Source organism: Clarias gariepinus, chromosome 28, assembly GCF_024256425.1.
Source record: "Clarias gariepinus isolate MV-2021 ecotype Netherlands chromosome 28, CGAR_prim_01v2, whole genome shotgun sequence".
Classification (NCBI taxonomy): domain Eukaryota; kingdom Metazoa; phylum Chordata; class Actinopteri; order Siluriformes; family Clariidae; genus Clarias; species Clarias gariepinus.
In genome coordinates this window covers 15,183,797-15,255,885 of record NC_071127.1, presented here as the reverse complement: position 1 = coordinate 15,255,885, position 72,089 = coordinate 15,183,797, and the positions used below count along the sequence as shown (strand labels likewise).

At 37.3% G+C, this 72,089-nt stretch overlaps 1 protein-coding gene across 1 annotated transcript; it reads left to right on the top strand.

The window, feature by feature from the left end:
- Window positions 1-43,189: 43,189 nt before the first annotated feature.
- Window positions 43,190-67,502, top strand: oprd1a (opioid receptor, delta 1a). Its single transcript, XM_053489643.1, has 3 exons — window positions 43,190-43,614; window positions 65,395-65,750; window positions 65,998-67,502. The coding sequence occupies exons 1-3, from the start codon at window positions 43,376-43,378 to the stop codon at window positions 66,525-66,527; spliced, it is 1,125 nt and encodes a 374-aa protein (XP_053345618.1). The 5' UTR covers window positions 43,190-43,375; the 3' UTR covers window positions 66,528-67,502.
- The last annotated feature ends 4,587 nt before the right edge of the window (window positions 67,503-72,089 follow it).

Below are 72,089 nucleotides of genomic sequence, written 5' to 3'. Positions count from 1 at the left end.
GCGAGACCATTTAAGGCCTTATATGTCAAGAGAAGTATTTTAAAATCAATGCGAAATTTCACAGGGAGCCAATGAAGTGAAGATGAGATAAGATAGGGGTGATGTGCTCGTATCTTCTGGTTCTAGTGAGAACTCTCGCTGCTGCATTCTGGACTAACTGAAGCTTGTTTATGCACCTAGTTGAACAACCAGACAGTAAGGCGTTACAATAGTCCAACCTAGAGGTGATAAAAGCATGAACTAATTTTTCTGCATCATTTAGTGACAATATATTCCTAAACTTGGCAATATTTCTCCCACTCATTTATCATCCTGATGTTTATGTGCTTATCATTAACAGATCCCTTTAACACTAGAAGCGCCGCGCCAGTGTCACCTACTAAAAACGCGGTTCAGCGGTCATTTGACCGCCTATTGTTTTGAATGGGAAGCTGCTGCTGACACACAATGATCGCTAGATGGCGCTTTCACCCAAAGCAAATAGTTTAGCTCCAAGATCAACTTGCACTTGGACAATGCGCCATTCATTCCCGCGTTGATAATAAGCGGTATCTTTTTTTCATATTCAACTGAGAAAACCTACTACAGAGTCTCTAAGGGGACAAAGGAAGAGGGAAAAAAACAAGTCATGTTTGGAATTATAACCCAAAGTTTTTGACTTTTTTCTGCCGTTTTTTCTCCTCATTTGTCCATCTAGGGGCTTCGTACTATAACAAAAAGGAAAGCTCTACTTAATGGTATATCGTATGGAGAAAATGTTATCAGTTTGTTCATTCTATTTGAAGCTTCTGAACGTCTCGGAGCAGCGATTTAGTTCTGAACTCGCTTCCGTGAAATTATCGCTAAAACAATATTAAATTTGAATATATCAGATATACTACAGCAGATAATAAACTATGCTATGTCATAACCGAAGCAAACACAACGAATATGTCTCGTTTCGTTCAGTGTTGCTAGGCAACGGACCACGCGCCTAATCGGTTCACTTGGCCGCGGTGTATTATAAACCTGCGGAATGTTTCACTGCTTATGTTCATGTAATAAAAGCGAGGGAAATGTGAAAGTGATGTGTGGCCACTGAATGAGAACTAAATCAAAGATTTCGGTAACTACACTGAGTGTAACATCTGCATAGTGACACTAAAAAGCTGTATCTGACATGATTGTCTAATTGAATAAAACTACAACTTATTACTGTAAGCTTAACATTTGTTTTGCTTCCTGGTCAGAGTGAAATACAAGTGTCCCAAATCAAGCATCATGCTTTAACCTCCTTTATATAGTTTTGGAACAGAATTACATATTTACAGTATGTAACTCCTACTAAATGTTTCAAAATCAGTATGTGCAGTAAAGCCTAACCTATTTCACAAATTCATCTGCATGCCTTCGTGCTGCTTCGCTGCACGTTTTGGGAATGCAGAATATCTTCTAAAGGCTTTGCTATGCCATGAATGTAGAAAGGTTTGCCTTATAATTAAGTTCCCTGGCAACCATGACTCTCCAGCCATGAAGGAGGCATTGTTTAGTGATGTACAGCAGCCTAGTAATATAACATCTTTGAAGCCACGCATGGTTCTCAGTTTCGTGTTCCAGGTTCTCTGGTGCACATGATTTGGAGATCTTACGACAGCAAAATCCCAGCCAAATTCCAAGTTATGCATTTAAAATATGACAGAATGTCCTAGAATTGCAAATCTACCTAATTCTTGTAGACATACAGTACAATGCCTCATTTCCATCATTGTGACTAAATGGCGTGATATAATGATAGTAAAAGGAGTCTCACTAGCACAGAGGTTTACCCAAGATAAGAATATTTCCACTGCTTGAATTCTACCTAATACATATGTAAATATGTAAATGTATGTATAAACCAGTGAATGTATTTTTTTTTCTGTTTGTAGGAGGTGGCATGCTGGTGAGGGCAGGGGTTACCCATGACACCCCTATATACTAATACCTATTTTTGATCCAACAAGAAAAAGCATAACAGAGGTTGGTATTTTTTATTTAATATTTCATTATACTTCATTATAAGCTTAATGGAAGAGAAGCTTTAAACAAGCACTTGGTTAATAAGTATGTTCACATTCCCAATCCAAACCTAAATCTGTTCTTTTACCCAAATGTTACACAGATCTGATTTCTATAGGACAGTCTGAACACACTAATCTGATTTTTTGCAAATCAGATCTGAGTCACATTTTATATGTGGTCCTATATTGGATACAAATCTAATACATGATCATGTGACTTGAATAAGAATTTGCCCTTATGCATGTGTAAAGGGGTGATGTCATCAGTCAGCACTAGTACTGTAGCATGTAGATTTCAAAGCAGTGCTAGAAATAAGTGCTAAAACAGCTAAAGCGAGGCATCTACAGTAGCTTCCTTCTATCTTTTGGATCTCAACAAATACAGCTGACTAACTGCTTGGCGTCCTCCAGAGCAAAATCCCAGGCATAGTTTTGTTGCACAGATTTTGATGCAATAAATGCATGTTGCACAGATATGATGTGTTTAAACCCAGATGGTGCTAGCAAAGACGTATCAATGTGTGCCTGTGTGCAGAGGACAGACACATCCACATTAGAATAAAATGTAAAAAAAAAAGTTAATGGTAATTATTAATGTGAACCGTCTTGACATGCCCATGACAATGTCCTCGTAATGTGAACGAAGCTTCAAAAATATTGTTCAAAAAATGACAAGGAACATAATAATACTTTAAGCTTTATTTAAGACTATTTCCTGATCCATTTCCTTTATTTCCATCACAAGCTTACTAAATTCCCATATTAAAGGTATGTAAGGAAAATATGAAATCAGGAATGCTTCACTTTAACCTTAGGTGCTTTTAAATGATTACTGTATATTCATTACTTTTTCTGGCCCTAATGAATTGAACTGAACCCACAATACCAATGTTTACTTCTCTATGTGAGCATTTTTTCGTAATATGGGTCATATTTTTGGGTGGCTGAAATGGATTATCTGTATTTACATTATTTCTGATGGGTACCTTTGTATGGGTTCTTTGTTTATTTTTGACACTGTTTGCTGCCATTTTAGAATGGAAAAAGAAACTGGAAAAAGGCGGGGGGAAAAACCCAAGTTGAAGTTTCAAGTTGTTTGAAGGTGTGGAATTATATAATGCAACATCAAGTCGATTACAGTGGAATCAGATCCAGTCAACAATAATCCAATAATGTGTTTATATTACCACATCCTGAAAGAAACTTGCTGGTGCCTTTGGATTTATAGCTAAAGAGAAAGTTTAATTACATTAGAAAGTTTAAATTTTTTTAAATCGACACACAAGCAAGAACATAAACACAATGATTACATATTTTTTTATATATAAACATTTGTATTTATTTTTCTGCATTATTGTTTTGAATGAGCTAATATTTTATTTAGGTTCAAACTATATAATTTAGTAATAATTAATAATAATTATTCACTTTAAAAAATGGATTTTGCAGTAATTAAGCATGTACTTTTAGAATTAGCTTACTACAATAACATGCTGATGTGAAAATGTTTTTGCCCAAATGCTTTGATCTAATGCTTCACAACATCTAAGTTAATGAACTGGCTGTACCGTAGATACATGCATATATTTTTTTTCCTACTTTTTACATCCCAGATGTGGAAATTCCCAGATTCATAATCAAGTCATGGCAAATTAGAGATGCCTTAAGGTGTGCCCGGAATCATAAAAACTAAAGGGTGTGAAATGTGGAAGGTCTATACACAAAGCTTTTGGGAGAGAAAAGAAAACTTTCAGCATACTGCAGGTATTCAGCATAACGAACAAAGTTTCCATCATTGAAAGCTTAATTAGAAATATTTCAAAATGTTTAACTGGAGTAGATTGGTTAGGGATTTTTTTGGTAGAATATGCAAACTGTTTAATATTTTCTACATCTAATAAATTTAAGTGAAAATTTACTTTATGGTTGGACATTTTCCAGATTTGCCCGATTTGAATATACAGAGTTAGCCAAAAATGTATACACACTTACTGTAAGTAAAAGAAAAATAGTATGATGTATATTATAATAATATAATATTACAACTAAATAAAGTATTCATATAAGTGTTTTTTTTCCCTAAAGCAGTGTACATAATTTTTTTTTGTATGACTTTGTATTAAAGTTAATAAAATGTGACAGTTTATTTATTTATTTTAATTATTTATTTATAGAAAATTACATTACAGTAGATTGCTAGCATTATGGCTAATTTAGTAGCACTGTTGCTTCTGCCCACCATGGAGTTCCTCTGGACAGCACAGTCTGAAGACATGTCGCGTAGGCTGACTGGTGTTTCCAAAGTGTCTGCACCACTCGTCCAAGGTGTCCCCTACCTTGTATCCTAAGATCTATGGGATAGACTCTAGGCAACATTACTGGAACGACATTCCATTGCTTTTCTCCAGGTGAGAAGAATTCGTAAAATTCATACATATTTTTGTGATAAAAAAGCGCTAGATGATTCAATCATTAGTAAAGCTTACAGTAAGTCACAAGAATCAATAACAAAACAAATGGAATGATGTACGTTGTAGTAAAATGTAAGGTGTGTTGATTAATTCATAACCTTAACTTATGCTCATATTCATATCCATCCATCCAACTATACATCCATCAATCTAGCAACCTCTGTAGTCCAACTAAGGACTGTAGAGGCAAATGGTGACCACTGTATTTTCCTCTATATTGCCTTTTTACGACTGTGATAGGACCTCCAGTCAACATTTACTGGCAAATTCACACATTAGAGGCAATTTGGGAACGCCAGTTAGCCTAATCTGCATTGTGTTTGGACTGTGTGTGGGAGAACACTGGAGTACCTGGAGGAAACCAACCAAAACTCCATGCACACAGACCCCAAGGTGGGACCCTGGAGGCGCAAGGCATCAGTGCTTAAAATTATGCTACTGCTAATAGTTGACTAATGTATGTAAAATCTACTCTATAATTAATGTTCATGATACCGAGCCACAATTTAAACATGCACATGCACACACATCATAAGTGCCCTTTGGTACTTAAATAAATAGCACTACACTTATGCCTGTGACCCTACTATTGGAAAAGCAGTACATATATATATATATATATATATATATATATATATATATATATATATATATATATATAAGATAGTGAGTCAAAAATTATTTGCACTCCGGGTATATTAAAACATTTGTTGCCCTCACTGTCCATTTAGGACTTTCCCCAGTTACTGTTGTGCAAGTGTGTACCTGGTGCCGTTATATAATGACAATGTTGTGCGCAGTATGGAGAAATTGTCTGGATATCTGCAAACAAAATTTGGAACAATAGAAAGTAAATATTTCCTAAAGAGATTTATTACTGGTGATGACACATGGATTCAGTGTATGGAACGGAAACATCCTCAAAAAAATTTCAAAAGTCAACCATAAGCTGAAAAATTCATCAAGGCTTACAGTTTTCTGGGACTCTCAAAGGGTATTATTGGAACATTATGCACACTTCTGCCCACACTGTCAACACTCTGCAAAAACTTAATTTTAAGATGTTAAAGCATCCTCCCTATAGTCCTGATCTCGAGCTCTACGAGGCTGAAGATTCATTTCTGACGAAGACATGAAGACAGCAGTGCATTCTTGGCTCGCAGCTCAGCCTAATATGGAAAGCTTGTTGACAGAGACAAAGTGTAATGAGAAGCAAGGAGATTAATAATGTGTTGAAAAATTATGTTTGTCTTTTCTAAAAGTTATTTAAAAGAAATTGTACAGCCAGAGTGTGGATAAACTTGACTAACCCTGAAATAACAGATGGGAGGATGAATAAGATGTAAATCCCTAATGCTATCTCTAATCTCGAAAACTGAAGGGAAAAGGGAACAATTTAGAAGAATATTGTGATCTACAGAATTTAAATCTGCACTGAGATGAATTAGGGCTGTTTCCCTGATGCACAAGGCTGAGACACTTACTCTAGTCATGACTCACTGTTGCAGACTTTGTTGTTTCTTTTTTCAGTCTTTCACCTGGACTCTCTGTTCCATAAAAATGAACATCATTGTATCATGATTGCAAGTACTGAGAGTGACTTTGAATCTTTTTTTTTTCTTCTTTTTTTTTAAGCCATCTTTAACATTTTGTGTGACTGGAAAGAAAGTACTATTCACTATTGCATGAACCCAAATCTTTGAATACAAATTACACAATTGCCTACACCTATTACATCCACACAACAAACATCAAGACATGGAAATATATTTAAATCATTTATGCATGGACTCACACACAACGTTTTGAGCAAATGCAAATTCTCCTACAGTATAATGAAGCAATATCACATAAAAGGGGCTGCCTATGCTCCTGTGCCAATGACCATATCGCAGCCTTGCTGATATTCAACACAACAGCATGACAGCTCCACCAAGACATATCCTTCTGTGCTTGGCAGAGCTGATGACTGTCAGTTGAATGTGGTTTTAGATTCCTACCAGCACTATGTAGACAAAAGATGAGAAGAATAAACCATGGCGGTGGCGGACAGGCCCATAAATCTTGTTTCAGGAGTTGAATCCCAAAGCTAGTGCACCAGGGTGTTCCATCTATTGTCCCACACACCAAGTAATACCCTTGACCATGGGTTGGAGAGTGTATGACAAACACTATCAGCTGTGTTTTCTTAATAAAAGTGCTTCTGTGACTGGTTTTGCCAGACAGCTGCTCTCTCCTTGTTAATAGGATTTCATATTTCCTGCGGCGATAATACAAGCATCGGCCGCGAGAGGCAGCACCTGCAACATAAACAAATATGGCTGTCCACTTGACTGTGGAGCTAAGATCACAGCACGCTATAAAGTTTGGAATTTTATTGCTCATGTGCTGAAATGAGGCTTAAAATAAAAGAGAGAAATGCAACACACTTATTGCTTGGAGACAACAAAAATTGGCCATGCAAGGCTGAAGACTATGGCTAAGTGAATGATTCAAGAAGAAGTAACTGGTGCCTATGTTGAAATGTAAAGATTTGCTTTCTTTTCCTATGAAGTAAAGTACAATTTGTATTAAAAATATGACTGTATTACCAATTTTCTAATGCCCAGTTACTCCTCACCCACCCTTTAGTCAAACATCCCAGTGCTGTTATGGTCTATTATCCACACTCGTGGAATGCCTTTTGTCCAATCAGATAACTGGTGTATAATAGGCAATATTTTAAATGCTGCACAATCCCTTTTTAAAAATAAATAAATAAAAACATTTGCATCGACTATTAGCATTAAGATTCAATACAGTGCTATGTTCATTTGTTGCCTCATACATCTTAATAATAATTATTTGACCTATATCTTCCTTCGTCAAGCTATTGTTCTTTCTACAGCAAAACAAAATTAAAACATGTCCTGGGGTAAGTTCATATTCATGCACATAAAATGGCCATTCCTTAAATCACAAAGCAAACATAAAAATGCATACTTCTTATAAACATTGTGGTTTTTGCTTTATTTTATTTTTAAATTGTTGCTAGAACTTAAATAAGAGCCGTCGTCTCTTCTCTACTTTGTGCCTCCTAAACTTCCTAGACTCTATATTTTATGAACCAGAGTAGGAAGGCAACCAAGGTCAACTAATTTATTTTATTATCATACTGAAGTACATGCCTCACATATCTGTATTTTGCTTAAATAGTTGATTAGGTGATGTTTACTTTTACTCCAGTACATCCTACAATAAATACTTATACTTTCTACTTTACTACAGTTCTTACATATTACATAAATATGCTGGAGCGTAGGTAATACCGCCAGCTGCTTGCAATTATGCATGATGGTATAATTTGCCTTCCCTATTCATGTAGCAGGTGTTTGAAATCAGAAATCTGGCCCGTGACGAAACAGCATGTTCACAGTGGAGAAGCAGAGAGAGAGAGAGAGAGAGGGAGAAAGACAGAGATGGAATAAGAGACATTTACTATAGCTCGAAGGCTACTATAAACTAATAAAAGTCAGGTACATTTGAATTTAAGTAAATTTGAAGGTAATTACTTTTTTCTCGAGTACAAATGTAAGCGGAGGACTTCTACTTTTACTTGAGTAATATTTTATCTAGGGTATTTCTACTATTACCCAAGTACCGGATTTGTGTACCTGTACTTTGCCCACCTCTGAGTGTGATCATGTAATCACATGTTTTAAATATCCAGGTTCATAAAACAAAAACAACAACAACAAAAAAAAAAAACCTTGCACCTTGTGTGGATGATGGATAGTTATCACTGAGATGACATAAAAAATTGCATATTATATTATATTGCATAATTGCAATACCAATGTCCCCTGATAAATGAATTGTGATCTAAAAAGTCTATGGATTTGCAGTAGATGAATAGGCAGGGTGTACAGTCCCATTGTGTACCTCGTAATTCTGATTTAATTGCAATATTATTCCAACACCTCTCTCCTTCCCCCAATGCAGTTCTGATAAATGCCACTTTGTTCCCATGCCTCACTGCTCATTTGCAACACTACAATCAAAGTGGCTTCAGCCAGGCTTAATGAGAGCTTTTAGAAAAAGTAGATCCTCAGACAGATCAGGTAGCTGGCCTTTTTATGTTGTTCTAAGAGACAGTCACTTATATGTCAGGGACTGGCTAATGACAGGTCATGTTCTAATTAAATGCCATTAAACTAAGGGGCCTTCATTGATTATTTATGTGGAGTTATGGCATTTGAGAAGCGGTTTCAGGGAGTCTTTGAACAGGTTTTGCAAGACCAACACACTGTGATAGCTTTGAAAAACTTGTGGGGAAGTGATTCAACTGTAATGGATATCATGTAAAAAATTATTGGCTCAATTCCTTGCCTTTGCTGCCAAGGAAAAGTATGAAATCCAATTCCAAATCTTGACCCAGTGTCAAGTAATTCAAATATAAATGATCACATTATTTTACGGTTTTGCTAAGTCATACATATCACTTAAAGCATTTTGTTAAGTCTTCTTCAAGGCAAATGTTCGTTGGCCAGCCAAAAAGAAAAAAAAATCTAGGACTTTATTAATTCATTATTAGCTTTGATTGCAACACACAACGCGAGGTCTAGTTCATATGTGGAAGTGATCATATGCTCCCAGAACTACTTATTCACAATTTGAGGCCTGGAATATACCTGTGCCGCCAGGAAAGAAAAACTCAATAAATGCGATAACCTGTTCATTTTGTACATTCAGATCATCAGCTGACTTAATTCAGGTCAGAAGCAGACCTACTCTTTGGAATAGGGTCAATCTGAACTTATCAGACTACATGACATTTTCCACTGCTCCACAGTCCATTCTTTATTCTCCTTAGCAAATTGAAGCCTTTTATTCTAATTAGCCTCACTGATAAGTGTTTGGCATAAGGCTTTATTTACTTCATGAGGTTTGCAATGCATCTACCCTACAGTATAGACACACTTTGCATTGTTTGGTTGCTTGGCCTTAAATCAAGTCCCTGTTTTACCCTTCAAGAAGGCTCTTCGCAAAACTTGCCCCTTCCTCTTGAGTGAACTGGTTTAGCCAAGGCAAGTTTGTTAACACAATGTTTTGTGGGTTTCACACCAAGACCTGTAATGCCCATTCCAAGACTTTCATTTAGTAAATTTCAGGCCATTTTTGTAGAACATTTGGGGTATGATTAAGATCTACCTGCTAAAGATTGCCCCCAGTTACCACCAAATTTTAACTTTTTGCCCAATGTCTTCAATATATTGATCTTTTAATATTATTGAATAGCCCTACGAATTTTGGATACCATCCATTTTATGAAGTGCGCCACACACTCACACAGGGTGAACTTACCTCGTAAACATGAGAAATAGTTGTTTCTTCATGTTCATGTAGCAATCATCTGAATAAAAATTTTAATAGGACTAATCACAAAGACATACCACTCAACTTAAGTATAATGAAAGTATGCAGCTGGATGATGGAAAATTTGCAAAGTTTGGCAGACGCCCTTGAGTTGTGACAAACCTGTAAAAAAAAAACGTTTTTTTGTATTTTCCCTTTTCTTGTTTGTTTTTTGTCATGGTGTCCTTGTAAAAAAATTAATCGAAACTAGTCCACTGATGAAGCATCAAGTAATCCAAAATCCTGAAATACACCGGTACTTTACACTTTACTCTATCCAAAATGTTCTCATGGATTTGACCTCTATATGCAATGAAAACACTGTTATCAGCTGGAAATGGTGTCATGTACAGGATATCATGGCTGCTTAGTCTCTAGTTGCTGATTAGCTGAGGCTATGGTGGGTGTAGATACTGTACATATTAATCTCAGTGTTGCTGTGATGATATGCTGAAATGTACCAGTATTTTGCTAGCAATGCTTTAAGTCAGGGCTGGTAAATCCATTCCTAAAGGGCTAGTGTCCAGCACAGTTTGGTGACTGTTTCTCTCAAATACAGCCAATTCAACTTATCTGACAAATAATTGCCACGTTTAGTGTGTATGAGTGGTTAAAAAAATATGCATGTGATTTGTGTGCATGCCTGTTTACTGCCGCTCCCGATAAACTTGCCCAAGTATACTATGTATAAATAATAATTTGCTCTGTTTAGGTGCATTAGGAACTGGGAGGGAATTATAGTGCAGACTGTGAGTCTCTAAGTGGCAGCTAGGAAAACTGCATGAGGATCCCACAGGATCAATTTCAGAAATTCTGATATAGACATACACAAGCCTAACACACATATCATCAAGAGTTGGCACTGGCAAGGGAAGCCTAATGAATGTAATCTCAGGGGAGAAACACAGTATTAGAATATATTGTTTTTCTTTGTACCTCATCTATGAAAGATCTCTGCTGCATTACTCCTAGAACATCTCGGATTTACAGTAAACACTTTTTCCCTGCATATAAACTTCTACTTTCTTATCCTGTATCCGAGGCATAACATTGACATTACAATGTGTCTCTCACACATTTGATAGATAATTTTTTTATTACTGTAGTCTAATGAAACCTGTACCAATCTGTATGTGGTCCAGACTTGAATCAGCAAGTGTGTGAGGAGAGCAGACTGAGAACAGACTGGTCCTGACACGAGTCGCAGTGTATCAAACGTGTGATCTTTTAGAGTTGACACTGGATGCTGTCGCAGAGTGTACAGGGGTCACGGACCCGTCCGGGGACTGTGTCCAATCGATAGCTGAGGGACATAGAGGATGTGGGATAACAGACAGAAAACAATTTTTTTTTTTCTCACTGCAGACGGTGGTTAAAAATGATGCTGCCTGTCTTGCATCCATTTTTTATCTACCTCTTCTTTGTCTTCTTTAATCTCAAGAGTTTGCTCTTGCGAGGGTTTGTTTAGTTCAGTTGACATCAGTTGGAATAATAAGTCATGTGGTTTATGATCCATTATTGTCGTGTATGATTGACCATTTTTGAGCCGTCATAAAACAGAATTTTTTTGTATTGTTGAAGTTGTGTAGTGCATCTCGAGTTTTAGGGTAATTCAAATAACCCCTCTTTACCGTACTACAGTGATGAGCAGAAATGGATCTCAGTATACACAACAAGTCCGATCTTTTGGCTAATGACCTACAACCAGGGGGTCTAAACGCATGAAAATAGCTTTTACACACCCCCTAAATTTCTGCAATAACGTTTGCCCACCTTTGACAAGCAGTTAACCGCCTATGACTGGCATTAATGCAGCTTTAAAATGGGCTAATGATATTCCTAGAACAGTCTCTCATCACCATGGCTTATTCTTATTGTTTTGCCAGATCAAAACAATAAATCGCCCTAATAAATGAAATGATCATGGTGGCACGGTAGCTTACTGTTACCACAGTCGCCTTGCATTTCCAGGATCCGGGTCTGGTTCCTGCCCTGGGAGTCTGTGTTCATGGAGTGTGAATGCTCTCTCTGTGCTTAAAGGATTTTCTTTGGAAAATCTTCAATTCTTTGGTGTTCTCCCACAGTTCAAAGACATGCAAATTAGGCTAATTGGTGTTCCTAATTAAATAATTGCCTTTAGTGTGTAGGTGAGTGTGTGTATATATGTGTGTGTGCCCTGCAATGGATTGGCACCCTGACTAGGGTGTGCCCTAACTCTCTTTGGAAAGGCTACAGGACCCCTGCGACCCTGTATACAGGATGAAGCGGTATAGATGCTGAGTGAGTGAGTAAGGGCATGTTTAATGATCTCAATCATTAAACATGGAAAAAATCAGGAAGTGGGTGAATACATTTTCATGACATACTGTAGTTTACCCACATTTTTACCACTACAGCCCTCATAAAAGTATGCACAAGGAGCACTTTAATGCTACTCAAAACAGAAGTTTTAGCTAAAGATGAAAAAATAAAGGTTGTTTCATTGTTTTATCACCTTAATATATGAAAGGTTGTTTTATTTTCTTCTTCAACTTCCAAATTTCAATTGCAACAAATGTGTACAGGTGGTTCTATTCAAACAATAACGTGTGGACATGCAATCCAAAATATAACATTTTTGAATGACCTCACATAAAATATAAAGAAGGACAAATGCTGTCAAATTTTTAATAGCTTTTCTGCACAGTAAACAAGGTCATTAAGGGAGATACTGAACTGTATTTGTGTGTCATAGACTGAAGCATTTTAAAGTTATACGTAACCTCTGGTCTGTGGACACATTATGGTCAAAAGCAGACAAAGCTTTCACAGACACCTCTGACGGCAGCAATAATACCACCTTCTCTCTGCAGCTCAACCACTGACCTTCCCAGCATTATTAGTTCTCAGTTAGAGTCCCAGTCCTTTTGTGGCAGTAGCGTAGGCAGGTAAGCTTACAATTTATGCTGAGAGGAACAAAGGATTTCAAAAGGCCAAGATCCACTGTCAAATGAGGTGAATAGTAATGTAGTGGCTACTGGCTGGGTGAGTTTGAACTATTACATGGCAATTGGCTTTGAATGTTCTATAATGATTATACTGTCTCATTTGAACAAAGAGGATATGTTTTCATAATGTGTCCTAAAATACAGATATGCAGAGACAAAGCTAGAGGTGAATCTAACGGCAGGCGTAGCAATCGATAGATATCACGCTGGGAATATCTTTAAAGGAAGTCTGCTTAGTTCTGTCTTTCAGACATTCGCATGTGGTCTGAAGTTATAGCTTTTCTTATACATTTTATGACCAAGCTTTTTGGACATTTGACCGCCACTTTCCAATCACTACTTGAACACCCCACTCACTTAGCTATAGCCTTTACTATTTGTTTTAGCTTTCCACTACAGAAAAGTGAAGCTGAAGAACTGAAGCACAACATGCTGTTGGCATTACACTTCATCCCAATAGTGTTCATTAGTGATGAGATAAAGGCTCTATCCAGGCCACTCCTGTTCTTATGCACCAAACATACTGTATCTTGGTCATGCTATAAAAGGACTTTATAGTATCTTTTTAAAATGCAAGGTCACTCTACACACATCTACACTGATCAGACATGACAATAATGCCACTGGTAGGTAAATACTAACATATATCATTGTTTGGGATATATAGTATTACTCCACAAGTGACCTGTCAGGTTAGGGTTAATGTGTTGGAAGCAGGAAAAATGGGGAGCATAAGAATCTGTCTTCCTATTACCATCTCAGGGAGTTTTTCCTTGCCACTGTCACCCTCGGCTTGCTCACCAGGGACAAACTGACCATTTTGATTCATACACATTCACATTTCATACAAACTTAAATAATTCTTTTGATTGTTTAAAGCTGCTTTGTGACAATGAAAATTGCTAAAAGCGCTATACAAATAAAATTGAATTGAATTGTATAGTATCTATACTTCTTCTCTAGTAATTAATGTGAATATTTTTGACACCACTGGTCCTGACACACTGCAACAATTGTTCAAGAATGGTTTAAGGAACATGACGAATAGTCGATAAAGTGCTTTGTAAGTTTCAATTCCTATTTTACATAACATTTTATGTAAATAACATTTTAAACCATAACCGGAAATGTTCTTTTTGAACCAAATCCTCAGCACCAAGTTTAGAATCCACATCGAACTACTGTATTACCAAAGAACCCAATGTAGTACATGATGTTCCTGATAATAACCTTTCAACCTCTGGCACTAATGACAGCCACTGCTAGAGTGAAACACACCTATAAAAACATCCAATGTTCCATGAAACTTATCCATCCATCTTAAAATGTTAATATTTTACCACTGTCGTGCAATTATTCATAGATAATAAAGAAGGAAGATAAATGGAACTATTTGAAGATCGAGATGAAAGGAATGGCTCTGATATTTCTCCATGCAGATTCATTTCATTCAGTTGTTTAGTTTAATCAAACCATTATTTGAAACAGTGGGTAAGTGCAATGACGTCATTGGTCAATCACACACACTCGCACCCTACGGGAAACCTTTGCACAGGGAGAACCCGAGATCTGTTTGGACCCCAGGCAAAAGAAATTGGCATTTATCACTATTATCTAAGCAATAATAAATATTAATAAATAAGTTTTTAAGTCAGGGAGAGCCCCCTACTGCCTTGGAAACCCTAAGCAATTGCCTGCCTTGACAAACAGCGAGCGCTCCTGGGGAGAACATGAAATCTCCATGCACGTAGCCTGGAGGTGGGATTTGAACCCCCAACCATTGTGTAAAACAACAGTGCTCCAATAATACAATTATTTAATCATTCAAATAATGAATGTTATCTTATGCACTTTCGGCAGGAAAATTATTGTGTCTATAATAAGTATTGACAAAAAAACACAAGGCACTTTCTTATTCTACTAATTACTGCCCCCCCTCGCCCCCCCCTCAAAAAAATAAAAAAAACATGGACCACACAAACATTACTTCCTCCATGCCCTCTGCGGTAGTTCCTCTTTCCTCTGCGGTAGTCCATGTAATTGCCTCCACACTGATGGAGACCTTCATTGCTACCTGAATGTTTAATAGCTCTAAAAGTCTGTCGGAAATGATATTAAATTTGCTTTAAGTGAGGTCATTCTGTGATTCAGCCTTCAGTATTTAACTCAATCTGGGTCCTTGCACTAAATCACACACCAGATGTGAGCTGAACAGAGAGCGTGCAGAGAGTTATTACTTTTGTTTTGCTCGAGAAACCCTGCAGGCTAACCGAATCAACAGTTGTCGGACAACAATGGTCGAATGTTCTAGAGCAGAAAATGACTCTTTATTTCTTTACTAATTTGCGGAGCCTGCCCAGTACCTCTCCCAGTGCAATAAAAAAGGAGCTTATTTAGTGTTTATGCACCAATGAATTGTAAGGTTTTACTCAATGGTATGAGGATTTGGATATGGTCCAGGAAATGGGGCATTATTTACACACGGATGCAGGAAAAGATTTTAAATTATCCAGATGAGCTCAGAATTTAAACAGATCTCAAATTCCAAGCTTGCTGCACATCCTTCTCCGGAAATCTAAACATACTGTAAGTGCACCACCAAAGTAGCACAGTATAAACAAAGACAGGTCTGTAGATGAAATTGTAGGTGCAAGAGATTCGTCTTGTTGGCATTTCGACACACAATCCTGAAACTAATGCTGTGTGGATCCCGTGATGCTTTCCGACACGCTCCTTATCAGTACTCTTTAGTTACGATTCACTGATGCGGCTAATTATGTCTCGATATCTGAGTCGCTTGGAATAGTACAATATGTTAGCAGTAGCAAGAATCATACAATGTGTTAGACAGCAGTTTAGGAAGTTGTTGGAAAAATATCCATTTATCGTCTATACTTGTTATCACGTGTACAGGGTCGCAGGGGTCTGGAACAAATTCCAGAAGACTTTGGGCAAAAAGCATGGTAAACCCAGGACAGGTTGCTAATTAATCTCAGGACACATACACCACGCCAATTAACCTAATCTAACCAATTAGTCTTTTCACTGTGGGAGGGAACCGGAGTAGCCAGAGGAAATCTACTAAGTGATCTACTGGTGAGAAACAATCACCAAAAAGGTACGTTTTAAAAACAAATGTCATTTCAAGCTGTAGTGTATTTCACTTAGATCGCTGCACTACACTGAAATGCAATTAATGTTGAATGCCAGCCCAAAGCTTTACTCGGGGGCATGGTTTTGATCAAAGAAGCAGAGGTTGGCTCCAGGGTTGGGGGTTTGGATTTTGTATCTGGTCTGCATGCATGGATCTGCTCAGTGATTGATGGGTTTCCTCCAGTTTCTCCTACAGTTTAAAGACACGTGTTATAGGCTGATTTGGTGTTTACAAATTGTCCGTAGTGTATGATTGGGGGTATAATTGTGTGTACCTCCCCTAAAACAATGACCACGGGTGTAAAGTCATATGTAATTGTAGTTAACCATCACTTTGTAATGTCAGCTTAAATGTACAATGGTGGCCAAAGGTATTAAGATAAACCTGCAATTAAATGTATTAATGGCATTTTCATTTTTTTTTTAAATAATGAAAATCACAATAATAATAAGAATGATTTGTCATTTTAATGCAATGAAACTGCTATGCTACAGTCAACATTTAATATGAAGTCCTAACCTGCTGGATCCAGCTGGAGTCAAAAATATCAAAAATAACCATTGTCACAGTTTAGTTAATTAGCACAACTCTTCAGGCTAGAGCTAATTAGTGACGTCACCAGTTTGGTGCACAGGGAGAACTATAATACATGGCATATGTTGGCTTTGTACATTTGGCCAACATTCTGTACAGTATGTGTGTATGGATGGATTTATGTATGTGTGTTATGTATTATGGATGTATGCATGTGTGTACATATGTATTTACAGATGGATGGATGTATGGTTGGATGTATTTATAGATGGATGGATGTACAGTATGTACTGTATGGATGGATGGATAGATGTATTTAAACAGTAGATGTATGTATGTAGGTATGGACAGATGGATGGATTTATGGATGTATGGATGGCTGATGTATTTATGGACGTATGTATAAAGGATAGAGGGAGGGATGGATGGATGGATTTATGTATGTATGAATGGATGGATGGATGGATGGATTTATTGAACTAATGACCTGGAAGAATAATCTTCCAGTATGCAAGGTCATCCATTATAACCGAACACTAAAGGTTTTATATTATAACCATATAGCTAACATAAAACCTGTTTTATACTATGTTTATGCTAACTACAGTGTGGTGGTTTGCTCATCCATTTCCAGTTTTCATAAATTTTGCATTGAAATGTCTTCTGTATAATCTTATAAACATACACAAAAGTCAATCTCTCTCTACCACTGCGAATTTATTAGATTTATTTATTTATTTTATATTTAAATTTAATATATTCCTATTGTCATTTAAATTCATATACACTTATGCACCTGGATAAGTTTGTTGACCTTCCAACAGAATGTCAGAGCTATTTCTCTCGCACTTAATTGCTTTTTAAATGCACGATTGTCCAGCTAAAGAGCTTTAAAAAATATATATAAAAAGAGAGAGAAAACATTTAAATGATTACACCCACTACATACAAATTAAACTAACCATATTAGATTTGAAAAAATGACTAAAGTCTTTTCTTTTTAAACATTTTATTCAGGTTAACAGCTTGTAAATGGCTTTTAATTACTTTCTATCATGATGTCTGAACCTCCTGAGAGAGGATTTTTCTTAAGATAACATAATTTATTGTCTCATGGTAACAAATGCTTTCTTAAATTCAAATTTAGAAAATAATCTGAGTAACTGTTAAAGGACACTGTTTAAAGGAATTATTATTATTTTATGAATAATTTTTCAAATAAATTTGCTTGTCAATCACCTGGGGGCTGTAATCAGATTTATAGTGCAGGAGGTGGAGTTAATACTAAAATCGGGCATATGTACTGTACTCACTGTATTATTGCAGACATCAGACTGCAGACTGAAATTCTGCTTAGCCAGCTGTACATAAAGTTTATGATTATTATTTTTTAGTCTATTCTACTTAAACTCTTTCTATTTATGCTGTACAGGAGCCTATCCCAGGAGACCTTGGGCACGAGCCAGGGTACTTTTACAATTTCTCGTTACTAGAACCAAGAGCCCCATTGTGGTCTATAAGGACACAATTTTTCAATGTTGGAAATAATATATGTTTTAAGACATAAAACGTACAGAACGGTAAAATAGGCAAATATTAAATGTGCAAAGATTTATGTCGTGTTATCCTGTAGGTGCTGGTATTTGAGCTTCAATATTGCACGAGTCTTTTATGTGGAAAATATCTCACAGCTTGAGGGAATATGATGTTTGCTCATCTGATAGAACATGCTCTTGTAATGTTTTCCTCATGGCAGGGGGATAAACAAATCACAGCCGTCTCAAGGATTTTAATAACATGCTGCAAGGCCTTACGCTCCCTAGCTGTGCAGTTGCTATGCCAGACTTCGATGTTGAACATCACATTTTTTTCAATAGTAGCTGCTAGCTGTTAGTAATTCTGTTAGCTGGCTAACATCACAGCGCAGTGACACAGTGAGCAGCATTGCCACTTTGCAGGCCCTGGTTTGTTCCTAACCTCGATGTCGAGCCTCAGAGTTTTGTTAGTTCCTCAAGGGAACAATGGATTTCCTTTGGTTTCTCAGATTTCCTAAACTGCATAGGTCCAGTAGGTGGTTTGACTGAATTGAAAAAGAATCCCTAAACATGAAAAATTTTAAGAATGTTAATTGAGCTTTTAATTTCCTCAGTGTGTTGGCATCAACTACCATTTGAGCACAGAAGCATAGCTCATTATAAATTATATATAATTTCATGTACCTTAGGCTGCACATTGGCATAGGATTGTCTTCAGGGTCTCACACCTTCAGGATCCGGATTTGGTTCCCACTTTGCGGCCTGTATTCATGGAGTTTAAATCTTCTCCCTGTGCTTAGTGGGTTTTCTCTGGGTACTCCGGGTTTCCTCCTGTAGCCCAAAAACATGCAAATGAGGTCTTCCCAAATTGCCGATTTCAGGTTCGTTTCATCGTTCCAAAACATGAAACATAATTTTATCCATATCTGAACCTCTTCCTCATGGTGCTGAGCCACATAAAAAACAGCCCTACCTAATACAGCCTCTTTTCTAAAACTAGCCTCTAAACTGAAACTAGCTGAAATGCAAATATATGTTCATATATTATATAATGTATACAGTGGAACATAAATTGTTCCGGAAATGTCCCTGTATATCAAAGCACTTATAAATCAAAGCGACTTTCCATATAAGAAATAATGGAAACTCAGATGATTCCTTTCACAACCCAAAAATATCCATAGAAGAATAATTAACACAAAATATAAAGTAAAAATGTACTTAGCACTGCACCCTGCACCTCCAGGGCCTGGGTTAGATTCTCTGTAATTATTATAATTTACTTGATATAATAACTTTTGTGAGAATAAAAATTTTACTATGTCCATGAATACTACATAAAAAGTTAATTCAGCTTGTATTTTATGTACAGTAACACATTATTGTTAGTCGGTTTTCTCATAGATAGATAGATAGATAGATAGAAGCAGCGTTTTGTAATGCAGCACTCAGACTGATGGGTTTTCCTATTTTGTATGTCTCAATTACATTTTGTTTACACAAAAATATGTTTTAAAAAGTAGCCAAAAAGCTCTATCTTGGCTTTAACAAACCATAACACGGTCGAGTTACTTTATCCAAAAAACCTATACATGTGAAAAATACTTATTTTTCTTAGAAGCTCCGGAGGTTTCTTTGGTGTTCTTTTCACCAATTCTGGAGGGACATTCTGTTCATATAATGTCAGTGTTGTACTTAAATTTCTGTGCTTGTTCATGGTGTCCTTTACAGTAAACCATCAAATTTTTTCATAATTATTTTACACATCTCTCTTGATTGATTCAACCATAAGATCATGTATCATTTGTTATATTTTTCTATCAAGAAAAAAAAACTAACTAAATAAACATCCTTTTTTTAAATTATATTTGGAATTCATCAAAATCATTTCATTGATAAGAAGTGGATGAGATTACTTTACTCACACATGATTTTGACTATGATTGGTTAATTCTGATCTACTTCTCACATTATAAAATAGTGTACAATATCATGGAGGTACTGTATTAATGACGGGCATGCGCCTAAGTCTTTTCACGCTCCTCACTCACTCCAAAGACTCACTAGGTAGGTGACCTCCTATTCTGCAGGTGTGTAAAGGGCTGGGGTCGCTAGATTGGGTACAGCTGCTGTATAATTTTAAATGGATCTCAGCCTTCCTCCATGCTGAAAAAGCGACTCGAGGAGCTTAGCTCAGGTGTCCAAGGGCCAGGAAGCAAGAACAATGTGCTTGTGAGCGGGGGGATTGTTCAAAAGAAAGTGGACTGAACACCAGACTGTGGTTACCGTAGAAACGACAGTCAATGTTGGCTGTGATCGCGTTAGACTTCCATATGAGACCACACCCAAGAAGAGCTGGACGGGGCTGGTTGGCCACATTGTTGAGAGCCTCATCAAGGAGCCAGCAGGAGCCGCTGCCCACCCTTACCTTCTTTCCTTTCTCTCTTGTTAAAATCCTTAACTTTTACCAAATAAAATTACCCTAAGGCCTCAACTCGTGTCTGTGGCCCCAATTCAAAGATCTTACAATACACTCAACCCTAACCAGGTATTTGTTTTTCACTTGAACTTAAGGGTGAAAAAGCAAAAACCTAAATAGCATCCTTGAAGGCCTATAATAGTTCTTTATCTTAAATCTGTCGGTTTTTAACATTCTTTTTGCCAGGAAAACATGCAAACAGGAGCAACTATAATCACGCCACTATTGCTTACCTACATTACATTATCGAAACCTACACTGCCTGAATAAGCCCCAGAGTAGACGCTGAGGATGCAGGACAAAGGATATAGCAAAAAGGATAAAATCTCTATTCTATTGTTATGAGAAATGTAAGGTCGCTGGCAAACAAAATGGATGAACCCTGTGCACTGACCAAGAAACAGCAGGAATATCTTAAATGCAGTGTTATGTGCTTTACTGAGACCTGGCTGCAGAAGCTAATCCAAGACTCGCACTCCACCATCACGCCTCACTAGCTTTCCTAGCACACTCAGGTTGGTGTGGATAATGCCATAATTGATCTTCTTCAATCAGCTCTTGTTCACCTAGATAAAGCAGGCAGCACTATGAGAATGATGTTCTTTCATGATTTCTTCAGTGCTTTTAACACCTGTACTGCTGCAAGAGAAGATCCAGAAGATAGAAGTGGACATCTCCACATCCATTGGTGTGGGAGAAACCACCACATCAAGGCCAACATCAAGGAGATGCTTGTGGATCTCAGGAGGACTTAACCTACACCAAACACAATTTTACAATCTGGGTAAGGAAGTGGAGTTGGTGAAAGGCTACAGATACCTTGGAGATCAACTTGACAAGAGACGGGACTGGAAATTGAACATAAATGCTGTCTATAGAAAAAGACAAAACAGACTCTGCTTTGTGAGAAAACTCGGGTCCTTTAATGTCTGTAGCAAAATGTTACAAATTGTTTAGCAGTCCATTGTTGCCAGTGCAATATGGAGCAACGGCATCTGAAACAGTGACATTCTGTCACTACTGAAACATATCTCAATACTGGGATGTGCTTGATGTTGGTAATGGAGTAAAGAATGCTTGAACATTATTTACTTGAACATACTCCTCACATGTCCTCCACAACCTGCTGGCTAAACCGCAGAGCAGTTTCAACAAGAAAATACTTCAGCTGTGATAAAGCACGCAACAGGAAGTCTTGCCTGCTGGCTGCAATTAGAGGTTACAATAACTCTGCCCTGTCAGGATAGGGATCTCCTTCTCTGAGAACTTTACTATGAATATGGTCATATACATTTTGTTTTGTACTGTATTTATTAACCAACTGTTGAATCTGTTAATATCCCATAAAAGCTTTTTAAGTATCTGCCTGTATATACAGTATATATCATTGTGTAACAGTTTTTACAAATTTGGGAACATATTACCTCCTTAATGTCCAGTTCTTAGGGTCTTATCTGACTGCACTATTGTAAACAGTTTATCATAGGTCTTAGTCTCAGTCTCTTGTATTCCCTTTTTGGTAATACTTTTTTAACCTCTTTTTTTTCATAGTGATTTTTTAAATTAATTTTTTACCTAGCTCTTACAACCTATTTGTTTGTGTCTTGTGCAATCCATAAAATGACTGGCATAACATTATCATTTCCCTTTGGGATAAATAATGTTCTATTAAAGTACAAATCTATCTATCCAGTAAGCCAAATTTAGCCCATTATAGAAAATACAGCCAGCAAATCAGGTTAGATGACACAAATTAAATTTTATAACAAAATACATCGTGAAATGTCTTTCTGGTGTTGTTTTTCCCTGTTTTTTTCTTAGTTTACTTTGGCTTTTCTTGACTGGACCAGAAACTTTGCTTCTTTTAACATCGCTATGCTAATGACACACAACCACTTTTTTTTTTTTTTTTTTTTTTGAAAGACAGGTCTAAAGTCCATTCAGCAAACCCAGTTAAACAGCTTTGGAAGCTTATTGATTAGTTATACCACAGTAAATGTATTTTTAATGTGCCATAGTGATTGGTCAGAATTTGCTGCAGTGGAACCTTGGATTACGAGCATAATTCATTCCGGAAGTGGGCTCCTCACTCAATCACTTGATTTAAAACACTCGTAAATCAAAGCTAATTTCCTCATAGGAAATAATGGAAACTTAAGTTATTCTTCCACAGCCCCCCCTGTGGATGGTGAAAAAACTAATATAAAAATAATGAATACCAAATATAAAGTCAAAATAAAACAAATGAACCTACAACCTTTAAAAAGAATCGTGACAGAGCAGTGTTTCTGTGTAGAGCAGAGAGTATGTGTGTGTAAAGGCATGAAGAGGAGCTGGGGAGGAGGTGTGTTTGTGTGTGAAGGGGCACGGTGTCAAATTACATGCATTGAACAGACATAACTTTTAACCTTGCTGACCCAGGAAGTGGAAGAAAAGAGATCCTTAACCTCTCTAATGAGACTTTCTTTTGCTTTATGCGTGCGCACACATGTTTTATAATAAACAGTACACGCGCGCTGTACACACACGCATACACACAAAATAAAAGATGTTTTATGTGCACACACATGATCACAGTGTTACAGTAAACAGTATACATGTTCACGGATGTTGGTTATACCAATAAAAGACGCACACTAACACCGACCAGGGGATATGATTACCCACAATTCCGCAGTGCAAGAGAGAGAAAATCCATTGGCTCAGTTGTGATCACGTGACGCTCGGCATAAAAAAACAAGAAGTGCATGCATGCTACTTAGTACTCGTTAACCAAGCCTTGTTCGTTTTTTCAAGTCAAAATTTATTAAAAAAATGTTTGTTTGTCCTGCAGAACACTCGCAAACCGCGTTACTTGCAATCCGAGGTTGCACGGTATTTAGTTTTCTATTAACTGCATGGCACTAAAACTAGTACTGTGAAAAATAAATTTGCATGCTAAATCCATTCTGTAGAATTTATTTAAAGATGGTGGCTGACAGCATACAACGAGTAGACCAATCACCAAGCCACAGAACAAAAAGATTGATTCTTGTCTCTAGTGGGGACATATGCTAAAGTATTTACTCGCCTGCCATTACTTGCATATCAACTTGAGTAACATCCACATTTTCATCCATAGGGTTTGATATAATGTTGGGCCACCCTTTATAACAGCTTCTACCCTTCTGGAAAGGCTTTCCACAAAAGTTTAGGGCTGTGTTTATGAAAATTTGTAAGCATTCTTCTAGAAGCGCATTTGTGAGGTCAGAAACTGGTGTTGGACGAGAAGGCCTGGCATGCAGTCTCTGGTATCACCAGTGCACAAGTCATCATATTAAATCCTAGGGATTAGGAATTGGATGATGTTTAAGTTCATATGCATGTGAAGGCAGGCAAGCGAATACTTCTGGCAATATAGTGTATGTCCACACTCCACGCCCAACTGAGGATGTCACTATGACCTCACTCCACCTCCTTGCTTTACTGAGAACTTTGCTTTGCTAAGAATGTTGCTAAGAATGCTTTGCTTCTTTTTTGGTGTGTACTATATGTCACCTCCCCACTTGCTTCATAGGGAACTTTGCAGTCCCCTCTTGCTTTGAGGAGAGTGTGACTCCCTGTTCAGCTTCACCGAGGATTTTGCTCCTTCATCTTGCATCGTGAAGACCCTTGCTCCCCCTCTCAACATTGTGCCTCTGGCTCTACCTTAAACTTTTCTCCCGGGTGCCCTCCTGGCTGTCTTTCCTGAGACCACCCAGTTTATGAAGTGACTGGTTTGTGTTTGTTGAATGTATCTTTGTCTCATGTTTGTCATGTCTAACCAGTGCTTATACCAAGTCTAAAGTCTATAATAATATAAGTCTAAATAATATAAATAAAAAGAAAGGATTTGTTTATGCATTGGTCAAAACTTGTTCTTACAATGCTATCTTTTCAGCATTGTTTCAGACCCGGAACCAGTCTCAGAAAATTTTCTATTTGTACTGTCTGTCTGTCTGTCTGTCTGTCCAACCAGATTTTGTCACACCATCACGCAAAACCGGCTGGACCGAATTTAATTAAAACTTTGCCAGTACTTGGATTTTTTTCTAAAGTTAAACCTGCGCCACAAGTCAAAATGTTTTGAGTAGAAGGGAAGTTGAATAACAGTAACGTACAGTAGTATTACCAGATTACAAACCGGACGTTTTGACAGCAAATGTGCAAAAAATTCTTTTGCAGTAAGAATAATTTTACACCTTTCATGTTCACATATATATAATTAATATTACAGTAAAAGTATTTATTGAAATTAATACTAATAATAATAAGATTAATTTGTAACAAACATATTTATCACTTCCCCCACTATTTAACATACACGATAGTGAATATGAGCTTCCACACACACTGTCTTTCTGTACGACACTGTATAAGGGCTTAAACCTGAATTAATAGTATCACTGATTAAATTTAATTCAAATCTTATTTTTAGCTTTGATCTTTTAACTATTTTTTAATCTCTTTTTACTGTTATTAACAGATACTTCAGCTTGTAATAATATATATGTAATATATATAAACAAAGAAGGACTAAATCTTTATTGGGACGTCCAAGCACAACCTGATTATGGACAAGCTTTATTTCTTTCACCTGACCAAGGAATCTGCTTCATGACATTAAAAGAACATGACCTTTCCTGACTATGAAATCTGCTCCAGTTCTTGTAAAGCTATAATCATTTCCAGATTGGATTCATTTCTACTTCATATGCCACTTCTGCCCTTTAAAGCAGTAGGAACACTTCAGCAGGCCTGGTTCATAACCTGCAAAAGCTGTCTCATGTGTCTCACTGAAATAACTCCACTGCTTTTCTCTAGTAGCACTTTTATCCTCATTTTCCACATTTTTTTCTCACATTCTCCTTGTGTTTCCTTTCATGCCAGCTCAAGTCTTTAAATTCACCATGCCAGGGGAAGTGGGTGTCTTCTCAAAAGCATCTCTGTGTTGCAAGATCTCACTGCGTCTTTGTCATCATTGCTTGGTAGTGAAATAATGAGCTGACCTGCCAGGCTGTAGAACTGAATTTTCTACATTACTCCAGTGCAGGTACAGTATAAAGAGTTGTATACAATTGTTGCTGCTGTTGGTTTTTTTTCAGTTTTAAACAATTTTCTTTGTAGTATTTAGATTTTTTTTGTATTTGTGGTTTATGAACCTAATGATTTGAAAGATTAATAATTGTTTTGCTAATGTATCGATTGCTCATTGCATTCACTTAATATCTTATAATTATGACATCCTGATCTCATACTGTAATTATGACTTACTATCTTATAATTATAAGATATTATCTCATAATTATGACTTAGTATCTCATAATTATGACTTACTAACTCATAATTACGAGATAAGGTGGAACAGTTTGTAACAGGGGACTATTTTAGCGCATGGCATTGGAAACGAGTTACTGCAATCTTTTGCCCGGAAGTACGGAAGTGCATGACCTATCCCTACATTTGTCAAAATCATGAGATCAGGATCTTATAATTATGAGATAGTAAGTCATAATTATAAAATAATAAGTCATAATTATGAGACATCAAATCATTATTATGAGTAAGTCATAAATATGACATCAGGATGTCATAGTTATGATATATTAAGTCATAATTATAAAATTATTTATTTATTAATTTATCTCAGGGAGTTTTTCCTTGCCACTGTCGCCGTCACCCTTGGCTTGTTCATCAAAGACAATCTCATTATTTTCTAGACACATTTTTCTCACACATAAACGCTTCCATAAATATTCTTTTCGAACTTTCTTTTCATTTTTCGTTAAGCTGCTTTGAAACAATGACCATCGTTAAAAGCACTATATAAATGAAATTGAATTGAATGGAATTTAAGTTTAGTTTAGTTAAGTTTTGTTCTTTATTAGCTTTTTTAATATTGAAAGAGGTTCATACAAACTTCAGCACAGTTTTTAACAGCCTTATCTTATAATGTTTTTGGTACAAAAAAAAAAAAAAAAAAAAACACTTCAGTCTTACCACCCAGATCCAACACTTCTTTACTTTTTTTTGGAAGTCTGCCTCGAGTACAGTATATAGTAACTCCAGCCCATAATCTTCCCATAGCATCATAATTGGCACCTTTCTCTGAAAGTGGTTTTGGGCAGCATGATGAGAGGAGGAGGTGAGATGCTTTGGCACCCTGCACAGGGTGAAGGCCCTGAAGACAGAGAAGGAAGGAACAAAAATGAGAAAAAAAAAATTATGGTGAAAGCTGGTGTGTGCCTTGAATCTTTGGATTCCCTTCTACTGGGGTTTATAAATTGAATCCTAGACTTCTTCCTTGCAGCAGACCAATTTATTTTTTTGCTGGTATCCATGGAAACCAGCAGAGGCTGATGGGATATGTGAAATGGTATAGTTTTTAAAGGAACCCAGAAAAGAAACACGAGCAGCATGTAGATTTAAAAGTTTTTAGTGTTTCAGTTTGTTAATATCCATCCATACATCCATCCATTATCTCTAGCGCTTATCCTGTGTTGGGTCATGGGGTACACACACCTTGGATGGGGTGCCAAGCATGGGTAAAAGTAGTCCAGTGCGGTCCAATACTGCATACCACTAAAAAATTTAGTCTGCAGAAACGGAAGGAGATTAATAGAAACACTTTGTCTCCTAAGTCATTTGTTTTTAGTAGTGCCTTTCTTTGGAAGGTTTGCACCAAATCCATAACACACCCTGGAATTTGGACTTGAGGCCATTACAAGACACTATGCAGTTGAGCGTATCTGCTCACGTAAATGGTTTCAGATATTGAAAGGACTCAAAAACTGGAGAAAATCCAATCAAATACTGAAATAAAAACGTGCACAATCTAACATAGAGAGTAACCTGAGATCGGTTTTGATGCAGGGATTTATTACCATAAGTACATAAGATAAATATATATATAAGTAAAACGGCGGCACGGTGGTGTACTGGTTAGCACTGTCGCCTTGCACCTCCAGGGTCTGGTTTTGATTCCCGGCCAGGCTCGATTCCCATCTCTGTGCATGGAGCCATGTTCTCCCTGTGCTTATTGGGTTTCCTCCGGTTTCCTTCCATAGTCCAAAGACAGGTACATTAGGCTAATTGCTGTTCCCAAATTGCCCGTAGTGTGTGAATGAGTGTGTAAGTGTATGTGTGTGGTCTGCGATGGATTGACACCCTGTCCAGGTTGTATCCTGCCTTGTGCCCTAAGCCTCCTGGGACAGGCTCCGGACACTACGTGGAGATACAGTGGCATTATTTAGGCTTACGCCTTACCAGACTTTAGGTGTAAGCCTAAATAATGCCACTGTATCTCCATTTACTGTCCGTTTTAAGAACATGCAAACTCCATGCACACAGGACGGGAAAAAAAAGACTCAAGCCACCAATCCTGGAGGGTGACACTTTCCCGTTGCATGTTCTCCCTGTGCACGTTGGGTTTCCTTCAGAGTCTTGTTTAACTAATGGCTCATTCATGCATTTATCTAAACAGTGCTTTAGTTAATAAATTAATTAAATGTAAGAATAGAAGCTTTGTAACTTTAACCGTGGCATGGGTATCGATACGGTTGGTTTGAATAGTTTAGAAACTGCGGATCTTCTAGGATTTTTACATAGTGTACTGTACAATATCCTACAAATCTCTAGAATTTATATAAAATGATGAAAAAAAGAAGAAGAAGAAAAAAACATTGACTGAGACAAATTTGCAGATGGTAACACCTTGTTGATTGAATGTCAAAGGAAAAGGGCCAGATGAATGATCAGTGAGTGTGTGCTATAATATATACAGTAAACAGTATATAAGAGATCCTATAGCAACAAAGCCTCATCCTTTAAAGGCAGCTTTGTGTTTCTCATATGAACGAATTTATATCCCTGTCTCGAGATCAAGAATTCAGAACTTTTATTTTTTTGTAATTTTTGTGATTTGCAGCCTTGTCTAAAAACAAATAGCTTTCGTATCAATCTTTCATATTTTTATTCTTTCACACTCACACACACTCACACACACACCTTTATTTCATCACTGCTCGGAGTAAATAAGGCTCTGCCCTTGTGACCTTCTGCACAAAATCTGCTTCTGGCTTTCTTTTTTTTTTTTTTAACCCAGGTAAAATTGGCAGCTGAGATTTTATTATAATTGTTTTTTTTTTTTCCTATGGCCAATCCAGAGATCTGTTCTTGCTTCATAGAGCAGAATTACTAGTTAGCGGAAAGGTCATCATGCTTTCATATACTTCAGGAAGCATTAAGGGTGCAATCCATTCCAGTAAACACACACACACACACATATAAACACACACACACACACATGTGCGCATGCGCACCGACTAGCGTTTGGTCTGGCTGATCACATATCAACAGCAGACTTTGTAGACAGTTCTGCAGGGTTGCCACGGTTACACAGCTACACCTATCCATGATGGGTAATAAAGTACTTAAAGTGAATTTGATTTATCTCTCTTTCTCTCTCTCTCTCTCTCTGTGAGTATGATGGTTGTACATAAGCATTTGCACTCATGCACATACCACATTGGCCATGTTATATTTATAAGCAATTGTTTATGTATGAGGTAACATCCCCTCACCATACAGTACCTCAGCAGGCTATGTACTGTAAGTCAGATACTGCATGTTTATTTAAAGGTGACCTATTATTCAAAGTTCACTCTCAGACATTTAGATGGGTCTCCAGTGTGTATGTACAAGCAAAAAAATGTGTGAAAAAAAAACATTTAATGCTTTGTATGGAATGGAACAAGGCTTTAATAATCAATGTTTTTTTTTAATCCAATTCTCGACTGTGACATCATATAAGAAAAATCCCTCCCATGGGTTGTTGCTCAGCTCTGTAGGGCGTGGCTCACCAGGAGCTTGTTTACATAGACACTGAAACACCACACAGGGAGAAGTGAAACAAAGGTGTTTGAGGTTATTAAAATATTAATAATATAAATAATAATACATTATCTGAGGCATATTACAGCTGAGCAATATTCAATTCAATTCAATTTTATTTATATAGCGCTTTTAACAATGGTCATTGTCCCAAAGCAGCTTCACAAAGATGAAAGAAATTCATAAAAAAAAATATATAATAATAATAATAAATTGTGTATGTGTGAGAAAAATGTGTCTAGATAATAACGAGATGAATGAACGAAATTTCTCTGATGAGCAAGCCAAGGGTGACGGCGACAGTGGCAAGGAAAAACTCCCTGAGATGGCAATAGGAAGAAACCTTGAGAGGAACCAGACTCAACAGGGAACCCATCCTCATCTGGGTGATAACAGATAGAGATGATATAACACCATGTGTGTTGTGCAGCTGAAAGAACAATATAACAAAATTTTTTTAAATTAACATGAAGTCCAGTTCAATATAGGGATGAGGCAGTAGGTGCAGAGGGCAGATGGGGTCTGGATCACTGGAAGCACAGGAGCAGGATGTGTAGCTCCAATCATAATAAAGCAGAATCCAGCTGGATGCCTCGAGATGGGTAGAAAAATACAGAAAAGATGGAGAGAATTAGCGTAGTTGCCATTTAAAATAGATGTACTGGAGTATGAGGTTATGGGATGAGTTACGCGTATGCCAGATTAAAGAGATGCGTCTTGAGTCGACTTTTAAACTGGGAAACTGTGTCTGAGCCCCGAACACTGTCTGGAAGGCTATTCCAAAGTTTTGGAGCTAAATATGAAAAAGCCCTACCCCCTTTTGTAGATTTTGAAATTCTGGGAACTACAAGAAGTCCAGAGTTTTGTGATCTTAAGGGACGTGGTGGATTATAGCGTATCAGAGGACTGGTGAGGTATGTGGGAGCTAAACCACTTAAAGCCTTGTATGTAAGTAGTACTATTTTGTAATTAACTCTAAATTGAACAGGTAGCCAGTGCAGGGATGATAATATCGGGGTTATATGATCATATTTTCTGGATCTAGTGAGAACCCTGGCGGCTGCATTTTGGACTTTTCTGCCTCAGATACTGATAGGATGCTCCTAAGTTTGGCAATATTTCTAGGATGGAAAAAGGCTGTTTTTGTGATATTGGAAATATGATTTTCAAAGGACAAGTTACTGTCTTATATTATGCCCAGATCTTTTACTGTTGAGCTAGTAGTAACAGTACATCCTTCTAAACGCAGGCTGAATTGTGAAAGCTATTTCATATATCCCATCCACTTTGAGGGTGCTCTGGGACCTGTGTTAACTTTATAAGAAATTGTAAAATATGAGTCCTTTAAAAGGATGTGTGGCATAGTAGTTAGCATATCGCGCCTCCAGGATCGAGGGTTCGATTCTCACCTTGGGTCTTGTCTGGGTTTCGCCCCCCCCCCCCCCCCCCCCATTATATGTATACATATACACTGTTTTGAGCAAAAGTTTAGGCACCCCTTGATAAATAATAGATTTTGGTGATTCTTTTTTTTTTTTTAAAGATGTTAGCACAGTCTCTCCTGGAAATGGAAAAAATGCACAAAAAAATGTCAGCAAACATTTTTGCAAAGTTACTTCTTATGCCATAAATTCAATAAAAATAAAAGATTAAATATTATTATGGCACTGTGCATAAGTTTGGGCACCCTAAAAGTTCCAGAGTCTCAGATTCTTTTTACAAGATTTCAGACCTTAATCACCTTGTTAGATACCTGTATGATGCATGTCAACAGCTGTCATTAGTAAATGCCAGTTTCAAAGCTTTACAAATACTTTGACTCTTCAAACCTTGTGCACACTTGCGGACACTCAACAACCATGGGTTCCTCTAAGCAGCTGTGTAAGACTCTGAAAATGTTTTTGATGCCCACAATGCAGGAGAAGGCTACAAGAAGATAGCAAAGTGTTTCAGCTTGCAGTTTCCATAGTGAGGAGTTTAATCAAGAGATAGCAGTTCAGGGGAACTGTAGAGGTCAAAATGAGATCTGGAAGACCAAGAAAACTCTCAGAGAGAACTGCTCATATGCTGGTCAGAAAGACAGCAAAACCCCCATTTCACGGCAAAAAACCTGCAGGAAGATTTAGCAGACTCAGGAGTGGTGGAGCACCGTTCCACAAGATCTTCATGGAAAAGTCAGCAGAAGAAAACCTTACCTGCGTCCTCATTATAAAATCCAACATCAGAAGTATGCAACAGAACATGTACAGAAACAAGTGCTGTAGACTGATGAAGGTAAAATAGAACTCTTTGGCCACTATTTGGGGTTGTGTTGCAGCCAGTGGGAAACATTGCAAAAGAAAAGAGGATGGTTTCTACAACTGTACAATAATCCTGAACATACCTCGAAATCCATTATGAAACACCTCAAGAGACGCAAGCTGAAGGTTTTGGAACGACCATCACAGTCCCCTGATTTAAACATCACTGAAAATTAGTGGGTAGATCTTAAAAGAGCTATGCATGCAGGATGACCCAAAGAATATTACAGAACTAGAAGCCTTTTGCAAGGAAGAATGGGAGAAAATCCCAAGTACAAGAATTGAAAGACTTTTAGCTGGATATAAAAAGCATTTGCAAGCTGTGATATCTGCCAGAGGAGGTGTTACTAAGTACTGATTATGTAGGGTGCCCAGACTTTTGCACAGTGCCACATTTTTTTGCATAAGACTGTATATATAAATTAATGTTTGACAATAATTTTTGATTGTGTGTTTCCCTGCTGCATTTTACAGACATACCACGTTTCTCACACATCTCCCCGAACCTCCCCATTTCTTTCTTCTCATTCCTTTTAAATCCATCTTTAACAAAAATACAAATGACAGCCTCTAAACCTTATACATTTTTTACATTATAATACACCCAGTCTTGTCTGATATCTCATAACGATAAGTGGAGATCTATTTCTCAGTTCTCCCACTCTCTTTTCATGCTGTATCTCCCCTTTTTTTCACACAATTTCTCACTCTACCACTCTCTCTCTCTCTCTCTCTCTCTCTCTCTCTCTCTCTCTCGTTCTCTCTCTTTCTCTCTCTCTCTCTGTCTCTGTCGCACCAATTTAGGGAGTGAGTTTCTTAAGAGATCTTGTTTCTGCACTGCCAGGCAATAGAGAGTGTCTGGTTGAGCCTAGTCATCAAGAAAAGTGTCTGTGCCTAGAAGAAAAAAAAAAAAAAGGTGTTATGACTTAACAATCTATCAGTCGTAGCTCAGGACAAGATAAATGTTTTAAAAAAAAATTAAATGATGCAGATAGTAATGATATGCTTGGGACAAGGTTCCAAGAGAGTTAAGCATCTACATCTATGAGGTCTAAAAGCTGAAGACTAACACAGAAAACGCTTCCACAAGAGGTGTTCAAGTCAAACCAGGATTTAAAATATGATGAACAGAACCACTTGCACATTACAGGAACTCACCAGGCAGTCAGTGCCATGTGCCCCATACAGTCCTGACCTCGCTCCAAGCCATTTCCACATGTTGGGCTATTAAAGGAGTTCCTGGGAGGCCAGGGTTTTAGAAACAAATCAGGCAATCCGATTATGGGTGCGGCGTACTGTACTGAGAAAACGTTCTTGATGGTATCCAAGCACTTGTGAAACGCTGGGATAAGTGTATTAGTGTAGCAGGGGATTATATAGAGAAATAAACCGAGTTTCATTACTTTATTTTGTTATTCTGCACAATTGAAAGGCCCGGTTTGAATTGAACGCCCCTTCTAATTTAGCAGGCTTGTAATCTATTGCATTCTTTTTAATGAATTCCAGAATAAAGAAAATTAAAATTTGGCATAGATTCCAAGGTTTTGTGTGAAACCTGATGATCCATGCAATTAAATTCATTTTAATGTTGTCTGGACATGTGCCTCATGGGAAAATATGACCTTTTGAGTTAACATGGTCCAAATTTGTTTACATTTAAATATTGACTCCATGACATTTTAAATGAAAAAAAAACAACAACATAAAAAATCCAATATTTTCAGTGTGATCTGAGATTTTTAAACCCCAATCCTGCTTAAATAGATTCTAGTTTTCTTACAGAGAGACAATATACAATATAAACTTCTATATGCCAAAACCAGTTGCTTTTTAGAGAAATGAAATGGCTCACTTTCTTATGTGGAAGAAACAGCAACATTAACTTATTTAGGAGTTTTATTACATAATTAGGACGTTGCCAAATAGTTGTTATGAGGTTGGATAACATTGACTGAGTGTCAATGCAGCTAAAAGAAAAGAGTTAAATTAGTACTAAATATACCTTAACTTGCTTGATTTAGTTCAGTCGGACTAAGGAACTTCTTAAGAGTCTCAGCTGAACTTTGGAATGGAATGCATTTTTGCGTGGAACGAGGGTTGTTGAATTGCTCTGGATGACGAACCTTACAGCAGGTGTGCAGAGCAAAACATTTTATAACGGCCATGACCCATGGCAATATACTTATACACACCTCAACTTTGATTTAAGACAGACTCAGAGGAACTCCGAACCATCCCATCAACCTGTGTTCACACAATGTCCAACCTCATTCTATAATAATTCAGAAATGCTGACTGGAGAATGGAGGCTGAACAGAATTGTATCTAAGAAGTAGTATCTACACACCTGAAATGTAATATGGTACAGCCAATTTGTCTTTTGACTACTTCCTGATTTACAGTTTCAGTAAATTGCACTTTCCTCTCAATGCCGAGACCGAGTTTCAGGAACTGCCAAGGCCGTCGGCTTAATCGCAGAAAGAAATAGGAACAAAAATACAATCAGCAGTATGAGGATTTTATGGATATACAGTACCAGTCAAAAGTTTGGACCCACCTTCTAATTCAATAGTCATTCCTGGTTTTTATTTCTTCCTACACTGTAAAACAAAATTTGCCATAACCGTCTTGAACAGTGATATTGAGACGTATCTGCTACTTCTGCTTTGTAAAGTCTTCATAATGGCTCTAATCTGAGGTGCTGTTTGTTAATTGGTGATTTCTGGGGTAACTGGTGACTAAATGAACTTCTCCCCTGCAACAGAGCCAAGTTTTGGTCTTGTTTTCCTGGGAAGGTCTTCATGAAAGCCAGTTTCATCATGATGTTTGATGGGTTTTTTTTCAGGGTTGCAGGGGGCCTGAAGCCTATCCCAGGAGGCTGAGGCTTAGGGAACGAGGTGGGGTACACCCTGGACAGGGTGCCAATTCATCGCAGGGCACACGCACAGACTAAGGGCAACACCAATTAGCAGGTCTTTGGACTGTGAGAGGAAACCAGAGGACCCCAAGGAAACCCACCAAACACAGGGAGAACATGCAAACTCCATGCACACAGAGACGGGAATCGAGACTGGCCGGGAATCGAACCCAGACCCTGGCGGTGCAAGGCATCAGTGCTTACCACTACACTACCGTGCCACCTGCGGTAGTCGGGTCGATAGTTCTTAATTACCTCAACATTATGTAGACAATGTTGGTCCAACACCAATTCAGTAAAGTAGTACTAACATTGCTGAAAAAACGTTATCACAACGTTTTTGACAACCATAAATTCCTGATGGCTTTTAACTGTAGTTATATAACTAGCATGGTTTGGGGAAATAAGTGGCTTAAAGTGTTTTTCTTCAGTTTTCTTCACTCCGTGGACACTTTCTGTCTTCCACATGATGGAGCGTGTCCAAGCATCAAAGGATTTCCAGCACATTTTAGTTTCCGCTACAGTGACTAGAAGACAGCTGTTTGTTCTTTGTCATTGTTTTTGTTGTTGTTTTTTATATACATGTTGTTAGGGAGGAAAAAGGATTTCTGTGCGTTATCAAAATAAAGCACTACCATGGCAAAGATTCTTCAAGTTCAGGGTAATCAATTTTTTAACCGTGAATATCACTGGCTTTCAGTAATGGTTGCAAAGCCTTCTCTTGAGTATCACACTCTTTCACATCTAAGGTAATTGTAGTTCCTTTCAGCTCAGCTGCAATACGTTTATTTATAGGTTTATACAGAGGCCCTTGTTTCTGTAATAGATAACACTTTCAGCACTTTACTGAATCAGGTGGTAAGTGTTGGCTCATGTAGTTGAGGGTCTGGTTTGCCACTGTTGGGCGCACTTGGGCAAGGCCTTTAACCCTATGGCCGTACATAATACAGCATTTGGAGATGCAGACCATCATTAGTGCCAGTCCTAACTCTAAAGGAATGGGTCGGTTGCACCAGGAAGGTCATCCGGTGTAAAACCTCTGCCAATAACCATTTTATCAATCAGATTTTTTTTACTCTTGAGCCTTTTTCCTGATGTGGTGACACTAAGAAAGGAGCAAAGCCCATCGGAGGGAAAAAAATCTGAGTGATTAAATTATCAGCCCATGATGATGGCACCAATCAGCTTGGTTCTATTCCTGCAAACAGTAATGCATGTCATTTTTTTTTCTTAATTAAGGCTAAAGATAATAATTGCTTGGTCACTAAAGTCAATGGGTTTCTCTTTGGGGAGAAAACAAAAGCATGAACTTCCACTTATTTATTTGCAATGTAAGTTTAGCCACAAGGTTAAATGATAACCCATGCTTCGTCATGCTTTCTTGCAATAGCTAAAAGCAAGATAAAAAATTATATTTTTATTGTGTCTCCAGTGAACATACAGTATTGTGTTTACGCCTGCTATTTTTTTTTAGCTTACCTGATGAATAAAATGGCTGCTGCAAATTTTTTTCTAAATTGATTGTGATTATCACCCTTTGATATGTTTATACTTTTAGTAATCGAGATTTACTGTAAAATTTTAAAAAATACTAACACACATTCCAAGTCCAGCTCTATTTGTCCACTAAACCTGTACATGGTGTTTATAGGTTTAAAAAAAAAAATCTAATCTCCATAATTACATTTTTAACCAGAACATTTGGTCTGTTAAGTCTTTAGTTTGTTGGCATGGCGACAGGATCCTGGGTACCATGATGCAGCAAACATCTGCAGTTTCTAAAAAAAAATTCTTTGCTTGATTGATTTTTATTTCATTTCCTTATTCTTTAAGCTTTTTCGGATGTTTCAGTGCATATTCATCATGTATAAATGTGTGCCCATGGTGATGTCTGTCACCATGTCAACAAGCATTGTTATCTTTAATATTTGTTCTATTTCATTATAATTTTATACTTACTTCATTTCTATGTTGCATTTCATGCTTTGCCTTTGATGTACCTATGCTGCTAGAACACTTTAAGTTATATTACATGGGTCAGAGTGCTGTTGTACTAATTATCAGCACTTGCACTACATATTCCTGATATTCATCAATGTATTCAGAACAACAGCATCACCTCATGTGTAATATTGCTTTAATACAACGTTCAACTTTTTGAAAAAAAAAAGTTTATTTTTTTTTATTTCCTATCAACAGATTATGATTTGCTTGTTTATTAAACCAGTTGGCGTAGCTGGCAACTGACAGTTAGCAACCTAGACTATAAGAATACTATGTCTCCAAAAAAAGAGGAGAATAAAACACGGGGTTGTGGTCATCCTAAGGAACAATAAAAAATAGCAGTTTATGGAAAGCTAGAATGCCTTGTTCCACACACCAAGTAGTGCCCTTAATTAATAAGGGATATATCATAAAGGGATTTGGGTTTCAGTCTAGTGTGAACAAAACAACATGAATGATTCAGTGGCTAATGACTAAGAAGCAATTATTAAATAGACATAGTGTTATTTAAGATTAGCATAATGTGTAAAGTTTTCTTCTGAAAGGGCTTCCGTGACTGGTTTTGAATGTGGGTTTGGAAGGAAGCAGCTCTCTCTTCTTTCCAATACTGCGGCTCGTACTGACCTACTTTCACCCATGATCAACATTAAGTGTAAATACCTGTGACAAAATTGTTTGGACACCTGTGACAAAAAGTTAAACATTTCAGTGCTGTTATGCTCAATATCAGCACTCATGGAACAGCTCTTGTCCAATCAGATTACTCTGTCAAAACTACTCACTTATCATCTTTACTGCTTTATCCTGTATTCAGGGTCGCAGGGACCTGGAGCCTATCCCTGGAGGCTTAGGGCACAAGGTGGGGTACCAATAAATTGCAGGGCACACACACCCTGGGGAGTACCCAGAGGAACCCCACCAAGCACGGGGAGAACATGCAAACTTCATGCATACAGAGACAGGAATCAAGCTTGGTCAGGAATCGAACCCGGACCCAGGAGGTGCAAGGCGACAGTGCTAACCACTACACCACCATGCCACCCTGTCAGATCTAACTGTTGTATAATAGCTGTTAACTCATGGATGACTTAATATATATATATTTATTTATTTATTTATGCAAAAATATAGATATTTCCAGGTTTAAGATTTTAGTTTCTAAGAATGCATATCTTTTTTAAAAGGTGATCAAGTGGTCTAGTTTTCGCTTGTTCCTGATTTCATGCACACGGACCTTGGGTAATTCTGTGTATTTATGTTTTTATTGACATGTCCTTAGACATAATCCTTAGATTGGGTTTGATTTGAGTTTTATGGGATGATGTACTACACAAAGACGAACATAACGATGTTTGAAGGCTGTTATGTATTAAAATGAAATCAATTTATTACAGCCCTTGGATGGAAAGCCTTTAGAAGCAAGACAAAACATCTTGGAGAATTTGGTTAACATTAGCAGCTGTTGTTTAGCCACCTACTGTATGTTGGAATGTTTAATGTATGTTATGTGCAGTATGTATCTAAATAAGCTACTGTATGTATCATACGCTATGTTAAATATGTTAGTATACAGTAGGTAGGCTTTCTAACATTGGTTTAAATGCGTGCACAATTCTTGTTTCTCTCAATACGTGACCCTAAATCAATTGTTCCCCAACTGTTTCTTTCTTACTGTTCTCTATCTGCTCTTCTTAATTTCTCCAAGAGACTCAGACTGTAGTCACAGGACACAGCAAGGAAGAAATGGCTGTTGGAGACAGAGAGTAGCTGAGACCCATGGGAGTTAAAAAACACCTGCCCTCTGCTAACATTGTCTTAACTGGGTATGATGGTCTGAAGCCAAAATGCACAATCAGAATGTTTTTCTTACTTTTCATACCAACAGTAGATAAAATCACATGGCAAATTTTGTGCCTGTTTTATCCTAAATGAAGCAACGCTCTACTGAGCATGACAGTAATTTTACCTTCCCTGTTCTTTTAATGCAGCAAGGCAAACAAAATTAAGAATCCGATTTTAGGTTTTCATAACACACGTACAATTTTTTTTTAATATAGTGCAATGTTTTTTTCTGTACGTGATTAAAACAAAAGCAAAAATATAAAAATGTTAATTATGAGTTGCACCTTAAATCCTAAATTAAAAGTCTTATTTAAGAGCGTTTTTAAATTCTCTTTAAGATTGAAGATTAAAAAAGACATGAAGGTAAAAAAGATTGTGTTTTACAGTAGAACTCTAATTAGTGGGTGGTTCCAGTGTTGTGGATGTGAGCCTCGGAGCATGGACAAGCTTAATATCAGTGAATGGATTTGCATGACTTTTAATATAATATCTTCAGCCAAAAACAAATCCTTAACATTTCTTTGAATCATTTATATCCTGTAAATATTTAGCATTTAATCAGTAAAATTATATATATTTACAAAAGAGTATGGGGTTTTTGCAAAGGTTGCAGATAGCATTAAGACTTACACATAAAAATAATGTCAATTGGGAAATGTTGGTATTTTTTGGAATGAAGGGTTTAGGATATAGTGGTGTTATGGATGGGATGAGTTCGAACAAAGAGAAACACAGAAATACAGAAGTACAAACTATAAAAAGTCCATACTGTACTTACAGTAAATTATAAAAAATAACGAAATTATGAAATTAGTAATTAATGCTGACATTTTTTCTAATGTTTTCCTATTTATTTATTTATTTATTTATTTGCACTCAGCATGGGATTTTACTGTAAAATTTACAAATAAGGGGTTAGATACTATAAGCAGATGTACTGTACTGTAGGTGCCTAATATTTTTAACATATCAGTATTTTTGAGCAAGAACCCCCCCCCCCAACCCCCGCCCCCATGATGAGACTGGCTTCTGCATGGACTTGCCCCTATTACTTAATTGCATTGTGTTTGTTTCTGTGTCTTTGACACGATTGCACTGAAGTTATATTTCACACACACACACTAATCAGTAATTTAACGTCCGTGTGTTATAATGCTAAAGTGTTTTCAGTGGCCTGCTATCGTCTCCCTATTTTAAACGCTGTCCAAATAAACAGTAATTTCCTGTTTTTACAGACATAAACGAAAGCTTATGAACGATGCACACTAAACAGGATGTTTTATTTGTAACCTTCACACAGTCTTCATTAGCCTAATGTAGAAGATCTAGAAAATAGACTTCAAGTCAAACAAAATATCTGAAATTGATGTAAATACATCAATGTTTAAGCAATAGCTGGATTTACGTCACAATAAGGGTTAGATTAGTGTTTAAGTGACAATAAATACATTTGCTCATGATCTTCCTTTAGAGATAGACTTGGTTTTAAATGATTTGGAGTAATTTGTGGATCATTTTAAAATTCCATGTCGAAAGTCCATAGTAGAAATCAGGTGGTTTAGTGTCATGAGGAAGGCATGGGTTCAATTCCCACCCAATGCCCAAACCTCATGCCCTTGGATGCAGTGCCGGTCCCAAGTCTGGATAAAATGGGAGGGTAGCATCAGAAAGGGCATCTGGTGTAAAACCTGTACCACGATGGTGCGCCTGCTGTGGCGACCCCTGGATGGGAGCAGTTAAAAGACTAACACCAACATTTTTTTGGCAAAAATATCCAGGCCATTATGCGAGGTGTCACTGCTAGACAAGCACAGAGAGATTTATTGTAATTTACTTTAAGCCTGGACTTAAATATAAGCCATTCAGTTTGTACTCAGATCTAGGCACGGTTTTCATTTAAGCCTGAGGCATCTTAAGGGAATTCCTAACATTCAATATTTAAAAATGTCCAGATTATGCTGGTTTAGTTTGTATTAGTGGCATTAACGAAATCCTAAAGGAAGTTTAGCAAGTAAAATATATCTATCTAGCACAAAGTCTAAAGCCTTATTTTTTCCCTTAAAGAATGAACTGGACAAATAATGACATTTGTAAATCCCCCAAGATAAAAATATCAGAAACGCAAAGTAGGATTTAGCAAGAGATTCCCTGGAAAAGTAAAAGCTTTCAGATTTACAAACTTGGCATTTATCCAGTAGCATTAACATTCCTCGTACCCTAAGTCTCCTGTGATAGGCCACTATTATTGGAATGTTTATTATTTATGTATGTATCTAAGTAAACTATATCATATGCTACGTTTAATACTGTACATTTAACAGCAACCCTGTGCACAGGATAAAGCGGTATAGATAATGAGTGAGTGAGTTTTAAACTGCGAGGGGGGGGGGTCTGCATTATTATTATTATTATTATTATTATTATTATTATTATTATTGCAACTTATAGCCTATAAGAACGCATGATAACACAGGTGTCACTAACTCTTGGATGTTCCAAATTCATCTTGATCCTTGAATTTAACTCAAGAAGTGACATCTTATGAAGATTCTGGTGCAGTCATGTGACAATCTGTGAATTTGTGAAAATCTTACATCATTTTCAAAATTGTGGTGTGCCTGGGAAGAGCATTTAAGAGAAGTAGATCTTTTTTTAAAAAAGCTTGTTTTTTTTGTTGTTGTTGCTGAAAGTTTGTTTCATCTTGTTTAACAATTCTTATGATTTAATAATATCTTATTCATATTTAATCTGTTCTGGATACATTTCTTAAACAAAGTGATATAAAACAAATTAAAGGAATATTACTGTGACATATGCCATATAGGGCTTTTAACCCTTAAATTGTCAGGGAAAATGCTATGTGATGTCTTTGATGTGTTCCATTTGACAATATGAATTTGTCAGTGTTTATATCCCTCATAATGTCCTTAATGGGAAAATGAGTCTGGTCTCTTACGGGTTAAATTATATAATTTGTGCTTAACTTAAAACCCAAGCAGCACAGATCTGTCCTGGAAACACAGCATAGGACACTTACAAACAAACTCCATGCACTTAAAGATGGGAATCGAACCCGGACCCTGGTGGTGCACAGCGACAGTGCTAACCACTAAGCCAGTGTACTGCGAGCATAGAGCAATGACCCTTATTTTTGGGATTCTTTGGATGTGTCAGGTAGAATGAAAGTTATCATTATTTTATAATGTGTAAATTTTACCAATACGGAATATGGAAATGACGTCACAAAAATGTAGAATGAGCATACTCTTCTTCTTTCTTTTTCATCTTCTTCCTCTTATTATTATTATTTTGGTCATAGAAGCAACCGAAAAAACAACCATGAAAACATGTGATCATTGTTCTTTTTCTTTGGTTATGTGACCCATTTTTTTCTTTCATTTTTTGCTAAGTCATGTTTGTACAGTCGTTAAAATCATACTGCATACTGCTTTTTTATATATATAAAAAACAGCGAGGTTTATAGGTAAACCAGGTATGCCGGTTTCTTCCCACAGTCCAAAGACATGAAGGTAGGCCAATTGGCAATTCCAAAATGTCCAATAACAAAAAAAAATAGTGTGTGAGTGAGTGTGTGCTTGTGGATTGGCACCCCCTCCAAGGTGTACACCGACTCATGCCCCAAGTCCCCTGGGATAGGCTCCAGCACCCCCCCCCCCTCCCTCCCTACCTAAGTGATACAAAGAATGATATAGAGGGATAAATGTTTAAGTGAGTGTATTATTTCAGGTGCTAAATGTTTCAACTCTGAAATCTTACCTTTATTTTGCTACTAGCAGTTTAAAAAACAACAACAACAACAACAACAACAACATGGTATTGGTGCTAAAAAGTGTGTCACCTGGGTGAAAGAGTGAATTTTCAGATAAGATCATATAACACCATTTTTCATACTTCTTATCTTGTGATCTATGCTTCGTCTTTTGCAAAAAGGCATACACATTTATATTTTTATCAGATAAGAAGAAACACATTGGCTAAATACAATTTCATGCCTGTTTATGTAATGTCTGTAACCTTTTTAAATTCAAATCTTTCAGTGATCTTTAAAAAATGTCATCCAGATGAGACTTCACATGAAAAGACATAAACCTTTTTTTGCTTTTCATGCTTTTCCCCCAAAAAACAGTTTAAACTTTATTTTTTACAGTCATATGCTTCAAGAGGCTTAGACAAATTTTAGTATCAATACTCATAAATAAATATGAATAATTTCCTTTTTTAATTAGCCTATTATTGTTTGAAGCGAGACAGTATAACACAAAAAAAAATTGCATTTATTATTATTATTTTTTTTTAGAGCACATATAAAACTTCCCTCCAATCTTGAAATTTTTAGGGAAGCAAGATTGGTCATTCCTACAGTATATTGCATAAACTTTAGAAGTAGCTTGTATTATAAGTATGACATAAGAAAAGATAAATAAATTAAATCAGCATCAGTACTGTGTTTAAAAAAATGGAATGTCTTTGATCTCACGTGTGTGATATTCAGTCATCGTTTCCATATGCTCTCTCTCTCTCTCTCTCTCTCCCTCATACAGTATATATATAAGGCTCAGCGACAGGAGGTGGAGGATCAGACCTGCTCAGGGTACCAGAAGACTCAGCAGTGTGTCTCGTGCCTCCCGGTGCTGTTTGTTGCTGAGTCTGGTTTTCGCGCGCGCGTGTCGTTACTCATATTTCGTAATAAAAGCTCGAAGTTAAAAAGAAAGAATTTTCCTCTTCACGGACACTCGGTGCGTTTTTAAACACAGCCGCAGAGACATCTTCATCATCATCATCATCATCATGGAGCTGTCCACTGCTGCTGAAGCTGAATTCCCCGACCTTTACTCAGTCATCCCCTACAATGTCACTTTCCCGGACGATGTGTCTGCCTTCGTCCCGGACGGACAAAACCAGACTGAGACCAGTCCCTCGAAGGGAACCGCGGGGATCGTGATAGCTGTGTCCATCACGGCTCTCTACTCGGTGATCTGCGTGGTGGGACTCCTCGGGAACATCCTGGTGATGTACGGGGTGGTCAGGTAAGAGCTCGAGCGCTGTGAGCGAACCAGAGCGACGAGACTCGCGGTCAGAGTCGGTGGGAAATTAGACTTCGGCTCTCTTTCTTATTAAAGGAAAAAAAAAAAAATAATAATAATAATAAAAAAAAACCCTGCGCATCAAAGTTTTAACATGTTACGGATCCCATCAGTTAAAGTCCAAGTGATGTTTGGTTTGGGATGATAGGACCTGTCATGCCATCAGGGTATTAAACACACACAACCTGGGGATTAAATAAATGTAAAAAAAAAAAAAAAAAATGTAAATAAATAAATAAATAAGGACAATCTATATGTTTTCATTTATTTATGTATTTATTTATTTATTTATTTATTTGTTTGTTTGTTTAATAATAATGCAATAATAATTATAATAATAATAATAATACCAGAATGATGTACCTTAAATCATATTTTTTATGAAGAATGTAGCCTAACGTTTGATGTGTAGCTTTTTTAAATTCTTAAATCTATTGTGTATATATATTATAGTACATAAATATTTATTTATTTATTTATTTATTTATTTATATATTTATTTATTAGGTGAATTTGTGTAAAGGCTTTGGAATTGTTAAAGTCTGCATTCTTTTTTTTCTTCTTCTTCTTCTTCTTTTTATTATTATTATTATACTAATTAAGAGTCTGGAGTAATAAAATCAAACAATCATTTCAATAATACAGAAAAAAATTAAAATAAGTAGCATGGCGTTGTGCTACTTTGTCAGATTTTCTTAGGGAGAAGAGAAAAGAGGTTTCATTCACAGGATTTAGGTCTATCTGAACAATTATTTATTTATTTTAAAGTTGTGAACGTGCTGAGTGGCACCAGTGAAACGTGTTTCTACAACAGTGGCACTGTTGCGAATCAAGTTTTATTGAATAACGTCCTTACAAAAATCATTGCATTCAATGACATATAATTTACCAGGACACAAATTAAAGGAAAGACTCATTAGCATATACATTTTATTTACAGTACCATATTGTCATATTTTTATGGTCCCCCATGTGGACTTGTTCATTGTGTTTTGTTTGTCGATTTTTGCCTTTTTATTTGGTTAGTCTATGTTAATTACATTTAGGCATTTGGCAGACGCTTTTATCCAGAGCGACTTGCATTTTTATGTCATTACACATTTGAGCAGTTGAGGGTTAAGGGCCTTGCTCAAGGGCCCAACAGTGGCAACCTGGTGGTTGTGGTGTTTGAACCTGGGATCTTCTGAACCGTAGTCCAATGCCTTAATCACTGAGCTACCCCTGGCCCATAATTAAAAATGACCTATTGTATGATGATTGTTTTTTTTTTTTTTAAGATTTTATTATTTATAATGCAAACTATTGGCTTAGGGTGGTACCATGGATTAGTGGTTGGCACTGTTGCCTTAGACCTGCAAGGGCGAGTGTTTTATTGCTGCCTTGTGTCCGTGTGCAAGGAGTTTGCATCTTCGTCCCTTGCTTGATGGGTTCCCTCTCACAGCCCAGAGACGTGCAGACTAGGCTAATTAGCGTCCCCAAATTGCCTGTAGTGTGATGGATTGGGACCCTGTCCAGGGTGTACACTGCCTCGAGCCCAAAAGATACTAAGATAGGCTCCAGACCCCCCGCGGCCCAGTACATAAAAAATAAATTACTGAATGAATGAATGAATTACTGGCTTTTTTTCTTCTTAGCAAAGATGCATTATTGATTTTTCATTTACTTTCAATTGTAGTCCTTGTCATCTTTGGCCGGAACCCTGCTGGCCATGGACAGTGTGCTAACAGGCATTTAGTGGTTTTATCAACGCTAACTAGCCATATATAGTAGCATCTGATATAGTTATGTTCTTATGTAGAATTGGGAGATTTGCAGCAAGGGTTTTTTATCGCACTCAACATCCACTGTGTGGAGAAACTAAGATTTCTCTACTGTAGTATAAGACACAAAACCCAAAATGAATAAGATCCCATGGAATAAGGAACTTGATCAAAAATTTTTTTATAACAGACAAACTTAGATAAGAATGGATTTAAATAGATGTTTTGACCAATTAAATTATGAGGTCACTGTTTTATCATTCCTTATAAACGAGCACACTGTAATAATCGTGAATTGGCACAGAACTACTACTTAAGAAAATAGTGCTGTTGGTTTTGTTGTCTTGCCTTTTAATAGATACTTTAATAAATGTCGTTTGTGTGTTGCACACATTCAAAATGATTGATGTAAGGACCAAAGGAATATTTCCAAAGCATGAGTATGTCACATTACTCTAATGTAATTGAAAAGGTATGCTTCTTTGAAAATATGTTATCAAAGTAAAAATAATAATAATAAAAAACTAGTAATATAAATATGCAGAGCGTTGCATAATAGTGCATTGCATAAGGATTGAACAGTGCATTTGAACTTCAATTGGGATTATATAACATGACTCTGCACAAAATATTCCATAATAATAATAATAATAAACTGGGGGAGCAAATCACAATACGATGGGCTTTCAAGTCAAAGCAGGACTTTTGATTGTACAGAATAACAGACCACAGTTTTAAGAGTAAAAACTCTCTATATAATCCTCTGTGCTTACCCCAGTGTTTCACAAGTGCTTAAATACCATCAAGGTAGAAAGTTCTCAGTATGTCGAAACCATGATTGGACTACCTGCTTCCCATTTGAAACGCTGGCCTCCAAGGAACTCCTTTAACGACCCAAACATGTGGAAATGGTTCAGGGTGACGTCAGGAATGATAGTGTGTACAGTTCCCAAAGACAGATGCGTCTCTTTTGCAAGTTGGTGACGAGTTATCCGTCGATTTTAAAGGATCAGGCGTTGAACTTTCCAAATATTAATAGGAACTACTGCACTCACAGACATACAGCCTTCTTTAAAAACGCTTGCAGCATTCTCATCACTGTCAATCACTCATACTGTATGCCTGCATTCTAAAAGATTTCTCCACATCTCTTGGTTTGACTTAAACACTCCTTGCTGTGGTGAAGTTATTTACAAATAGAAATATGTAAACATTGTTACTGAATAATTAGTCACTTTGAAGTTGTGAAATATGTATCTAAAGTATTTTTGATGCAATTAGTTGTTATAATAAGAAAAAATACAATTAATTGAATGCAGTGAACCTCTATCACATGAAATCAAAACATGTTCTTGACAACATTTGGGAAATGAATCAATCAGTCCTTGGCTGTAACAAAAAAATAAATTCTTTGATCATCCTTCAGAGCAGCATTAAATCCATTATTGGGAAATTGAAAGAAGATGGCAAAGCCTTGACTTGAATCAGCCATCCGCTAAAAATCACTGGCTGGGTATGGAATTTACAATTCAATCCATTTAGTTTCTTAGTCAGCTGAGCTTCCAGTTGCTCATGAATCACCGATTTTAATTTATGCCTCATCTCTGTTTATATTGCACTCCAAAATTGTTGGTCATTACATAAGTCCATCTCTTGCTGTGTGTTAAGTGGACTTCCAAGTTACAGAGTTGGCCAGCAGCAGGGCTCAGTGTTGTTGAATGAGCACCAGCCTCTTGAATTAGGAGATCCCTACTGAGCAAGAAATGGAGAGAAATGGAGTGTTGGTGGAAATGAAGCCACCCCTCGGTGGAACATCATGCTGGGCAGGAGCTTGTTACTCTTATTTTCGGTTCTTGATTATAAGATAAAATGCTGTGCAGAATCGACGTTGCACAACTAACAGGATTATCAGTAATTTAATAAAAAAAAGATTGATAGACTGTGGAAAATAATAGGTAATCAAGCGTAAGTAAATATTTGCCCAATTATAAAATTAAATGAGTGATCGAGCAATTAGGAAACAATAAATAGAAAACTTCTCTTATTAAATTTCTCTATACCCACAACATGGTCTGTATGATGAGCGATCCATTTGCACCGCCTTCTTTTAAAAATCCCCTTTGGTCTTCAGCTTTTTGGTGGTTTGTCTTTAATGCTGATCTTTAGACCTCTTCATGCATCTGTGCACATCGCTCCTTTCAATGGCGCCATCTCCATAAACGATCTGTAGCACAGTGGGAGAGCATCAACTGCGACAAAGTGGATTTTCAAAGAGGATTCGAGAGCTGTGGTCAATGTTGGCACCAACACATGGATGGTGATGAAGACAATGCTGAGTAGTACCTTTGTACAGAAGAAGAGTTACTAGTGATAATAATACATTTTATTTATAATGCACTTTATATTTGAAGCAAATCTGCTAAAAGTGCTACAAATTATTTTAACCCAAAAGCTCTGATGAAAATATACGTTTTAAGACCAGATTTAAAATCAATCATCAACAGGCTGTGGCATCCTCAGAGACTCTGGCTGCGCATTTCATAGTCTAGGTGCTGCTGAGCAAAAAGCCGGGTCTCCCATAGTATGAATCTTGGTTTCTGTGGTTTAAGAAGATGAATTGAGACAGAGCGGAGGTTGCGTGTAGATGCATGTGAAGTAATAAGTTCTTTGAGATAGGGAGGGGCCATCCCCATAAATGCACTGGTGGGTAAGTGTTGAGAGTTATTCTACCAACAGGCGCAATTTGAATGACCTAGGACATTTACTATAATAAAAACTTTATGCCCACTTATGCATTACTTTTGGTGCAGCCCTCATTTTAAATTAAATAAATAAATCAATAAATCCATCCATCCATCCATCCAACCAGGAGTCTCGTAGAGTCCAATTGTGGCTACCATTGTATTTACCACAATTTTACAACCGGGGTAGGTCCTCCAGACAAAATCCATATACTAGGGGCAATTTGGGAACGCCAATCAGCCTTTTAGACTGCTGGAGGAAACCGGAGTACACAGTAGAAACCCACCAAGAACGGGGAGAACATGCAACCTCCATGCACACAGACGCCATAATGGGAATCAAACCCGGACCCTGGATGTACAAGTCAACAGTGCTAAACACTAAGCCACATTGCCACCTAACTAAATAATTAATACAATTCAGAAAGCAAGCTGAAAATCTATGTTTTTTTAGGTTTGCTTTAAATATATGATCTGACAACGCATTCTAAACTCGCCTTTATTGGACGTTTAAACAGCAGAGCGATGTGATCATTATCGTCTGTTCAAACGAGAGAATTGAGCAATCAAACCAGAAATGGGCTCCAATCAATCACTGATCTCATTAGCTGACCCGAATCTATATTCTCTCTTTGCATTTAACACAAAGGACAACGTCGCCCTATTTATTAAGCAATATATCAGCAGACTGATTGAACTTTCCTCTTTGTGGGGTGCCTTCACATACACACACTCTTTCTCTTTACTTTAATTAGCATGCTAAGTGGGTATTAATTCCTTACACTGTTTGTTTTAGCCTAAGCAGCGCTCCTGCTTTTAAAGGTCATGGATACGCCGTTCACTCTGCTGACTTCTGCGTGCTTTGATAATGAACCGAGAAGTGCAGCATGGTAATAACTCAGTCGTTAATATCAGGCATGCCCAAATTTACCAGGAGATGTCACTGTCTCCGGCATGCGGCAACATCAGTATCCCATGGTTACTGCTGATTATTGTCACCTGTGTATAATTAGCTGTCATTTGTCATATTATGTTCCATACGGCTTTGCCATCTCACAGCTCATGGGTAATTTTATGAAGTGTAACTTCCCATGTTCCTTTATGGTCTCCGGTTTCCGCTGGTATTTGGACTGATTGTGCTAAATTGCCACAAGTTTTCCGAAGTGTATGTGTTTACTTCCCTGCAACGGATTGTTTTCTTCCAGTCTTGTACCCAATGTTCTTGGGCAAGGATGAATCACCAGAACCGGGCCGTTAATTAAGACGAATTACTTACTTGAAAAATGAATTAATTTAATTACACAATGGAATACATGACTCTACTTAAGTTTGGACATTCATCCACCGTATTGTTATGACATTACCCTTCAGTGAGCGCCTGCTTATCCTCTGCAGAATGACACTAACCACCAATCATGTACTAGCGTCCTGTTCAATACGTCTCCTAGATGAGAGAACCTTTTCAGGGGCATCATAATTTAATACAAAGGGAATATAAACTGTACATATATTTCAATCTTTGTGTTTACAATATTATAATATTTGGCTCGCCCTAAACTGCTGTATTGGGGGAAAAAAGTCGAAGTTAAGTCTACAGTTAATTTCCAGGTCCCAGGTTCAATTCCTGTGTCCTCCAATGTTCTCCCACCATTCAAAGATTAGGCTGTAGTGTGTGAACGTTGACTGGAGATCCTACCATGGTCGTACAAATGGGAATGAATGCAATGGTCACCGTTGTGCTCCACAGTCCCTGGTTGGACTACAGAGCTTCCTAGATGGACAGATGGAATGAATAGACAAGAAAGGCTTTCAGCTATTTACTGTACCATAAGCTTGTGAGGTCACACCCTACACCAGCAAAGCTATGTTATGTTGCTGGTGCCTTAACCCTGGCCCATAACATTTAACTGCTCAGCTCAGCTCGGATCAGCCAAATACATCAATATCAATACGATTTATATAAGGGCAGGCCATTCCAGTTAGTCAGAAAGCACTGAATCATTTTTACAACAGCATGGGTGTTAACATCTGACGGTAATGTTGGCTGTAATTCAAATAATCAGCTTAAATGAATGTGCTTGTTCTAGTATGTTATTGTTTCTATAACTCATTCAGAGAACTTACAGCACTCGCAGATGATGCTCATAATAAACAGAAACAGAAATGTATTATTTATATGGAGAAAAATCTTTATACTATATAAGTAGATGTTTATTTAATGACTATGGATGTTAGCAGGCATCACGGTGGAGTAGTGTTTAGCACCTTGGGGGTCTGTGTGCATGGAGTTTGTACTGTATGTTCTCCCAGTGCTTGGTGGGTTTCCATGGGGTACTCCAGTTTTCTACCATAGTCCAAAAACATGCAGATTAGGCTAACTGGCGTCCCCAAATTGCCCGTAGTGTGTGAACGTGTATGTGAATGTTGACCAGAGCTACCAATGGTATACAGTATGGAAATATATGATAATGGGAATAAATACAATGGTATGCACCATTGGACTAGTTGGATTGCAGAGGATCCTACTGTAGATGGATGGATGGATGGATGGATGGTGTTCCTTAATAAATTAAAAACACAAACATTGACAGAACATTATACTATCAGGGTAATAAAACATTTCAAGATAGATGTTATACTGTACTGTGGGAAAACAATCTATTTCAGGTTGTAAGTTGTAGTTAATTTGCTTGCACATAAAACAACCCACTTTGACAAGACTGTTGGCACAGTCCAATACTGCTGCAGGTCAAGAACATAAATTTGTCTAATGTGTGTTGGAGTAAGCACATGTTACCCATGACCCTTCCATACATGTGGCTGTTGTGCATTTGTGGGGGATCAGCTGTTTCGAAGGGAAAAACAAATTGTACAGTATAAATTGATTTTAAAAAATAACGTAAAATGTGACTTTTAAGGCAAACGTTGCAGATCAAACTGTGGCTAAACAGTAAATACGTAAATATAAAAACATCCCTGAAAAAAAAAAAAAAACATAACCATTGAAGAGCATCTTCATTGTGAACATGTTTATTATTTATTGGATTTGGCCGATTATAAGCTCTGTCATAATCAGGTTACCAAAACAACAAATACTGTAGCAATTTGGCCCTTTGGTTAAAGTCACTCATACTGTATCCTGACGCTTGCGCCATTTTTTCCCTGCTTCCAACACATCAAGTGTTCACTACAAAATCTTCACCTGTTGCCTACTCCATCCACTTCCAGGTGCCAAAGTGCCAAAGAAAGTGTAACTATAGCTACTGTGGGAATGCGCTTGTGATGGCTAGACGACTGGATCAGAGCAGGTTCTGATCAAGAGATTCAGGTCTATTTGGATGCAGTGGTCAGGACATACAGTACGGCGTAAATCGGGGACAGGGTGATGGATGAACATTGATGCGCTTGATGAGCAAAGGCTGGCCTGGGTAGTCTGATGCAACTGTAGCTCAAATTAATGTAAAGGTTAATGCTGGGTGACCTACTTGATGTATACAGTACATTTAGTCACTTCAGGCAAGCAAGAGTCTTCAATAATACCCCAACAATTGAGTTAGCTTGTTCTATATGTACATATTTAATTTTGTTGTATATTATGAAAAATAAACCAATATTATTTAATGTCATGTATCTACAGTACATATACTGTATACTTTAAACAATTTCACTTTTCCAATAAAGTCATATGCTTTTAGGGACTATAACGTTTTACAGCTTTAAATAATCCACAGCTGTTGCTGTTCACATTCATTGGACATGACAGTCCGTGTGGGGGTTTGTTGCGAGGTGGGTTTAAGATGGTCTTTTGTCTAATATTTTATCTGTGGACATGAACAAAAGTGTTTATACTAAGAGTTATTAAATAAATAAGGCTTAATGTGACATAGACAGCGCATACCAAAGTGACAGATTAGATTTAAGATGCACTCTGTTTCAGTAATAGGAACTACAAGAATGATTGAAATACTTTGGAAGAAGTGATGAAGCTATAGGCATACAGTACATTCCATTAGAGGGTTTTGTTAGTTTGATTGAGTCACGTGAAGAGTGGTAGTTGGGAAGATTTTTCATTTAATGACTTAAAACATGGTCTACTGTCAGACCCACGAAAAATTATCTAAGGAAGGAAAACCGGTGAACTGGCGACTGGGTCATGGGTGGCCAAGGCTTGCTGGGAGTGAACACTGGCCCGTGTAGTCCAAACTCATAGAAGCGCCAGTTTGGATCAAATTGATGAAACGTTTAATGGTGGTTGGGATAGAAAGGTGTCAAAGGTGTTGTGTTAAAATCTGCATGTTATATTCCTAATAATTATTCTTCCTTATGATGACTTGGTAAAAAAAAATTTACTAATTAATTATTAACTCTATTTATTTATTTTTTCACCAACTAGATGCTTTTACAGATAAGAGATTATCTTACAGGCTCCACAGTTGTTTGAGCTCTTTCAGGAGAGGATTTTCCATCAACTTGTCATTTCATTTATTTATATATTTATTTATTTATTTTCCTGAAAATTAAGAGCCCTTCGATTAATTACTGAGCTGAAGCTGAACACGTATTTACATTTAGCAGACGCTCTTATCCAGAGAAACTTACATTTTAATCTCATTATACATCTAAGCAGTTGAGGGTTAAGGGCCTTGCTTAAGGGCCCAACAGTGGCAACCTGGTGGTTGTGGGGTTTGAACCTGGGATCTTCTAAACCGTAGTCCAATGCCCCTACCCCTGGCCCTGGCACATATCCATCCAGAAAATTAGACAGAATAAATATCTATCGCTTTGTGAGAACAAAATCTGTCAGAGTGAGCCGAATGAAAACATGTTCCTGCTTGTTGGTATGAGCACAAAAAAAAAGTTAAATGAAAATGTACAATACAGTCAGCTATAGAAATGTTGGTACTCTTGACAAGGAAGGGAAAAGAAATGTAAAAAAAAATATGTCTCATTTCGGAATCTCAGAATAAATCTCAGTATTTTTTTTTTTTTTTTTTTAAAGCCTCAAATGCAACCGATGAAAACGTTCGTTTCGAGATCCTGGTTCATGTCGACGTGACTGTATCACACATTTTTCAGGCGCACTTCCATGCTGCAAATCTTCCAGTCTACCACATCCTAAAGGTGTTTTATTCGATTCAGATCCAGTTACTGAAGGGACATTGAACTCATTGTCATGCAGCTTGAGACCAGTTTTTCTTTGAGACATGGTGCATTATTTATATATATATATATACAGCATTATACCATTTTATATATATATATATATATATATATATATATATATATATATATATATATATATATATATACATTGTATGGTGATGGAAATGCTCTTAATTACTCTTAATAAACATAGATCAGACTTCTACTATTGATTTCCCTACACTGCAAGAAAAATGCATCAAAACACATTAATAATCTCCTTAGTTGTTTGCATTTCTTAATTCAATAATTTGACCCTTCTGAAATTGTGACTGCTTGTTTGGCCTTTATTATATTGGGCATTGTTACATTGAGTTTTATACAGCATGAACATAAGTAAATTGATCTGACTGCCGTACTGTACATTTAAAATAATCTTATTTAATTACGTCTAAAATTTCTGCCAAGTACTGTCCCTTCTATTATTATCAGAAAGGGTAAGGCATGTCAGAAGAAACTCTTTCATCAGGTACAAATCTAAGCAGCTGACGTTTGCTACATCCTCCTTTAACAATCAATGTGACTTTAATACCGAACCAAACCTACAGTATTCCCCATTGTCAACTATAATTAAGGACATGTGATATGACATGTAATGTGTGGTGTGGCTGTTTATCATGTGCCGGGATGATTAATGCACAAGAGTGTTTTTCCTCCAATGCATGCTTAGGGATCGGCGATGATGATGATGATGATGAGGGGTCTTTTTTATTCCCAGAGGATATAGGAGCCTTATAAGTATTCAACGCCACATAATGTTGTTTTGACATGGTCATCTCGGTCGCATGACTTAAATCGAATTAAAAACCCTGTGGGCTGACCTGAAGAGGAAAGTGAACACGAGGAGGAGCTGAAGGCTCTGGGGAGATTCTGTATCGACAAGTGGTCTCAGATTGCATGCTCAGTTTTCCTCTGAGTGTGTCATTAAACGTTATAGTAGAAAACCCGAAGCTGATACATTAACAAATGTAGGTTGGAGATAAGGAAAAAACGAATAAATAGAGTGGCAATAATTAAAATAAGGATTCTGTTCTTGTAGTGCATTCACTTGGTAACATTTTCTCTTATAATTCAGTGAGGAATTAAGCTAATTACCAACATAAATTTCTTTTATTTTAATAATTGTTATTAAGCATATTATTATAAGGTTGACAATAACTCTTCAGCTTGCTGTAATCATCTGCCTGAGCGAAATACACATGGTTCCATTTAAGTATCCGTACAACATAAGGTCGTTCCAATTAATACGCACGTTCTCTCCCTTAAGAGAATTGTGTTGACATAAAAGGTGATTGTGGTCTTGAATAATTTAAGAAAATTAAGCGTCTCCTTATTGACTATTGCGTCAAAGTGCGGGTTATTATCATATCCAAGAGGATTATTTGTCAAGCTACGAATTAGTTTGCGTAGGCCATTATTTGATCGTTTGTTTTAAAGGAATACGTATAACAATGGATATAATGTCATAGCTCATACAGCTTCGGAGGGGTGACAAATTAATGGAACGCTGGTATGGCTTTGGTCTATTACTGCCCATAGGAACGGGTCTCTGCGAATCAATACAAACCACGAGCCACTGCAAATCAATCAAATTATTCTGACTGATGAGTTTCCTTTGACTTCTAACCTGATGAGGGTGGTCTGTAATTCAGCGGGAATTCGAGACCACTGAATGGTTTAATGAGTGGGAAAATAATCTAAAGCGCACTTAACCCGTCATAACTCATCATCAACATCATCAAAACACCAAAGGAAGGACGATCTTTAGGAAGAGCAGTGTTCATTCCTTTAAAACAGTTAAAATGTATATAAATGTATAATCTGGGTTAGATTGAAGCTGTTTGGACGAAAAGATCAAAACACAAAAGATCAAACAAAGACTAAATCAACCATTGGTTCCGTTTTAAGCTTGAAGCTAAAGTGACCTGAAGAGTGTGTCCAGTCCAGCGGGGGTTTTACGATTTGCACCGAGCAGTGCTGGCAAGCTAGTGTAATTGAATCGAGTTTATGTTAATCTAGAACAAGATTGATTAGAGGAAGGAAAAAAAAACCCTCCACACCTCAAACCTATTTGCTCGGTGTCAAGTGTGTAGGCGAACTACTCCGGCATTCGAGTAAAAAAATATTGATTGGTTTTGGATTAACTGCTGTGTTAGCAAAAGTACAGACTGTAAAGCGCAGATTTATTCCTTTCCTATGGAAATTTTGAAATGCAAGTAGGAGTCGGAGGCAGTTCACCCCAATCTCATTTCAAATCCACCTCTTTTGGATACAAAGCATGCAGCAGTTGGATTATCCTTCCATGCAAACGGATACTGTACAGTATAGATCTAGATGGTTCTGACTATACCGTGTTTAGCCTTAACATTAACACATTAACATTCATTTTAAATAATATACCAGTAAACTGGGGCTAGATCATGTGCACCCAAAGCTCACCCATGGGAACCAAATGCCAAACCAGCCCGTCCCCACAGAAAAGTTAATGCAGCACAAAACAAAACCAATGCTGGCCATGACAAAAAGGCACCAGAACACCCAGTGCATCACACAAAAGTCATGCACATCCGCAGCAGGCAAAGAAACTAAGGTTGCCAACCCGGGCATAATGTTTTGCATTGTAACAAGAGATCAAATTGTACATGCAACTGTTCGGTTGGTCTGCATCGCATCAAGGCTAACTGAAGTCGAACAGACACGTCAGTCAAATAATAAATGTGGACTCAATGTACAGTAATTGCACCTTCATTAAGGATGGTGCGGTAGTGGTACACTGAAATGCGGCCACGATCCAATCACAGGCCTGAGCCATTTTTGGGGTTGAGATTGTAATTAGAGAAGGACAGAAGGCTTGAAAGCACCTTTTTTTTTTACGAGGCATTACCATCTCTTTCTCTCTCACACACACATCAGACATGATGACCCAGGATGTATTTGTTTTGTCTGCCTGTAACTTATTTATACAGGTTTGTCAGCGTGACTCGCAGCAAGCTCGAGATTGTTCTCTGCTCTGACGCACCAGTGCTAATTTGTTTGCTCATTTTCTTTCTATTTTAATCCTTGAAAGCATTAGCCTACATTTTTCACTAGTCAAAAACAAAATTTTTATGGTTGATCTTTCCCTGTATCACTTTTTGCACTTGAATATGCACGCGTAGTAAACAAAGCCTGGATCTGAATCCTGGGTCGTGCAGACGCGAAGCGCCAGCGATACCTGCTGCGCCGTACTTCCAGACAGAATCGTTTACGGAATTGACAAAGAGACGAAGCAAACGCAAACACACTGATCTGCATCATTTCCCTGTTGACATGGGCAAATGATCTCTTAACGATGTTGCATGCAGCTTGTTGGCTAATTAGGAAGATGTTGGCACAGTGCCTTTTTTAAATTGTGTGCTCTTTTTAGCCACCATCCAATACAACGTGAGAGCTATTGGTTAAGTGGGGAACACACAATCGACTGCAGAGTACTGGAATGTTAATGTTGAGACAGAAGTCTTTCCCAATTAGCAAAAGAGCAACTGATGACATCCTTGAGGGGCAATTTGTTGCATCGATGCTGGATAGATGTTTTCATGCTATTAGGGCAGTTTGGGCAAATTGGGTTTTAAGTTTCAACAGCCACAGAAACTCCCATCTTTGTTTTTGTTGTGTTTTTTTTTTTTTTCCTGTGTGTAGTTTGGCAGTTTGTTAAAGGTCCCCTATTCTACTATTTCTTTAACAAGCTTGACCAGGTATCACAGGTTTTTTTTTTTTTTTTTTTACCAGGTTATTTGTTAGTACATTGTACACTGGAAAGTAAGAAATGTGAATTCTGCATAAAACATTGCCCTTTAAAGGATCCTATTCGTGGTGAATTTTATATACTGTGGGGTCCAAAAGATCCCTGCAACCACATATACTGTATACTGTATATACATGTATATATATTTTTTTGGACCCAAAATGCTTTGGACCCAAAATGTCAAAAATGGGCCATATTTGGTACAGTGGTATGTTGGTCTACGAATGATGGCCTTAAGAATGATTTCCACCTTAATTACTAAAATTTTGCAAGGAATTTGCCTCGACAAACAAAGCATTTTCGGCATACAAGCAAATAAACCAAGCCAAACCTTTTTCTTGTTTTTATTTCTTGCTTATTTTTGCATTTTGTGCAAGATTTAGTAAAGACATAGCACCATGAGTCCTACGAATGTTAGCAAGGACGGTAGCAAGAAGAAAAAGGAGCCACTTTCAGTTTTGTTTTTAATGCAGCCAGCGCCAAGAGGAATTATAAATTCCTTAAAGGTTAAGTGAGTTTTAATGTCTATTTGCTTTATATTTTACTTCATTCTTTTTAAATGTTTTGAATGTTTTTATATGCAAAAATATGATTATGGTATTGTAAAATTGGTAATATTGGTAATATTTTTAAGTGTCTGGAACGGATTATCGGCATTTACATTATTTTCTATGGGAAAATGTGTTACTTACCTCCGGATTGGATTAAATTCTTACTGTATGCTGATGTACCACTGTATTATTATTTGATGTATTTTATGGAAAAAAAGATAAATGTACCAAAACAACAAAATAACACAATATGATTGATTTTACTGTATTTGAATATTACCACAGTAATGGCAGATTAAGAACTATCAAACTGCATGTTTTACACCACTGTGACAAAATGTACTCTGCTTTGTGTTCCACTGAATAAATTAGTTAATGAATAAAAAAAAACGGAGGAGCTACAGTAGGTCCATGAGATGGCGTGCTCTAAAAAAAGGAAATAATCATGAATATGCAGTTCTGCAGGGCAAATGATCCCATCAGCAGTTGGCAAATGTTTGTGAAGCATATTAAACCCAAGAAAAGTGCAGGGATGAGCTCTATCAGTAACTGAACAGCAAGTCTACTTTACATGTTGTGAAAAAAAAGAGAGTGCGACCCTAAAAATGATATGTTACTGTTTGCTGGAACCACACGTCCAGTGTGTTCATGGATGGATTATTAGAATCAGTTAGAATGGGGATGATTGATGAGTTCGAGCTATAGGTCCGGCTTAGACATGGGGAGGGGTTTGTCAATAGGACAATCTGTATATGAGAAGACTAATGGAGAGCTGTGGACAGTGTAGTGATCACGCGGAGCTTCCTGCTGTGCACTTAAATAAGATGTGAAAAGGAAAATTGCTACACAGAATAACATCTGGAGCAAATTCTAATAATCGGGGTAATTCGAGCTAATGTTGGTTGAACAGCACATAAAAATAAATAAATAAATAAAATAAATACTTTGGAGAAAAAAAAAAACGAATGTGTGGCTGGACAAACAGAACACAATAGGAATAATGATAGAATAGGTTTGTTTAATCCTGGATCAATGGATCAGCTTATACATATCTTCAAGGTTAAATCGGTGGATGTACTGTACATCTTGCGATATATTCACTTCATTTGCTATAATCGGCATGCATAGTGGATAATTATTAAAAATAAAAATCTCTACACACACCACTGTCTAAAAATACATCCTATCAGAAATTTAGCCTTGTAGCTCACCTTAGGTATGAAGAAAACACCGTGTCAGTTCAGAACGACTTAGAACAGATTATAAAGCAGACCATGTGTTGTTTAAAATGGTAACGTTATCAGATGTGTTTTCTTGCTGAAAGCGACTGGTTTTGAATATTGGTTTTGGCAGGTAGCTGCTCTCTCCTCATTACTGCGGACTGTACAGACAAATTGTAACACAAATTGTATAATAGGTAAATGTCCTAGTTAAAAGTATAATATAGTTAAATATCCTAGCGCTGTTACTATCTATGATCACCACTCATGGAATGCCTCGTCCAATCAGATTTCCCGCTCATAATTAACTTTTGTATATTTTTATATACAGTGGTGTGAGAAAGTTTTCCCTTTTTTATTAAAGTGTGACAAACATCTCTGAGTGGCGGAGTGCTATTATCCTCGTGAAGTCCTATCGTCCTATCATCTGGAGATCGCTGGTTCGATTCCCGGGTGATGCTGTAACCTCTCACAGGTAGAGAGAGCTGATTGGCCGAGCTCTCTCAGAGGGGAGGTACTTCGTGCTCCCACATTAATCACGGCTCTACAGCCAATCAGAGGCGTCTGTGAGCTCGCGCACGCGGAAGTAGCGGATAGCGCTGAGTGAGGGAGCAGATCGAAAAGATGCGGTTGGCTGGCGCCTAGTGACGGGGAGGAATTGGACACGACTAGATTGGGGAGAAAATTGGAAAAAAAAATCCCTAAAAAATAATAATAATTAAAAAAAGAAAAAATGTGACAAACATGCAAAAAAAAAGAGAAATAGGTAAGGGGGCAAACACTTTTTTCACACCAAAATGTTATATATAAAAATACATATATTTTAAGTTATATAATGGTTTTCATATATTTCATATATAACTTACAATTATATTGTATATACATGTTATAAGCATAACCATAAACTTAATTTTGATATAATAACCATAAAAGTTTGCCTTAAAGCGAAAACATATTTTGATATAGCAAACACAACATATGATTATAAAAACTACAACATTATATTTGATTTATTAAACACATGTACAGTATGTTATTGTTTCTGTCTTGAAACCAGCACAAAATGTAATTATAGTAACCACAGATTTTAACGTAACACAGCTATTTATTGTGATATAATAACCATAAAATGTTTGTTCTGAATCAAACCCAAAATATACTGTCAAGCTGTAGTAATCATAAAATGTGAGGAACCATAAAAGAGCTACTGTGGCATAATTTGCTGAAGAAAAAAGAAAGTATTTCTGGCTATAATAGGAAGGTGTCCGAATCCACAGTGCATTGGAGCTTGCTGTGTACAGACCGGCGTAGCCACATATTAATCAGTGTCCATGCTGACCCATGTGCACTCCGGAAAGCTTTACAATGGGCATCAGACCCGAACCATGGAGTGATGGATGAAGGTGGCTTTGTTTGATGGACGTTTTTATTTACATCATGTGGATGGCTGGGCGTGTGTCCCTCACTTTCCCGGGCAACAGATGGCTCCAGGATACAGTATGCATGGTGGGAGGCAAGTCAGAAAGGACAGTGTCATGCTCTGGGCAATGTTCTGGTAAAAACCTTGGGTCCTGGCATTCATGCTGTTGTTAGTTTGACAAGTAACTCAAACCAAAATTGAATCAGACCAAGCATGACGGAGGACTTTTTCAGCCTGATAAAGCTCCCTTAGGAATTGTTAGATCAACATGACAAAGAGTTCAAGGTGTTTACTTGGCCTCCAAAGTCCCCAGATCTCAATCTGATTGAGCGTGTAGACCTGGACTAACATGTATGATCCATGCAGTCTGTGCACCATCTTGCAGCACTTTAAGGATCTGCTGCTAACAACTTGGTACCAGATACCAGAGCCCACCTTCAGAGGTCTAGTGCAGGCCAGGGTGCCTTAATGGTTCAAGATGGGTGGATCTTGATGGGTTTTATGGTTTTTTAGTCTACTTTAAAAAATTAAAAAAGGTAAAAATTGTGGGTAAAATTTGTTGTCAGAGGAGATCTACTGTATGTGAGGAGTAGGATTAATATTAGGAGTAAATCATAAGCATGAAGCATGACTGTGGCTTCACTTTATATCAATCAACAATATATTATGAACCAATTGAACAAAAAAGAGGCAAACAAAGTCATAGTGTTATATTTTATCTTATAAATAATAATAAGAAGAAGAAGGAGATCTAAGGCAGATATTAGTATGAAATGTATTAAAGTAATAATCTACGTTTAATAAGTTAAAATTTTTATAGTAGGCTAAAATCTAACCAATATGATGTCACTTAATCCAATGACGTCCGGTCGCAGTTTCTCCATAATTACCCTGGGTTTTGTTCAGAATAAAACCTGTTTAAGTTTGACATTTAATTATTCTCTGTCCAAGACACAAGCCCCACTTCACCCAAGTACGGCCCTTTCACCAGCAAAAGAAAGAAAGGGCAGCATAAAGAGCAAATCTGGTTTCAACCAGAAGTGTCAGGATAAAAACATGGACCTCCGGAAAATGGCCGTCTCCCGCATGCAGTGTGTGCAGTAATGGCTTTGTGTACAATGCATTAATTAAAATCTATTAAGTCCAAGACTCTTTTTTTCCATACAGTTACAATCAAGATGCTATGTGTTTCATGTTTTGAGACACTACTGATCCATCGAACATTGCAGACATAAAAGTGAATGCATGTGATCATCTTTAAGTGGTGGATATTCTAACGTGCTTCCATTTAAGTTGTCCTTAAATCTACAAATCCTACAAGCATAGCATGACAGAAGCCTTGGAAAGGCATTTCAAATCGAGTTGCTATGGTTCACGTCGGTTCACATATATAGAAAAAAAGCTTCCTGGAAATGACATGTATTGGCAGCTTTCAACATAATGGGCAAAATGATTTTATAAAATGCACATAGAGTTCACAGGGTTCATATTTTACCATCTAACAGTTGCACACATATAAACCTTGCACATGCAGCAGTTAGTTTCAGTCCACTAAGGTTAATTTTTTTTTTAGCAGAAAAAGAAAGAGTTGAAACAAGAATGACAACTAGATGGTAACATGCAGACATTGTGTAGTGAATGTGTAAAAGTTAGTACCCCCTTTTTTATTTTCTTTTGTGAAAAAACATAATAAAAATCATATTGTTTTAACAGGTCTTAGTATAAGGCAAATACAACCTCATATATACAGTGGAACCTCGGATTACGAGCTTAATTCGTTCCGGAAGCGGGCTCGTATTCCGCGCGCACGTGTGTGTATTCACCCACCAGGAGAGACGATTACCTACAATTCCGCTGCAAGAGAGAGAAAAACCGTTGGCTCACTTGTGATGACGTGACATCCGGTGTTAAAACAAGAAGCGCATGCGTGAAACATGATACTCGGTGCTCGTAAACTAAGACAATGCTCGGTTTTCAAGTAAAAAATGATAAAAAAATTGTTGCTTGTCTTGCGGAACACTCGTAAACCGTGTTACTCGTAATCCGAGGTTCCACTGTATATATAATTTTTTTATAATATTATTTTTTTTCTCTCTGTCACTAAAAAAGGAAAAAACTGTGGGCGAGACTAAGTCCCCTTACTACTTCCACACGATTTCAGAGGGTAAGTTCAAGCAAGGTGCTCAGCAGGTGTGGAGACCTCTGTAAAGCAGACATTTTGGCAGTTTCAAGTGTGTATTAACAAATTACCATGAGGGAAAGGCCTATAGTAAGCAATGGTCTTAGAGAAACAATTGTTTCTGGAAAAGTTTAATGATCTACAATAAGTGAATTCTCCTTTTATTATTATTATTATTATAATTATGTTTATTATTATATAAAAGCCTCCCGAGGAGTGGATGTCCCAGAACATTCAACCCATGGTCAGATCATGCAATGCTCAAAGAAATGCAACCCTAAAAAAACAACGCAAGAGTTACATGTCAGACCCTACAGAACAGATGAGCCCAAAGTGGAGATGTTTGGCCTTAATGTCCAGCACATTTTTGGGCAAAAAACAAACAGAATTTCAGTAGAAAAACTGTCAAGCACGGCGGTGGAGGGGAGATAATTTCGGCATCTTATAGTCGACCATGAACTCCTCGGGATACCAGAGTACTCTAGAATCAAATGTGAGACCATTCATCTGACAACTTAGGCTTGGTCAAAATTAGATCACGAAAGAGGACAATAATTCAAAGCACATTAGTAAATCTATCAGAATGACCTGCGGAATAAAAGAATCAAGGTTTTGGAACGATCTAGTCAAAGTCCAAACCTCAACCCAATTTAAATGCTTAAGAGAGTGGTGCCTCAAGGAACTGAAAAAGAATTGGATGAAATTTATCTACAAAGATGTGAGAGACTCATAAAATCATACAGGAAACAATTAGTTCAAGTTAAAGCTGCTAAAGGTGGATCTACTGTACATACTATTAAACCATGGGGGTACTTAGTATTGTCTCTATTTTACATGATTTAAATCCTTTACAATGTTCATTACTATTGCTAGATGTTAGAAAAAGGCACAGGATTTATCAAGCAGTATATTAATAATAAAGAAACTTTATTTAAAAAATCATATTTTTATATTAATAATTTTAAATTCAGGGCATTTATGATTATTTTATCATTTATAAATGCATTTTATTTAAAAAATATATCACAATATCTCAATGCATTGTTTAATCATATTTTTTCTAATTAATTGTAAGTCAGCTTTCTTTAATATTATTCTTTACATATACAGTATGTTTCATGTTTTGTTTCCTTCCGAATGATGAAATACTGTATGCGTATTCTTGTTTTACCAGTGAATCCAGAAAAAAATATATAAAACAAATCTTATGCACTGACACTCTACCTTAAAAACCTGATGTCTTCAAGGAATTTTTAATTTATGTGGTCAAATAAATGTAAACTCTGGCCACTCGTGGCTGTCGGAAGCTTTCAAGACCGTAATAAAGTCAGTGCATTGAGTTATCTGCAGTACAGCTAATAAAACAGACTATGGAGAAAGTCTAATAAAAAAAAAAAAAAGAAGTAGTCTGGTGACAAATAGTTATATTGTTTTTCTGTAAGAGATGGTTTGATTGAAATGCCAGAAAGAAGGATTTCTTTGTCCTGAAATGGAAAGAGTAAATGTAAAGCACTTGCACGGCTGTAGGTTACAGATATCTCTCTTTTTCCTGCTTTAATCCAAAGAGAGAATGAATTCTTTACACATTCACCTCCTTTCAAGATCATCCTAGCAAATAGTGACGATATACACATCTATTCAAATTTAACCAGAAGTGGGCGTGTCCTAAACCAGATACAGTTAAGATATATCTCTTATAGCTTTAAATGTTATTATTAGTGTCCAAATACAGTGCAGACCAAAGCATTCCCAGTCCTAGACATGTTTGCCCATAAACTATTCAGGAGAGTGTAACCCTGGAAAATTACATGATACAAGATGTATAGTATGTAAGCAATAAGGCCACTAGATCTTCAACTAATTCTAGAGAAGCAGAGCAGGGGTCAAATATTGCAGAAAGGTTTCACAAAACCCAAAAGTCCATTTGGTATGCTGCCTTGTTTCGCTAGTCTACAGCTGGATTTATAATTACCAATGGATTACTTTAAAATGGTGCCACCTATAGCCAATTAGTTTGCATTAAACTTTTGTTTAAAAAATTAAATGTTTGTGGATGTACAGTATGTTTGGACTTTGCATTGGACTACGGTTCGGAAGATCCCAGGTTCAAACCCCACAACCACCAAGTTGCCACTGTTGGGCCCTTGAGCAAGGCCCTTAACCCTCAACTGCTCAGATGTATAATGAGATAAAAATGTAAGTCACTCTGGATAAGAGCGTCTGCCAAATGCCCAAATGTATGTTGATCTATGGTCTTCTAATTTCCAAAAGTGGGGGGTGCTACTAGCAAGGAGTGCTTGGAGATTATGGATTGCTGCTTGTGGCTACATTCTTGCTGTTTGTTTAAAAATCAGTCTATGATACCAGTTTTGAGGGTTAATGGGCTTGATTAAGGGCCCAACAGTGGGAACAGGATTTGGCACCTTGCACCTTCCAATCAGTAGTTCAATGCTCTAACCACTGAGCAACCCATGCTCGTGAATTAATTTGGTTCTAGTTGCTAAATTCAGACCCTAACCAAGCAGTTACTAAGGTCTTTAACTGTAGCACAAGTTTCATATCAACGCTGATTCATGCCTACATGAAATAAAAATAATCTCCCACTTAAGCCTTCACCAGATGCCCTGTGAAACTTTCCAATGAGCCTCCCATTCACATCCATATTTGTTCCCCTTTAAGAACACATTTGTTTAATCCAAATAAGGCATTACATTCCTGGTACTGACAAACCTTTCCATAGAATGTTTTTTTTTCTCACGGTAAACCCATTACACAAACCCAGACACATTGCTGGAATGTAATGTTATGATTGCTAATGGAGTTACTCTGCTTATATGCTTCTCCACATATATTTTTCTTTCCACAGATATACCAAGATGAAAACTGCCACAAATATCTACATTTTCAACCTGGCTCTGGCTGATGCTTTGGCCACCAGTACACTTCCCTTCCAGAGTGCTAAATACCTAATGAACACCTGGCCTTTTGGAGAGCCCCTGTGCAAGCTTGTCATAGCCATTGACTACTACAACATGTTTACTAGCATCTTCACCCTGACCATGATGAGTGTCGACCGTTACATTGCTGTGTGCCACCCGGTCAGGGCACTCGAGTTCCGGACACCCGCCAAGGCCAAATTGATCAACGTGTGTGTTTGGATTCTCTCATCTGCCATTGGAGTACCCATAATGGTCATGGCAGTTACTAAGGTGACGGACCAAGGTGAACAGCTTTCAAATAAATTACTTATAACAAATTGCTATATAGCTTAAAGCAGTGGTGTTACATTTTCTCTAGAAAAGACTGATGTGTGTGGGCAGGTTTCCATTCCAAGCCACATGGTTGGAATCAAACCCTGTACACACATACACACTGGCACCTTTTTTGGAGAAGATTTGGCATCTGTCAAAACCTAAGCATAAACAATAACGTTCTAACCCAGGTGAATTTTCATTCTGTTTCCTAACAGGAAAAACAGTCTGCACTTTGAAGTTTCCTGATCCTGATTGGTACTGGGACACAGTCACAAAAATCTGTGTCTTCATCTTCGCCTTTGTGGTGCCAGTCCTCGTGATCACTATCTGCTACGGGTTGATGATCCTTCGCCTGCGCAGTGTCCGGCTGCTCTCAGGTTCCAAAGAGAAGGACAGGAACATGCGTCGCATCACTCGCATGGTGCTAGTGGTGGTGGCGGCTTTTATCATCTGCTGGACGCCCATTCACATCTTCATCATTATCAAAACTCTGGTGGAGATCGATCAGAGGAATCCCTTCGTCATCGCCAGCTGGCACCTGTGCATTGCCCTTGGTTACACCAACAGCAGTCTCAACCCCATCCTTTACGCCTTCCTAGATGAGAATTTCAAGAGGTGCTTCAGGGAGTTCTGCTTACCATTCCGCACCAGGATGGAACAAAACAGCATTTCCAGAGCAAGGAACCCCAACCGGGAACCAGCCTCGGTTTGTGCTCCGTCCCAGGCAGGAAGGACGCCAGTATGACTAGGCCTGGAACGGATCCCACCAGGATCCAGGTCACGAGTTCAACAAGATCTGCAGTCGGAGGTCACCCAGATTTCCACCACTGAATTCTAGAACTGACCAAGTGCCAAGTTATTCACATAGGAAGAATAGTATACCAGAGTAACACCAATTCCTAGCTAACTTTTTTAGGTACAGCATTGCAAGAGGCATGAATTACAGTAAGAAGACTGTCCAGTGTATCCTCACATGTCAGAAGATATGAGGTGATATGAGGCTTTGATCGGTTGAAGACTATTAATGATTTTTGTTGTTGGACAAAACCGCAGTCGATTTTGACTTCACCCACCTTCACATGGTTGAAAAGAAAACCTGCATCCACAGCAGCCCTCTGTCGATAAGACTGGACTCGCCTAATCTAAATGAACACTTCCAAGCAACTACAATGTCAACTGAGGACATTTTACAATATCAGTTGACAAAATGGAAAATTGTTATAACTTTTGTTTTTTAACCTTTGAAAGAATTGGTATCAGTTTTTCAACATTCAGGAATGCCTTACTCGGTCGAACAAATTTAAACCACCCAAAAAGTGTATAAAGTAACATTCATTTAAGTAGCGTATTCAAGTAGTGCAGTGTGCTTATGTACAATAGGATTAAAAGGAACTTTTGTCATGTATATAGTGTATAGCATATTATATGTTACATTTATTTAAAAAATCTGCTTATATTTTAGCTGCGTAAAGAGTAACAATCAAATCATTGATAATTTGCTTTAGTGCTTCGGTACTCCAAGGAGTAGATACAATTCTCTGTTTGCTTCTACAGAAATAATGATATAATACTAATAATTTGTAGTTAAAATATCTCTTTTTTTGTTCTTGAGTGTTTTCTGTGGCCCTGTTCATTAAAAATTGTCAATGATCATGAAATAACAGTGTGGATTTTGCTCCAGCAGATTTTGCTGTTTTTCCAGTTGACCCCAACTCACATTCATGTCCATATACAGTGCAGAAAACCAGAATCCATCACGGGGAACAGAGATCACTCATGTCAACCCATTACATTGTGTGAGCCATGTTCAACTTAAATACATTGCAAAAGTATTCATACCCCTAGAACTTTTCAAAATTGATGGTGGTGTAGTGGTTGGCACTGTCGCCTTGCACCTCCAGGGTCCAGGGTCCGATTCCCAGCCAGGCTCCGTTTCCACCTCTGTGTGCATGGAGTTTGCATCGTTGGATCGTTCTACTAGACTTTTTGTATTAATGAGGTGACTTCTGAAGGCAGTTGGTTCCACTGGATTTTAGTTAGAGGTTAAGAAAACGATAAATGGTTTTTATCATTTTACAATTATTTGCCATTTTATGTTGGTCTATTACATAAAAATCCTAATACCATACCTTTATGTTTGTGGTTGTACTGTAACATGACAAAATGTATAAAAAGTTCAAGGGGTATGAATACTGTGTCACTGTACGTCCTGCATTTTATCACATTGTTTCAACAGTTATGTTGCATTGTGTTTCTCTGATAGTATGTTCATTACCCCTCCATTAAAAAAAAAAAAAAAAACAGTATTGACAAGTGCATTTTTAATATTCTACTTATGATAACTGATGGATTGTATTTTTAACATTAAGAGCATAAAATTAATTAAGATTCTGCAACGCTGTGTTCCCTGTTGCACAACCTTTATGTGATTAAAAGCTGTAGATAAAGGCAAAAAATGTGAATTAAAGTCTTGTAAAAAAAAAAATAGCACTTAAGGCCTGACTGAATTTACCAATTTTCTCATTTTGCACTAGAATAAATACTTGCTTTAGAACTATTCAGTTATGTTGGGGTTGTGTAGTAAGGTTACTCTTTGTTTCTAGGTCTGTTCTATTTTTCACTTTCTATCAATCATTTTGTTCATCTTTTAAATACATTTACTGCCAAATTGTTGGACTTATATTTGTGCATACAGCATTATTAAATGACTGTATTTATTACTTCCAAATTTGAACATAATTCTTTATAAGTCTTTATTACGCAGATCTACACCATCCCCTGTTTTTTTTTTTTTTTTTTAACATTATCGTTATTATCTGTTATATTTTTCTCAGTCTCATACACAATATGCTCTTCAGAAAACTGAGCACTCGAATTAAACCTCATCTACTCATGGGGGACCAGTGTTCCCATGGCAACTAGTGACACAATGCAGCAAAATACTCAGCATTAGGTTAAGTGTTTTTAATATACTAGAAATGCTTATGAATACTGAACCTGACTGAAACTTGATATCTTAAAGGACTGCAGCTTAAACAGTCATGTATAGACCCATCAGCCATAATATTAAAATCATTAACTTTAAAATCACTTAGGTTTTGGATAATAGTTGTGCCACCAGGGCGGCTCTGGCCCCTCGTGGCATGTCTTCAAAGGGCCTCTGAGGGTGTGCTCTGCAGGACGTTTTCTTCAAAGATGCTTCAGAGGGAGAAAGAAGGTATCTTTTGGATGCTGTGGGTTGGGTTGTGAGAAAGCGCCTCCATGGATCCGACTTGTTTCTAAAATCCAGAGAGTTTGGAGGCTGGGGCTCTTTGTCTGAAGGACCCTATGCACCGTGGGCTTTAGAGTTCTGGTGCGTTTCTATCCGGGCCAGAATTGGCTTTTTATTGGTGATTTGTGCTGCATTGGCTTTTCTTTTGGATTGGACCAGACAGCCTGGTTTTTGGTCCTCTCGAGGTGAGTCTTAAGTGGGGGTGGCACTTAAAGATCAGTCTAAGGACCTGAAAGCTGAAGATCAGGTTAGTTTGGTGGCAAAGGAATGGGGTTCTCATTTTCTGTGAGAGATTGCTCAATTATCACTGTGTTCTTAAATGGCTCTCTTTTTCTGTTCAAGGGCTCCAGTGGGTAGCATGGATAATAAGGTATGGCTTCCATGGGTTGAAGGCTTGTTTAATATCTGCAGGTTGGAAATTGAGACCCTTTTCAATCCGGGTAAGAGATGACATTTTCTGGATGGCAAAAAGACGCCAGTGAAATTATACCAGACAAGCATTTGAGATGAAAGTGCTTTAACCTCTGATAAGCAAGCCTAAGGCAATTAAGGCAAGGAAAATGTCCTTCAAAATCTAGGAAGAAAAAAGTTTGTATGAAATGTGAATATGGAAATATGAAATGTGTAATAGGAAGAAACCTTGAGAGGAACCAGACTCAACAGGGAACCCATCCTCATTTGGGTGATAACTGGGCATCATACTGTGTACACCATCCATTAGAGATGGGGCCTAAAATCTTGGGGGAAAATAATAGGGGGGGGGGGGGGGGTGTGGGGGGAGAAATTCTTCTGTTTGACGATTCACGTTTTTTTTTATTAAAAAACTAATTTTCCATTTATAATAATGAAATATATATAATATATATATATATATTATAATATATATATATATATATATATATATATATATATATATACTGTATATATATATATTATATATATATATATATATATATATATATATATATATATATAACGATGAACCTGTCGATCAGCTAGTGACTGGTTTTCAGTTTTATTGGCCTTGACCGGTGATCAGTGGATCAGCCTGATCATATAAATGATTCTGAGCCAGATTCTGTAACAGAAATGCATTTTTATGGTGCTTTATTATATAAAATTGTGCGTGTTAAAAGCATAACAGCCACTCAACCGGTGCGTTCACTGTCAAATTGAGTTTAAAGACTTTGGAGGCATTTAAGGTAATACATCACCGTTTGTTTCGAATCCTACAGGTGGTGCACTCTGAACTATTTACACATTTTCATCCCGCCTAGCAAGAGTGAATTGTTTACTATGTTTGTTTAGTAATGATAATTATGGCGTAAACTTTTTTATACTTGTAATAATATCAAATCGGGATAATTTTAAAAAACCGTGATACTTACAGAATTGCAATTTTAATCGAAACGACTCCTAGGTACTGTATTGTGACGATATGGTATCAGGGGGTGACTGATAATTCCAATCCCTATTATGCATGCTGGTTAGTCTGGCTGAGATAGAAAAAAAATTTTTTTACATCATAAATTGCCACTGGCTGACCTATTTTTCATAAAAAAACAGAAGGAGCAGGGGATTCCTTTTATTGTAAAACTTGTAGAAGAAAGATTGTAGGAAACAGAGCTGGAGTTGAGAAAAAAACTTAAATGATAAAAAGTTGTTGATGGAAATGTTAGATACATGTAAGCCCTAAAGCACCTCGGGCAGAAAAGAGAGAGAGAGAGAGAGAGAGAGAGAGAGCATTGGAGATGCTTCAGAGGGAGAGAGAAGGTATCTGGAGTGGTTCAAAGAGAGAGAGGATGCCTGCTGAGCTTGGGAGAGGGGGGGTGCCTCTTCAATACTTCATGTGGAGTGTGGAGAGAGAAGGTGTCTGCACTGCTTCAGAGGCTGAACAAGAGTGTGTCTGTGAGACTTCAGAGGAGGAGGAGGAGGAGGAAGAGTGTGTATGTAATGCTCCGGGGAAAGGAACTGAGCTCCTGGAAGCTTCGAGAGACAGCAGGGCAGCCGGTCTTGTGAGACAGAAATGGCTGTGATCTTTGAGAGACAGAAGGGCAGAGAGTTGCTCTCCGTCTCTCAGTTCTCGCCTTGCTGTGTTCTTCTGCCAGCCAAAAGATTTCTCGCTCTAATTAAATTGGACTGGCCTCTCTTGCTGCTAAAATAACCTCTCCTTCTCCAGGTTTCAGTAGCTGTTCAGCATTTTTATTGGTAATTGAACATAGAATTTGACTATTTTACACATAAGCTCTTTATATAATATTAGTTCATGTACATTAGATAATGATTGCTGACCCCCCAAGAGCAGGATCTCGGGTATATCCCTATGAAGGGCTAAGGCGGTGTCTGACAGTTAAATCATGTTAGACATCATGCAAACCGTTTATAACTAATTGCATTATACTTTGTGGGAAGGCATGCACTGACTACAAATATTCTTTCCAGAAAGTGGACCTGTAGGTAGCCACTTTCATAATTGCCGTAACCGGTGCTTTCTGCGAATGGCGCTGGGTTGCGTGATACCTTGTGCATACCAATATAATACCTGTATCAGTTTCTTCCAAAGCCTTTCATTTTAATGTGCTTACATGGAGTGCTTCAGTACTTTGAAACAAGGATTGTTTGCCATTTGAGGTAATCACGGTAAACAGATAATAGCTCTTCTTAGGCTTAGTTTTTAGATGTATTTTAACATGCCACCCGTTCCTTGGCTCTCACAGCAGAGGGAAAAATCCATCAACAATAGTATGTTGAGTAGAATCCGGTTCTGAGAGTAAAAACTTTTTTTTACATTTTTTATTTAAAAAAATGTCTTTGGATAATCTTCTGCCACACTAATGCACTTATTCCAGCGTTTCACTAGTGCTTGGATACCAACAAGTTTTCTCAGTATGCCAGAGCAATGATGGGACTGCCTGCTTTATGTTTGAAATGCTGGCCTCCCAGGAACTCCTTTAATGGCCCAAACATGTAGAAATGGCTTGGAGTAAGGTCAAATTCAAATTCTAATTTTATTCTTTACATACGCAGTCATACACA

What these genes read in the sequence shown, in the direction of transcription:
- oprd1a (XM_053489643.1), top strand. Translation starts at nt 43,376, where the DNA reads ATGGAGCTGTCCACTGCTGCTGAAGCTGAATTCCCCGACCTTTACTCA. An exon ending in GTGATGTACGGGGTGGTCAG is followed by an intron (nt 43,615 to 65,394) that starts GTAAGAGCTCGA and finishes TTCTTTCCACAG; the next exon opens with ATATACCAAGATGAAAACTG. An exon ending in TACTAAGGTGACGGACCAAG is followed by an intron (nt 65,751 to 65,997) that starts GTGAACAGCTTT and finishes GTTTCCTAACAG; the next exon opens with GAAAAACAGTCTGCACTTTG.